This window comes from Lutjanus erythropterus, chromosome 14 (assembly GCF_056507025.1).
Source record: "Lutjanus erythropterus isolate fLutEry1 chromosome 14, fLutEry1.hap2, whole genome shotgun sequence".
NCBI classification, from domain to species: Eukaryota; Metazoa; Chordata; class Actinopteri; order Lutjaniformes; family Lutjanidae; genus Lutjanus; species Lutjanus erythropterus.
In genome coordinates this window covers 15,138,195-15,209,490 of record NC_139330.1, presented here as the reverse complement: position 1 = coordinate 15,209,490, position 71,296 = coordinate 15,138,195, and the positions used below count along the sequence as shown (strand labels likewise).

The 71,296-nt window shown below is 40.2% G+C and overlaps 4 protein-coding genes across 6 annotated transcripts in view; 3 read left to right on the top strand and 1 right to left on the bottom strand.

The window, feature by feature from the left end:
* Positions 1-8,747, bottom strand: part of slc25a28 (solute carrier family 25 member 28) — a 9,125-nt gene extending 378 nt beyond the window's left edge. The window contains exons 1-4 of the mRNA XM_084735934.1: positions 8,217-8,747; positions 4,623-4,851; positions 3,700-3,756; positions 1-1,680 (exon numbers count right to left, since the gene is read on the bottom strand). The exon at positions 1-1,680 is cut by the window's left edge and continues 378 nt beyond it. Coding sequence (XP_084592060.1) covers positions 1,115-1,680; positions 3,700-3,756; positions 4,623-4,851; positions 8,217-8,561 — 1,197 coding nt within the window. The 5' untranslated portion in view covers positions 8,562-8,747 and the 3' untranslated portion in view covers positions 1-1,114. The remainder of the gene's footprint in view (positions 1,681-3,699; positions 3,757-4,622; positions 4,852-8,216) is intronic.
* Positions 8,748-12,882: 4,135 nt separating this feature from the next.
* On the top strand, positions 12,883-20,615 carry pyroxd2 (pyridine nucleotide-disulphide oxidoreductase domain 2). 2 transcript variants are annotated; one of them, XM_084736332.1, is made up of 16 exons: positions 12,883-13,021; positions 13,424-13,443; positions 13,546-13,639; positions 14,579-14,652; positions 14,767-14,922; positions 15,154-15,307; positions 15,396-15,457; positions 15,539-15,636; positions 15,728-15,869; positions 15,976-16,110; positions 16,193-16,265; positions 17,393-17,546; positions 18,239-18,390; positions 19,121-19,227; positions 19,627-19,747; positions 20,027-20,615. In XM_084736332.1, exons 1-16 carry the CDS (start codon positions 12,904-12,906, stop codon positions 20,095-20,097), a joined length of 1,731 nt encoding a protein of 576 aa, XP_084592458.1. In that variant the 5' UTR covers positions 12,883-12,903; the 3' UTR covers positions 20,098-20,615. The 2 variants fall into 2 exon arrangements, with proteins under 2 accessions (XP_084592458.1, XP_084592459.1); XM_084736333.1 differs by lacking the exons at positions 12,883-13,021; positions 13,424-13,443 and having other exon boundaries at positions 13,580-13,692.
* Positions 20,616-22,823: 2,208 nt separating this feature from the next.
* Positions 22,824-34,553, top strand: LOC146315334 (uncharacterized). Of its 2 annotated transcripts, none has more exons than XM_084736418.1 (16): positions 22,824-23,017; positions 27,542-27,624; positions 27,717-27,797; positions 27,929-27,985; positions 28,082-28,273; positions 28,387-28,500; positions 29,918-29,963; positions 30,178-30,268; positions 30,373-30,514; positions 30,653-30,757; positions 30,959-31,052; positions 31,141-31,174; positions 31,384-31,461; positions 32,311-32,413; positions 32,500-32,621; positions 33,406-34,553. In XM_084736418.1, exons 1-16 carry the CDS (start codon positions 22,960-22,962, stop codon positions 33,539-33,541), a joined length of 1,536 nt encoding a protein of 511 aa, XP_084592544.1. In that variant the 5' UTR covers positions 22,824-22,959; the 3' UTR covers positions 33,542-34,553. The 2 variants fall into 2 exon arrangements, with proteins under 2 accessions (XP_084592544.1, XP_084592543.1); XM_084736417.1 differs by having other exon boundaries at positions 30,175-30,268.
* A 6,856-nt stretch (positions 34,554-41,409) lies between these two features.
* On the top strand, positions 41,410-69,577 carry loxl4 (lysyl oxidase-like 4). The gene is made up of 15 exons (XM_084736173.1): positions 41,410-41,478; positions 43,258-43,602; positions 45,205-45,482; positions 46,066-46,280; positions 54,766-54,804; positions 55,540-55,753; positions 55,843-56,020; positions 62,001-62,155; positions 62,246-62,413; positions 62,833-62,995; positions 63,396-63,639; positions 64,639-64,754; positions 65,087-65,223; positions 67,871-67,982; positions 68,366-69,577. The coding sequence occupies exons 2-15, from the start codon at positions 43,278-43,280 to the stop codon at positions 68,434-68,436; spliced, it is 2,415 nt and encodes an 804-aa protein (XP_084592299.1). The 5' UTR covers positions 41,410-41,478; positions 43,258-43,277; the 3' UTR covers positions 68,437-69,577.
* The last annotated feature ends 1,719 nt before the right edge of the window (positions 69,578-71,296 follow it).

Sequence of the window (71,296 nt, the reverse complement as noted above, 5' to 3'; positions counted from 1 at the left end):
TGGGTTATTCTAAACACATTTGGGGAAAAACAAAGGAAACGTTTAAATTAGCTGAAAATAAAAGTTATTAAAAATAAATTAAACACACTTCAAATACCTCAGAGCTACTGTAAATTGGTATTTTTCTGTCCAATTTACATGATTGAGAACAATGATGGGAACAATTTTAAACATCAGCATTTGAAAAAGGGGGAAAAGTACCAGATACATCATACTAACTGCCAATACCAAACAAAAAGGGAACCTCAAATCAGATCTATAGTCTGTGTTGTATTATCAATACTGTAGAACTACATTTCAAATTACACAGTTCAATTAATTATCATATGCTACATTGCCATGTTTGCAGGGTTCCATAATTTTTTTATAAAAGTATCTGAGTAATGATCCAAGCCAGGAAATGAATAATTAGCAACAACATGTTCTCAGCTATGGTCACTTTGTTTTTGATTAAAAATGGTGAAAAATACTTTTAAATAGGATCAAATCAATACAGTATTTTTGATTAAGGGCTGAATGCCTGTATGCACCCCAAACTAGACACCAAGAACTTGCCTTGTCTTGAAAAACTAGGAATAGTAATGAGATATTTAAAAAAAAAAGTGTATTCATAAATCTGGAAAGGGGTCTGAATCAGGAGTCAGTTTTAGGGTTTATTTGCAAACTCAAGGATTTGGATGGGTGAAAATACAAATCTGGTCCTAGGGCAGCAAAGCTTATGAAACTATGAGAGAGTTAACAGTAACACTACTGCCCTCTGCTGACTACCTCTCCAACTCAAAACTTGTGCGTTCTTCAGATTTATTCTCAGCTTAGACAAACATAGTGGTCACTAGAATGACTTAAAAAAAACCCTCCAGATGAGCTAGTTCTATAATACTGTGTAAACGGGAGAGAAAAAAAAATCAAACCAAACCTAGTCTTGAAATGGTGTAGCAGAAATAAAACTACTCAAACTGTCTGTGAAGATGTCTTTCTTATCTGCTATGTCTGAAAGGGTTGGGACAACTGAGGTGGATTTTAGTCATATTCTATGTGCGTATCGACTTCATCTTCTCCTCACAGGGAGGACAGAGCAATATTAGAGGAGATTAAACCAAGGAGACATCAACATCTAAGCCTCCATGTGCTGCGCTCTCCTCTTGTGCTGGTGCTTGGTGAGTCCATACTTGAAGAACTCGTAGACTGACCAGCTGATGGCTGTGGAGGGCATCTGGTAGATGACCCTCGCCTGGACTCCCTTGAAGAAGCCCTGCAGGCCACCCAGCCTGTAAACTGTCCGGAAGGCATGGGCCAGGCCCGAGATGTGTCTGTGGGCTCCTTGGCCTTGACCTTTGCCGGGGCCTTGGCCGTAGGTCAGGGAGCCGAGGGTTAGAGACTCCTGGGTGTTGAGCAGGGTCTTGCAGACGTCCAGAGGCGTGGTGGCCGCAGCCGCGATGGCTCCAGCCAACGCTCCAGACAACATGTGGGATGAGGGATTGTACTGTCTCTGGGGGTTAAGCAGCTCCTGAAGGTACTCGTAGGTCATGAAGTGGAGCGCCTGGAAGGGCACGTTCATGGTGAGCTGGGTGGTGTAGCTGCGGTAGAATGCAGCCGTGCCCTCTTTCTGCCACACGGCACGTACACAGTCCAACACGCCGCGGTAGGGCGAATTATACATCTGCATGCGCTGCTTCACAACTAGGGACATATGGGTGGATGAATTGATGGAGGAGAGGGCCAAATGTGTCCAGGGTTGGCAGTAAGAAAGAGACAAAAATGGAGAAAGAAAAGAAGAAAATAGTGAGTTATTACCTGCCGTCAACCTTTTCTTAAAGGAGAAATTAGTAGACATATTTGCCTCTGACAACAACACTACAGCTGTGGTGTCATTTGAAATATCTATTTCAGGCCAGAATAACTGTTTCAGTTTGCCTATTTCGTATTACTGCTGAATGTTCACCCAAGTGTCAGTTTATGAATTGGAAGAAATCATAAATAATCTTTTAGACGTGGTCGATGTTTGTAACGCTTAAATTAACCGATACGTTCACAGAGTCTGATCAACATACAGCGGAGGACTCGTCACTTGTTATTGTCGGTATATAATATTGCACTTCTCTTGTGCTTCTGCAGCCTGCCTGAGCTTCTTCATGTTTTCATGTCTGGGGAAGAGGGGGCTGCGACAAACAACTCACTTCAAACACTGATCGTAAATTAAATAGGGCTTCAACCTATTTAATATACCGTCTGTGGCTCCAATTATACTGCTGTACTCATTTTTGAACATGCAATTGCTACATATTGCTTCTTTTAATTTCAATAAATACAGAAAGATGTAGGGTGTCGTGTTAGTTTTTCACAATTGCTAAAACACTAAACCTCAGTCTCAAACCAAATGCTTAGTACCATAAACCCATTTATCGAATTGTTCACATACATTCCTCACTGTGATGCAGTCGTGTTGCAATATACTGAACACAGGTGGCAGAAGCTGAACCCAACTACAACACAACTCATTAACACAGTGACTAATGATGTGAATTGACCAATCAACTACTAGAATCTGGATATATGAGTGGTTCAACATCAATCAGTGACTCATAAACGTCTGCATGGCAGTGGAAGATCTATGACCAAAACCTGACAGTTTTCCCCATTGTCTGGAAAGAGAGAAAGTTGGCTGGGATGTAGACAAAGTTTTCTGGCCTGACCCAGAACAAAGATGTGATGCTGAAGCAGAATAATCTGCTGTCTGCATTACTTTCAGTATACAGTATTCAATATGATCCATACTTAGCTTTGATTATACATTTTTATATATTTTTTTGAAATGCAAAATGTGTTTATCACACAATAAAAATGTTTTTTCGTAGCTACATGCCTTTCAATTATTTTTTTTTTATAAAATCTGTAATGGCTCCTCAGTAGTTTTTAATGTGCTGACTGACTGTGTGTGTAATCTCACAAAAATGTTTGATTTTTTCCAGGTTTTGTGAATGTAGATTTGGTTTTGTGTTTACAGTTTTGAGAAAAGGTTGGAAGGTTTCAAGGAATGTGCCTTAGCAATTGTTAAAAACTGTAACAGTGTTTGCTCAGACAGCTGCACCCCATCTAACAGCTGCACAAGAGGACTCTGACCAGTGTCCTTCTACTGACATGTTTGGGCAGGTGGACTACTGAGGCAGCTGTGAAAGTCAATATGTGAGACTGTAGGGTTAAGGCCAACATGTGAAGATGGCTGGCCCACCTGTAAGATTCTTCACTGAAATTTCCGTACAGCAAACTTTTGTTTTTAAAGACAGGATGTCTTAAAGGAGCAATATGTAAAATCCTAGGGTTTAAAAGTGAATACTGCAGTCCAAACAGCGAGTTGGAGCCGTAGACTGTACATTAAATAGGTTGAATCCCAACCATCTATGGTTGAAGTGAGCCGTTTTCCCCTTCCCCCACCTCGCCAGAATCAAAGCTCATGCAGAGAACTACAACTCCTACACTGTAAGTGGATCACCTGATTCCAACTGTAATTTGCCTGTCAAGTGAAATATGCAGTCATTCACGACTGGAATGGAAATATAAAAGGAGAACATGCTAACTGTTGCTTGTTGTTGTTGGAGAAGCTAGTATTTCCACTTAAGCAAATACATTAAATATTTCACCTTAATAGATAATTCTGTGGTCAAAGACAAATAGCTTTCAATTGTAAAATGTTGCCTTTACCTTCAGCTGGGTTCATGACTGCATCATGAAGCAGTGTGGCCACACACCCAGCTGTTCCTGAAACAAACAAACCTCAAAAATTACTACACACTAACATAATCATGAAGAATACGCAAGGAGAATAGAAGATGCTGCAGCAAAGAGGAACAAAATGAGAATGAAAAGCCACATTCACTTGTAATAGTAAGAACCCTTTTGATCATGTCACAGCCTTGACTGCCTTATTCCTAAAAGCCGCAGATGTCATGCTCAGAACAATACATCACTGTGGCACAATTGGTGCATATTCAGCAAATTGCACAGGTGTAAACTAGAGATCACGTCTGACTGAATTTAGGAGGCCAAACCTGAGCAAAGAGAGACACCTTGTGGACAAGGCTGTTCACTGCTCCTTTCAAAGGGATTTTAGACCAAACCCGAAAACTTGAAAAGACAGGACCAACAGAGGAGAGAGCATATAAGATGGGAGAAAGAGGACTTACCCAGCCTCCCACTAAACTGGAAAACAAGGAGGAGAGAGTAGGGAGAAGAAGGAATAAGGAAATGGTTGACATTCAGAGCAAGGCTTTCAAATTGAATCTCTTTCTATTTTGTAGGCGAGGTGACTTTGATGAACTTGACCCCAATAAGACAAACTGTTTTGACCCTGGCAGTGTATGACTGTAGCTATGAAAAGCCAATTTGACAGCCTGCCAGGGGCTTTAAGGACTGGTCAGGGCATGTCTACACTACACCCGGATTAGGCTGAGTCAGCAGCTTCGTAGAGATCACTCTGATGTAGCCTGGCATTAGGGTTGGAGTTGGACAAGTCCTACAAATCAACCTATAACGCAGTGATCTCAAAAGTTAAGACAACCATAAACAATCTGTATATTTACGGCATGTGTCACTGTTAATGTGTGTATATGTATGTTTTTTGGTACCATTAGCCAAATGACTGTTAGCCCCTGGGTGAATGACATCACTTAGAGTCTTTTTGAGTTTCTCATAGCAGGCAAAATAGAGGGCATGGGCAGGTCCAGCCCCGAGCGCTGTTGCATTCAGCCCTCTCATCGGCCGCCAGACGCCCTCTGTGGCTACAATTCGGCGAAGGGCATCCATCACGTTCCTGTAACGGGCCGCGGGGTCGGGCTGCAGGCTCTGCATTCGTGTCTGGAAAAGAGGACAAAGTCAAATGTAGCAAAGTTCAAAGTCAACAGTATGCTTTCTTCCTGCCAACCAAGGGGCAGATGTTAAGTTCAGTAACATGTCCAAGGAATTTGATATAAAAATAGAATGGAATGCATCATTTACGTTTTACCATATGTCTGCCTAATAGAGCAAAGAGTCCTGAATAGACTGTGGTGTGAATAAGCGGTCAAATAAGGGAAATGAAGTGTTCAACATTGTGTGCGGGGCGTGTTGGTGTACATGCATAATTGAATTGAAGGAAGTATGGAGTTACAAGCTCCAAGGTCACAAGGGGACATAAGCTGACTTCCTGTAAGCCTCTTTCCACTGACCCTGAAGCACCCTTTCTCTCTTCCTCTTAACAAACACACACACACACACACACACACACACACACACACACACACACACACACACACACGCTCACTGAGATAAGTTATAGATTTTATATAAACATTAATTAAAAGACAAGTACAAGGGATCAGTGTTTTAGTCACCTGAAGACAGACTGGGCGAGGAACTAGCAGCGACATAATCCCTGAATACCAAACTGCCAGCTGAGCGCACAAACTTACAACCCACTGTGTATGTGCAAGGAGTGCCCTAGAAAAGCATAAACATGGCCTCATGTCACTCTATACTGCAGCTGTGGAATGCAGGGCCCAAAGAGAGTTCGTTAACAGTGGTTTGATCAGTGATGTCAGCAACCATGTTAACACCTTGTGAGTTTTAGGAGGGGGTGAAAAAGATTGTTGGAGCTTTGTTCTAAAACTCTCATCCACACTGCTGTAAATGTTTGCTTAAATGTCCTCAGTCAACATCGTCTTTTCTACACGACAACACATTTTTTGTATCCTATTCTTGTATTGTCACCGGCTAGTGTTAAATATATCACTCATTCTTGAACATACCATATATTGAGAGGTTTCTGATTTTTACTCTACTTGATCAAACCCCTGACTATTAAACCATATAACTGTCCAACCTCCTAGTCATTCTATTTCTTATTTATTGTAGACTCTGTCAGATGGAAAATCAGATGGAGTTGACAAAATGTTATATTTTTTAAATTAACTAATGATAATGTCCTTGAATCCCAGAAAATTACACCTAAAACAACACTTTACTCACTTATCTAACCATTACATTAGACTGTGAATGGAATAATGGAATTATACGTGACTTTTCTTTGTTTTCTTTTCTTTGCCATTGGCATTATATATTAACCATCAGCCACCTTGCTCTCTCAATATCGGCATCAGTCACTGAAAAACCCGTATCAGTATGTATCAAGTTACTTGATGCCTGGCATGCAAAGCTACTGCACAGCACCTGGCTAAATAGTGAAAAGACAATGTAGTCTCAATACTGGCTTCTTCATTCATTCATGTCCCACACAGACTCACGCATGGACATATTGCATGTGACAGCAATGCATGTTTATCTAAAGCATGTTTGCACATCTAAAAAGCAAAGACCTTTGTACTTGCAAACACTAGCTCGACCACTTTTTGGAGAGAACACTTAAGACTTTCAAGTTTCTCTCTGACAAATTCAATTCTATTGAAATACCATTCACGTGCACTGCGTAGTATACACTCTAACAGAACTACAAATGCAACACGCTTTTTTAAATCCACAACCAATTACTGGGATTTAGGATACACTGAGGGCGAATGACAGTCTATTCCACACTATAATTACAGAACAATCTCTTAAGTGAGGAGCTTATCGTGCAGGAGGAAAAGTCTTTAGGAGGAGAGGGGGAAATCTCTAACCATGGCAGTTAAATAAAAAGACTACGTTTAGATGCATTTTAGATATTTAACAGTTTCCAGCAAATATCCATTTCTCTGCAAAATATGTGGTTGCTTCTGTGCAGTAGACTTAATTCTGCTGAGTCACAATGCCTAAATCTCTTGTGGCTTGCTTGGCAAGATGCTGGGATCAAATAGCGGTGTGGCAGACACTCCCGCACATAAGCCTGCTCTGTAAACACTGGTCTTCTCCAGGTTCAAGGCTGGATAGGCTGTAACAGAGTTAGACTACAGGTGGAGAAGACATGGATGAAGCATGGGTGTATGGACAGCTTTTCAGTCTGACATGGACAGCTGACTACACTGAGCTCATTGTCACTTGCCCCATGTCTCTAACTAACCTTGTGCCTGTGTTATACAATGGTCACAACTGCATGGCCATAACTAGCTGACCTCTTGGGGCAATAGGTCAGACCTCTTTATGTTTAAATTTAGTCGATTGTAGTTAGTTGTTTTGAGTAATTTTTACTGTCCAAATTCTTTGCTTTTATCTTTTGAAATGTGATTATTTTCTGTTTTTTTTATTCCTCATTACAGCAAACTGAATATCTTTGGGTTGTTGAGTGGCTTTGGGAAACAATGGCATTTTTCACAATTTCATTAACTGAACAACTAATCGATTAATTGAGAACATTATCGACAGATTAGTCGAATGATCAGTTGGAGCCCTGCTTAAGTTAAACCCAAAATAAAACTAACTCATATGAAGATCACATGGCCCAGTGAAGCTGAATGAGTCACATGTGATCAGAAGACCTCTTCAAGCAATTATTAATGGTGTGTCAAGCAGGAGGCCTGCTGTCACACTCTAAGAAACTACAAAACTGTCTGCTGGGAAAGCAGCAACAGATGCTCCACTGTGGACTGGAGAGACCAAACTGTCTCAAAACTGCAGTGAACTTCATTTCTCTGTGTCCTTGTAATGATAGTGGCAAACAAGGCATAAGTTACTAGAAACAACATTCATAAAACCCCGTGTTTTTGTAAAGAGTATATCTTTGGTCTATCTGGAGCTGCTGTTATAGTTGGAATTCATCGCTAACTGGTTCCTCTTGTTAGCTAAAGCTGCTTGAACTGCATAACTTTCTTTTTGCTGCAGATGATTTACTTTTGTACGCATAAAAGTTAAGTATTAATGTCAGTTATACTAATATTATACCAGCTGAGGCTTTGACAGCAGGTTGATTTTAGTAATTTTGCGCAAAGTGACCAAATGGGCTCCTGTGTGTGACCCTACTAGCGGCTGTCATAACAATTAGCCAGGAGCTAACGTTAGTCGCGCTGAACTTATATTAGCATGCTAACACGTTAGCTAGTAGGGACGTGAAGCGCTAACTGAGCCGACTGACCTTGTCCTCACAGCCGTCAGCTCGGCAGCGTGTTTATGTTAGCCAGACAGCTAAGCTATGCTAACAAACATGTTGGCTACAATAACAAAATCCACAATACAGAACAGAGACCGGGCTCTGACAGCAGTGAACACCCATGAGCAGTGGTGGGTCAGCCTGCTGAGCCACTGAGCTATTCTACCTTGACACAGTCGATGGGGAACATGAGGCAGTGCTCCATGATCCCGGCCACGGCTCCAGCCAACATGTGGGTGCTAGTGGAGGCTCCCTGTGGCAAACCCTCATACTCTGGTTCAGAGTCCTCTGTTTGTGCGTCTTGTGCACTGCGGATAAATTCAACAGCCTGTAGCTCCGTTTCCCCTCCGATGCGGGGTGTCAGGCTCCCCACGATACTTTCCGAAACTCCCCAGAATCTGCCCCCCAGCCATCGAACTTCTGCCCCGGCAGATGCGCCAGCAACCCCGGGATCATTGCCTGTGGTCTCCGCTGTCATCCGACGCCTCCTCACAAATCCATCTGCTTCCATGAGAAACCAGGTGATGTGTTAAGTCTTTAGGAAAGCAGACAGGTCAGTCCTAAAGTTTTACATTCCCATGGGGCGGTATCACAGCTTCGAGCCTGCTACACCATTCCCTCCCCGCCTTTCCACTTCCCAGCCAGAGCCAAGCAGGGGAGGCCGAGGCGGACAAATACACAGCGAGCTCCACCGCAGGCCGCGATGAGGAAATGATCTCTCATTGGTTGCTACGGCCAAGTCCTACTCACGCTATTGGCTGATTGACACGCCACTCATGATTGTTGCCCACTTCAAACACGGTGCCATTTGACAAGTGCATCTGTAAAAGCGATCAAAAGCACCTAGGTCACTTCAGGTCACTGTGAAAGACATTTGTGAAATTAACTGCTGACATACAAAACGAACTGGGGCACGACCGATACTGGATTTTTGGGGGCAGTGCTGATACTGATATTAGGAGGTAAAAAAAAAATAAATCAGATATTGATATATCAGTCAATATTCCTTATAGAGAATATAGTATACAGAATATAGAATATATACATACAACATTATTACAATGACTCCTCAACAGTGGTTAACACAAAGATATGTAATTGAGGAAGGATATTTTACAGTTTAACAATAAACTTTTTTGTCCAAAATGATATCAGGGCACTGAAACAGTAAACTTTCACCTGCATTTTTTTTTTTAAATAATTATTAATAACTACATAAAACCACACACAGAAGAAAATATATATTACATCTGTGTTAAGAAAAAGGAGCAAACATACATAAAATACTGCCTATAAAGCTTACAAATAAAAACAATCTGCATGTTTTATTGAAAAAAAGTTTTCATAGAGGTGCATTTTGGACAGGATATATGCTAGTACTAATATAGGCCGATATATTTGTGATAGACCAGTATTGGGCCAATAATATCAGTTGACAGATAAAATTGTTCCATTGATTATCAGTTGGGCTCTAAAACAAACAGCACAGGATGTGTGTAAGTGTAACCCTACCATCCAAAGACTACAGACTGAAGAATAAACTACTGAAAGAAACAACCATTGTAACAAAATACTGACTTATTTCTTTGTTATATCAACACAAGAAACATAACTCAATCAATAAATAGTTCCATCTATTAAAATGATATAAGCAAAATTAGGAGTTTTTGAATTTCTTTGCACCTGAGTTGTCTTTTAGTGCTGCGTTTAATTTTGTGAACTATAACTCTTACCCATTGTTTCTTATTTCTAAAATTTACAGTTTTATAGTTTGCATAATGGAGCATAATAAATTAATTCATCACCTGATTAATATGTAGATGATCAACTGGAGCAAAGTCAAGATATAAGTAGAATAACAGCAGCTGTGCCTCTAATTTATGTATATTTCCACCTGTGATTCAGACCACTGATTTTCAGTAATTTAGTAATCAATCAATAGTAATCAGTGATATACAAAGTATTTAACTATTTAACTCATTTGATTATCTTGCTACAAAACTTCAAATGAGTAGTATTTTGTTCAGAATAAAGCATACCATGCCAGTTATTGAACATCTTCTGCAAAGTATTTTATTTACTGTACATTTTATTAAAAGATAACATTTCCTGAAACTGCAGTTCAATAAAGTGATGCTGAAATAGGCTGCTGCTCAAAAATGCTTAATTTACTGTTTAAACTAAGTTTCCAAATTATAACAAACCCAATTTGTGAGTAACTTGTGCCACATCAAGTGAAATAAACATTTGTGTCTAGATGTCTTAACCAACAGCAAATCATGTTTAAGAATTCTAATCTCACAATAAAATAATATAACCTGATTTGAATCAGTGTGGTCCTGCACACTAACTATTATTTTTTATATTGATTAATCTGTCTGTTGTGTTTTTCATTGAGTTTAGTGTGCCCTTACTGTTTGGCTGTCTGTTGTTATATTGTTTCCTGGGAAACTATACTTTTGCTTTGTCTGTCAAAGCATTTTGCAAACACTGTTTTTACAGGTGCTATATAAATAAAGTTATTACTATTATTAAACAATCTATTAAAATTCAAAATTGTTGGCTGTTAATTTTCTGTCCGACAAATTGGTTCAACACCAGATCATCATTCATTTATTCATTCATTCTCCAGGGTGTATTTCTGAAGTTCATATAGTTTTTTCCCCTGAGCTAAATGACACCTCCTCAGTATATTGTCATCATCATGAGTAGAAACGTAACATACAGTCGATGCCCTCAGTGTTGCAAGTTTCAACAAAGAAAGAGAAGACACAAATGCTTTTTTTCATTCACCATAACACCTTTTAAGATCTATTATGAGACAGTAGAGTATATTTCATAATTCTGGATGCTAGGAGCTGTCAGATGAACGTCTCCAGGCCTAACATCTTCACCAGTGAACCTCTCTGTCTGGAGGAAAAGTAGAACACTTTTTTTCCTCAGAAAATGAGGTAATTGTGTTTTGGTGCGGCACTGTTATAGCATAATTGAATTTTCTCCTTTATTGCCTGGGAGAGCCTTCAAGGGCTGTAGTGTAGAATTTCTGCCGACAAAGGGGAATGAAGTGTTAATTTCTGCTTACAAGAACAAAATCTCCTGCTTCTGATCTAGTTATGGTTGATTGGCTGTTGTCGGCAGACGTTCCTTAAAGGAAAACCAAGCAGACAGCAAATCAGGATCATTTCTCTTCCCTGAAACTAATGCTACTCTAATACACCAAGGGAGAGGCATGTTAGGTCTAGCGGGAAACTCTAGATCACCATAACACCTCATTTCATTCCCTCCACCAAGAGAGTGCACGATCCATATAAGCCTCAGGAATTATTTTACACTGTCTAAGCGAAACACGGTCAAAAATCTACATTATATAGACAAGATGAGGAGATAACTTGGTTATGTTCTGCTGTGTTTGGTTGTTTTTGGACCAATTAACACCCTTCCTTCCAAAGATCCTCACAGACGACCTCCTTCTCCGTCTGTGTCTGCTCCCTGGACTACAGATGATCTATGGCCTCTTATCTTATTAATGCACGGTAAGTGAACCACTAGGCCAAAGTGACATCTTCAACAGCAGCACTAAGAAACCAGTCTGTGTTAAGAGCTCATCTTAAAACTCTTAAGGTGGACCCTTACTGTGAGATGACCTGAACACAACCCCAAACCAGAGAGGATGTCCTGAGTGGCACTTTTTGATTATTTTTCATATGCTTTGTGTGAAAACATAAACAAAGCTTTACGAACAAGTCATCTGTGGAGCAAATGTTGTTGCACACATTCAAATACACATTCACAATGTATTCTGACATCTTGTCTATTTTTTGTATTTTTTGTATTTATTTATTTAATTTTTTCATTAATATTCCCCAAATCATGATCAAGATATTTGTTGTTTGGCCACCTTTTAAGCCTTTGCCAATATAACAATCAAATACACTAAACACACAACATGTGAATATAATGTGAAGTGGATAAATTAATTTTGATGGTCATGTATGAGCTGAACCATAGCGCAGGGCTTTGGAGCTGGATTAAATGGCACAACTCTGCCACCAAGTGGACAGTTGGAAAAGGATATTGACATATTGATGAGATGCAAGATATTTATTTGCCACATGCATATTTGTACAAGTCAAGTGAAATGAAATCTCAATAACTTTTCAAATATAAAACATGGAAGAGGAAATAAAGAAATATATGTATGTATTTAACGTTACGTGCAGAGTAAAGTAGTACAATGTCAATAAAATAAAAACAATATAGCTATATATACAGAGAAAAATGATGGACTCTCACAGTCTCACTTTTTTTTATCATAAAATAAATGAAAACAAGGTAAAACAAAAAAAAATAAAACGGTTAACAGAGAAATACAACGGTTAAGAAATGAGGTGCAAGTTAAATTAAAAAATGTGATGTCTGAAACAATAGCAGATATTCCACCATATTTACAGATCAAAACAAAACATCAAGGAGCCAGTTTAATTACCATAAAGAAAGCCTGCAACAAGATAATTACTGATCATTTTGAATCTCATTTCAGTCTTGAAATAAAGTTCTGTTCAGTTCTGTTTGAGCTACAGAGATGGATTAAAGGTGTCCCAAAACTTTTATTCTCTCGTGTATTTTTAGTTTAGATCTTGTTCTTAGTTTTGTCTGTCTGTCAGTCTATCCAGTATCAAATTTAACATTAATTTAGATTAAAGTCTCTCATGCCACCTCAAGAATATTTTTTCCAGATCCCCCCGCCTCCTTACTCAGACCATTGGTGGATCTTGTGAAACCCGGATCTACTTTACGCGGTTCGAGGCGAAAATGGGAGGGACTGATGCGGGATCTCACCACAAATTCCTGCCATGGCTGCAGCGACGTGGACCGACCGAGGACGGAAGGCTTTCACTATTTTGGGGACAAGATCCGCATCCAGTCACGCCGCTTTAAAATGTCAGTATGACGCACTGGTCATCGGAGGAGGTGAGATCTGTGCGCTGTTCAGAAAACACCGCGACAGCCGTGTAACAGTGTAACAGTATCAGTTAACAATATGACAGGCTGCGTCACACTGTGCAACTTATTGATACGATGGAAGTTTTCAAAAGTAATTATAAGTACTTTCTCACGCCTATAAAATACATTTGCCCTCCGGAGTGCAGTGATTTGTCTCTGTCTCTGGCTGTATATTTTAATTGCTTTGTCAGATTCAAGTTTCATGTGAATTATTCAACTTTGGACTCAATAAAGTTGACTGTAAACTCCACATGAGCGAAAGATGAACAACTCTCCCAATGACACTGAATATTAGAATTTCAGCTAAAATCTGTGGGGAATTTGACATTTTCAGGAAAACAATCTGACATGTTTTATATTTCATTGCAGGACACAATGGACTGGTGGCTGTAAGTTCTTGTATTTGTTTCCCAACTCTTTCAACATCCAATTAAACATTAAATGGCTTGGTAACAGTGTGTGTGTGTGTGTGTGTGTGTGTGTGCGCGCAGGCTGCTTATCTTCAGAAGGGAGGACTGAAGACAGCAGTGCTGGAGCGCAGACATGTGCTGGGAGGAGCAGCCGTGTCAGAGGAAATCTTCCCTGGTAGGGTAGCCTCTGGTGGGGACACAATCCTGGTTCAACCCAGGTCATAAAGGGTCAGTTCACCAAATTTAACACCACCAACAACAACAAAAACACATTTTGTCACTCACCTCTAGTATTATCTCAGCGTACAGATACTGGATACTGTAACTACTGTCTGACAGTGGTGTTCTGTGGATTAGAGCAGTGGTTCCCACACATGGTTCAAGGGACACTGGTGTGCCATAAGTCAGGTTCAGGTGTGCCTTGAGATTTTGTGGCAACCATGCATTATTATTGTAATATGCTGTATATTGTACTTTCTACTCACCCATTTCCCAACACATGCAAATTCTATACCTTAACAATAAAGTCCTTTAATAGCCTCCTGTCAAAACGAACCCCAGGCTTTGCCTTTTGCACAGCTGCTGGATGGTGGGAACAGTTAGTGTGACACTTGAAAGCCCTGACTGATTGACACCTTTCTGTTTTTTCCACCTGTCATCTGGACACTCTGCCTCTGTTTGGCTAAAAAGGGTTGCCTTTGTTGGTAACAGAGGCTCTTTTGCATGGATATGAATACAGATGTGCATTGAGATTTTTAGCTCGCCCTTTAGTGTTTGAGCACAAAAAATTTGAAAGCCCTAAAGAACCAAGATGCAGAGATACTGCAACAACAACAAAAAATATCTACATGACTTCATACCACTAGTGGCAAGTGAAGAAATCTGTTTTTCTGTGATTTGTGTAAACTGACCCTTTAGTGGTGTAGGAGGTGTAAGCAAATGCATTATAAGAGATTGAATGCATGCTGAACTAACTTTATCAGTGGGTGTTATACCTTGTTTTGGAATTTTAAACTCGTATAACTTCATACACTGTGTCAATATGTGTTGTATCAAGTCATACTTAAAAGAAATGTACCTCATGTTGTTAGAGTAACAATGCTTTTGTGTGCAGGTTTCCGCTTCTCTAGGTGTTCCTATTTACTCAGTTTATTAAGACCACACATATATAAAGACTTGGAGCTCAAGGTAAACAGCCAAATTGCAAAATATATTAATTCATATATTAAAACTCATTTTTAGTAGACTTAAAGTGATTGGTCTTGGATGCTTCTCTTATTTTTTTTGTGCATCTCTCTTCAGAAACATGGGCTGAAGGTGTACATGAGGGACCCTCATGCTTTCACCCCCATGTTGGAGGAGGGGGTTAGAGGTGCCCCACCAAGGTCTCTCACCCTGGGCTCAGATCTGGCCATGAACCAGATGGAGATTGGCAAGTTCTCACAGAGGGATGCCAAGGTGAAGGAAGCATTATAATAGTTGTAGTAAATTCTCGGCTGTACAGTACTGTGCATTTTACACTCCAGTGCAGATGTATTTAAGCTCTAGTCATAGATGTATGAAGTGAAAAAGTTCTTCACAGTCTCTTTAGACCTTTATTTCTCCACCAGTATAAAGTTATTCTGTCCTTTCTCTCATGCAACATCCCTGTGCTCATCCTTATCTTCATCTTCTTTAACATGTACCCAGGCTTTCCCAGATTTCAATGCACACCTTGAGAAGCTAGCAGTAGCCATCCACCCTCTTCTGGATGCTCCTCCTGTAGATGTTCCAGGTGTTACCACTGGATCACTGAGGAAGAGGCTGGCCGCATCCAAAACCCTGACGCCTATTATCAAATGTGGTGCGTTTGTGGATTCATAAGGAAATAAACTTATTCACCATGTACTTGTTTTCTGCAGTAACGATGAGTTATGTTTTTCCATTTGAAGGTCTAAAACTGGGCAAAAACATTCCAGACTTTTATGAGATTGTAACTGCACCAATAATGAAGGTTTGTTAGAACTTAACACAGATTTTGGCATCAATTGCTGTGTGTTTATATATATTGACCAAGTAACATTTTGTGTAACAGATCCTCAATCAGTGGTTTGAGTCGGAGCTACTGAAAGCAACACTGGCTACTGATGGTGTGATAGGAGCCATGACCAGTCCAAGTAATCCTGGTAGTGGGTGAGACATATTTTCGAGCAGCCTGTGGCACACCACCACATCGAATTAAGCACTGACTCAAAAACACTGATTTCATACTCTTGCCTTGAAGGTATGTGCTCTTGCATCATGTGATGGGAGAGTTGGAGAAGGAGAAGGGACAGTGGGGTTATGTGGAGGGAGGCATGGGTGGCGTGTCTCAGGCTATTGCTAACTCTGCCCGATCCCATGGTGCAGACATTTTCACTGACAAGGTAACGTGGTTTTGATTAATTATATTATTTTAATGGAGTTTATTTGGGAGTTTAAAGGAAGTTTTATTCTACCTCTTTATGTGTACTCAATGTGTATCTCTGGCAGGAAGTGGGACAAGTCCTGGTTGGTTCAGATGGTGTTGCCAAGGGAGTGGTGCTGAAGGATGGCACAGAGATCCACAGTAAAGTTGTCTTATCAAATGCCACTCCATATGTTACCTTCAAGAACCTCACGCCACAGGTAATAAAGAAAAAATAAACACCACATGTAACCATGGCACCAGGCATTATAATTTATATCTGACTTCCTGTTTTCATTGTAGGCTGCCCTTCCGCCAGAGTTCATCAAGGCTGTAGATCAGATTGACTACACGTCACCTGTTACCAAGATCAATGGTAAATTTGTTTTGTTTCAGTCATTCTAATTGCGAATCATGATCTTATGCAAAAGTTTCACTGGCAAGTACTTGCAAAACACAAGGGAAGACATCAATTGTATGCTGACTGCCAAAATAATCTAAAATGCTTCCACAGTGGTGACTTTTCTCTTTAAAGCTGCTGTGGAGCATGATTATGTTTAGTGTTGCAGTAAGCCTCAGGAGGCAGAACTGAAAAGCCACTTTGGCTCTGAGCTGCGGGGCTCATTGTCTTATCTCTGCGCAAGTGTTGTTTCTCCTGCCATAAGATTTAAGATATTTTAGTGAAACCCCGGAGTCTTTATTCATACTTTAGGCTGTTGGTGTGTTTTGTTTGTGTTGAAGCGCTACTTACACACTTTGAAAGCTGCAAAGAAGGTGTAAGGTGTAAGACAATGAGAACTTGACATTAAGGCACTATGTAGTGTATCAGGAGAGATCAGCTCTTACTCCTCCACTGTTGAGTGCCGTTTATTATTACAGTGTAAGATGAGGTCACGGCCTATGCTCTTGGTGCTCTGAACACAAATTTTAGAGTTTGGGGTATTATAACAGAACACAAAAATAAGCGTTCTTCAGCTTCCTGTGTGGTGCCACTTGTAGATCCTGCTTGTTAATTACAGGAGAGGCTGAGCTATAGAACTTTATTACTCAGAAAGTGTTTACTCCCAACTTATCCTTTATAGCTCACTGCTTCATAGACTCAGTAAGATTTACAGGGATTTATTGGCAGAATATGGCAGAAATGAAATTCAGTATTCATGAGTACATTTTTATTAGTGTGTTATCACCTGAAAATAAGAATTGTTGTATTATGATATCTTAAAATTAGATGTTTATATCTACAGAGGGTGCGGCTCCTCTTCCAGTGTGCCTTGTTGCACCATCATTTGCTACAGTAACCTAGAATAGACACACCAAACACTGGCTCTAGATACAGACTTTCGCATTGAGAGTTGCCCTAATTGTAATTAAAATATTTTAGAAACTAAAACTTAAGAACATACAGGGCCACATAAAAGACAGAAATTTAAATGTATATAATTTTAGAGCAAACGCTGTTATTCTATGTCATTTTCTTTGTTTCTTCGTGACCTGATTTCACAGTGGCAGTGGACAAGCTTCCAAACTTCCTAGCATCTCCCACGCCAGATAATAAACCGGGACCCCACCATCAGTGCTCCATTCATCTCAACTGTGAAAGCGTGGAGGTGCTGGAGACTGCATACAAAGAGGCCATGAATGGACGTCCCTCAGCAAGGTACATCTGTCTTCCTCATATTAGATTCAAGAGTTTACATTCAGCAACCGACCATGCAAGAGATTCTACTGAAGGTAAACATTTGTTCTGGACAAACAACTTTCAATTAATGTTCTTTCCCAGATTTCTAGCTAAGAACTAGTCATATAGTGCATCCCCCTTCAGTAGAGAATATAGGACAAAGTGTTAAGTGCTCCTCACTGTAGATTAAGATTAACCTTACACCTGCAAAAGTAGTACTTACTATATAGGGGGCCTTCATAGCCCATTTGGTAGTGTATAAATATTAATATTTGTCTACTATGTGCCTTATAGTAGGTATTTTCTCCACAAATTTCTATCAACATAACTCTCCAGCAGGCTGGGTTAGGATATCCACATATCCTTATCTCACAGATAAGACTTGGCCTTGAATAGGCTTCTGTCCCCTGAACCTGAGGTCTTCATCCTTTTCTTGAACTGTCTGCTCATCAGCTGATAACATTTGCTTGCTTGCTGATCATGTAAACTTTAACCAAAATAATTTTGAGAAATCTCTTGTGCAACCATAAATATTCACTGGTTCTTTTCATATTTCCCAGAATGTCTCTTTAAAAAAGGAAAGTACATCCAAAATTTTCATTATCACACCTCCCTGCACGCACACTTCACTCTCCAGCATCTTTTCTCATTTTGCCACTGTATTCCTGTAGACCCATGATAGAGATGACCATCCCCTCTGTGTTGGATCCTACTCTCGCTCCCCCTGGCTGTCATGTGGTGTCACTGTTCATCCAGTTCACCCCCTACCACATAGAAGGCAGGGAGTGGACTAACCAGGACAGAGAGGCCTTTGCAGATACTGGTAACACACAGTGATCCAGGACTTGTGGTGTGTCAAAAGTGTGGCTTGCTCACACGTTTACTACGTGGCCACACCAGCTCTAGAATGGCTCAGATAGAAAGGAACATGTTTCAAAATGAAATATCCATCTTTAAAAACAGAATGATTTGCAAATACTTTGATTCGAATTCGATTGAATACAGTACAAAGGTAAGATTTTCAAATTGGTGTGGCTTTGTAGTAAATTAGCTCAAGTACTAGACTGGACTTCCTACAATCCAAACCTGTCTCCTATTGAAAATGTGTGGCGTATTATGAAGCGAAAATTATGACAACCCGAACTGTTGAGCACCCGAAGTCGTAAATAAAGCAAGAATGGGAAAGAACTTCCCTTTGAACTTCAGCAATTAATGTCCTCAGTTCCCAAACGCTCACTGAGTGAGTTTCAGGCATCAAATTTAGAATAAGTGTATATTAACAAAAATAGTAAAGTTAATCAGATTGAACATTAAACATCTTTGTACTGTATTCAGCTGAATATAGGTCAAAAAGTTTTTGCAAATCATTGGACTTTTCATTGGGTTTTTATTTACATTTTTGCACAACATCCCAACAATGTTTTTGCAGTTGGGGTTGTACTTTGATAATCTGTCCTTTTTTTAAATCATGAAGTTTAGGAAGTCTTGTTTAAAGGAATGTATACTGATTAACCTGTTTCAGTGATAAAGCATGTGTTTGTCTGTCTCTTTAGCATTTGACTGGGTGGAACAGTACGCCCCTGGGTTCAAAAAGTCTGTGGTGGGCAGGGACATCCTGACTCCACCTGACCTGGAGAGGATCTTTGGGCTCACTGGAGGGGTACATACTGTACACTGTGGACATTGTTGACCTTAGCAGCGAATGTCGATTCACATCTGATTTGCTTGACACGATCAACTGTTCACTGGATGAGGAAGTAATTTGTGTTCCCTGTAGTGCTCTGTCATTCACTATCCACTCAGGGACAGACCTGTTGTATAAGCAGTTAATGGTTACAGACAGTTTGACCACAACCCATGAGCCAGAATCAAAGTTCACATCAACTGTGTGCCAAGAACTCGCTTATATGATAGTGATAGTGATATCCACTTCTGTTACCTGTGTAAGACTGTATGAGAAAGTCCTTAAAACAAATATCAGGCAACTTTTCTTATAATAATAACATAATTCTACTAAGAAACAGAAAGGAAAGTAAACATTTCGGTCTCGTTTTTACAGAATATTTTCCATGGATCGATGTCACTGGATCAGCTCTACCTAGCACGACCTTTGCCCTCTCTCTCAGACTACCGCTCACCAATTAAAGGGCTGTATTTGTGTGGCAGCGGCTCTCATCCAGGTTTGCTATTAATGCTGAACCCTTTGCTGAATACTGAGATGCAAATGTGGCTGTTTGTTGTGTACAGTGTAGTGTAGTATAAATATAATCATTTATTTTGCTTGGTGCTACAGCAAATGAACCTTTAGACCTTTTGGATTAAATCTTATCCTCACTGCTGATGATAAAGAAATAAGGTCACTTGGCGATGTCAGGTGACTGAATAAACTGGCTCTTATTTCCCTACATGGAACAAGACTGACTCCTTCTTGTCCATTTTTTGTTTGATGTGTTTTTTAGGTGGTGGTGTGATGGGTTCTCCCGGCTGGAACGCAGCACTCGCTGTCATGGCTGACCTCAAACGTAACTGAAACATTTGACGGCATCAGTCTGTGGTCCGCTCATCGATGTGCAGTCTCACTTTTCTCTGAACCCTGTGAATCTGATTGATTTTGAGCCATGAATTTCAAAACAACATGTTTGATCAGTCATCTCATCATATTATATCATACATATACAATATATTTTGTAAAGGTGTCTGAAAAGGAAAAAAGGGATAAATGTTTGACTTAATAATCCAACTGACGTGGGATGTAAGAGACGAGGAGAATAATAATGGAGACTTTCAGGCTTTTTATAGGCCGTCCATGTTCACCAGTGGAAAAACTGGATATCACTCCTAATATTACGCACTGGTGCAATACTGCCACTCAAAATCATGTTCATATCCTATAAAGTCACAAGACAACGTAAATGTTGAAGACAAATGCGTTTTTAAAATAACTGATATTTTCTCAATGAACTTGACTCAAATGTATGGTGTATTTCTGGCAGTGATGCACAATGCAGCTGTTTACAACTTTGTATGAATAAATTCAAATGAATTCAAGTGTGTTTCATCTTCTTCAAGCTTTGCATAATGATTGTATTTTATGTTGAGAGCAGGGTTAAGGTGACTTTTTAGGATACTGGGGATGAACTTAACAGGTCTTTTTCTCAGCCGATATTTTGATTTGTCATGGTAGCAAAACAGGTGTTACTAGGTACAGTAACAATGGCTTTGTATTTACGCTAGTGTTTTTCCACTGTGACATGGCAACATGTCCTGTGAAAAAGGCTTATTTATACACAGGTCACTATTGACGACGAAAAATTATGTTAGATGACTGTTTAATTGAATTTAGCCAAGAGCAGTACTTTAACAGAAAATAATTCTTTTAAAATGGATTTTCCTCATATGGTTAGTTCAGTGACAAATATGCTGTAATTGTACATGGGCCAACTGGTCGTCCATTGTACAAGACTTTCCTGAACATCCATTATTACCACCTATTCCATATACACCTGTCATTGTCTCTTTCAGTTAAAATTTATACTTTGCATATGTAGAGCTAAAGTCAGACTTGCAAACATTAAACCAGACATGCAGCCTCCATGTGATGGATGTAGACAGGAGGCCGCCTCGTTACTACATACTGTATGTTCTGGCTTTCTCTAAGACTCCTTGCTTACTGGAAATCTATTTTAACTTTTTGTCAATACTGTTGGACTCAGTAATCAGCCCATTCCCATTCATTGCACTTTTTGGCTTTTACCCAGAAAACACGAAACTCTTAAGGATTCAAACGGATGCCCTTGCATACTCTGCTCTAATAGCTGGGCGGCTGATTCTCTTAAATTGGAAACCCAACCATCCACTTGTGTTCTGTTGTTTGTGAGAGCAAATGGAAATTTCTTAAAATACCTAGGGAGGAGCTACAGAGAAAATTTTATATGGGAAGAGAGAAGAGGTGAAACTGATGGAAAAGAAGGACTCAGAAAGTTCAGCTCTGTTATCCATCTGCAGTCTAATTACTCCTCCTAAATAAACCTTTTCATACTCAAATTAACTGGGTACAAAACTTAATGAGCTGCATTCATCGCGAAAAGATAAAGTATTTGAGAGATGTAAAAAAGAGAATTTTCCGCTGGTTTGGAAATTGCTGGGATCCCATTCTGCCATCTGCCACTTAACTTTTTAACCCGATAATCAACATTCTCTTCTCCTTCTCCATTCTCTATGGTATGCATTATGATGCAAGTTCCTAAACATACATTGTGATTTTTTTTTTTTTTGTTGTTGTCATAAAATAGAGCAAATAAACCCAATCTGACAATTTTTTAGGGTAAACTTTAGGGTACATTACCTGGGAGCAACACTGTACCAGAGTGATAAGGAAAGAAAAAAGAGAGTTATTCTGTTAATCTGAGTAAAATCTATTAGCCTGACCAGTTTGAAATTTTGTGTTATCAGTTTCCTGCATCTTTCCTCGTATGATGCAACTATTCATCGTGTTGCTGCATCTTTGGCTCACTGCTTATGAGTTAAAATAAACTATCAATGCATTTTACACCCCATCTTATATTGGTTAAACAGTACATAAACCAAATACACAATACCAAAAATGTCATGGTGGGATCCATAAGGGTACAATGTTACTTCAAGGCAACAGTTATCATTATTTAATTATCAAATAAAGTACATCAAACAATTAAAAATTAAACTTTACTCATCTAATAATATGGATCAGTTTTACTTGATTGTAAAGTGACAGAAAAAGACATTTTCAGACCATGAAGACAAACCATGTGAGGAAGGCTGGAAAAAGAGATTTGACATGACCTCCAGAGAGTGACAAATCAAAACACTGTGGGTATGTTACCTACAGAGACAACAACGTGCCATAAGGGGGATTTCAACTGAATTAATCTCTGATTTTTCTTATCATCAATATTTTTCTTGCTGTATTTAATTCCCCTGTACTTATTTTATTATTATTATTAAACCTACCATAATTATTACTGTTTTGTTTGATTGTGGTAGATAAGTGAATAGTCTGATTTTGTCTCTTGTGCATGAAAGAAATAAACAATAATGGTATTACATTATTACTAATTTTCTTATCATTCTTAATCAGTAATAAGGAGAATATAGACGTTATTATTTGTTGGGACTCCCTCGCTGTGATAAGATCCGAACCGTTCGATAATCGATCACGGTGTCCTGTGCCTTTAAGACGCTGCTCAGGGTGGACCCAGCGTCGGCGTTTGACGCTCAGGAAGTGGACTAAACCACCAAAGATTCCCGCAGATTCGATATCATCGATTGTCCCAATGTTACAAACGTGTTCACACTGACCTAAACCTTTGTTTTAAGTGTTTTTTTGGGGGGATATTCGAGACGATAATGCTGGATGGTTGCGCTCATGAAATTCACCAGAGATATATGCAGGCTGCTGGGACTCGGGAGCGGTAAGAAACGTCCCAATTTTCAAAACTTTCTAAACTCAGCCACAAGTTCAACTGGTTCAGTAAATGATACTGAAACGCGTGTTGCAATGTAACTGCGGATAAAATCTAACCCGCGGGTTATTAAACGGTGTATTTGTGGTCGTCTTTCGCAGTTGTCTTTAGTCGTGAGTTTCAAACTGAGTTCTTGGTGAAACAATGAAGTTCCCCTCTTTGCCAGTTCCACCCTTGCTTGTTGCACCACTTCCAAGTTTGCGCATTCGGTGCCAAGAAGTTGTAATAACGTCTCTAAAACAGACTTTTGCCCCCATGAAGTCAGTAATAACAGAAATTACAAGTCTAAGCGTGCCTTATAGAGCAGGACATGTGTAGGAAAGGCTTAAACGACAACACATATTAAAAGTAAATTCCCGGGTGCTTGTTGGTATGATAACAATGCCTGAAATAGGTGGCAGCAGCTCTGTAGCGTGGTACATGTTCAGTGGTGTAGTTAGAGTTATGTATGTGTGTAAATATGTCATGTGCTCACACTTTGTTCCTCTTCTCGCTTCGCATGTTTGTTTAATTTCCTTACACAGCAGGTTAGTTCGCTAACTAACTGTTAGAACAACATCCAGGCGGATGAACATCCCAGAATATCTAATTTAAATACGAATATATTGATATTATATCAGTATCGTCATACGAGACTAGATACCTGCTTAGATTTTGGGTCTCGTTAAATGCTAATAGGGCGTAAAATGTTGTCTTTTCTTGGCTTTAAAGGCTGCATTACACTAAAATGCAATTTTCTGAACCGTTGTAGCTGATCAATTTATTTGCCTTTGCCCACTTAGTCATCATATCAACATCGCTGATGATTAGTTATCCAGAATCTCATTGTGTTAACATTTTGTGAAAGTAACACTGTCCACATTACTCATCCCTAACTACTTTATCAACTGTGAGGTAGTTTAATCAAAAATGAAGTTGTAAAAAGTAACAATACTTAAATACTTTTAAGTGATCCAATATCAAATAATTATAGTATTGAAGGTATCAAAACCTATTAAAAAATGAGCTAATTGTTCAGTCCAGACTTTATTTTCCTGCCTGAAATTTGCAGCAAAACCAGACAGTGTTCAGTGACCTTTACCACCAGTACTGTGTGCAGGTTGTGATTTCTTTTTTTTTTTCTTTTTTAAAAAAGGAGAAATTAACCTATTTTGCCTGCTCAGGACTTCTTTTTTTTTGTTTTTGCTGTGGTATCGTTTTTTATGCTAGTATTGTATCAAAATGTAAAATCATGGTATTGCGGCAACTCTTAAGTAATTCATCATATTCTACAAGGTCATCATATGTTTGCACTATGGCTACACAATTCCCGATTAGTAGTATAAGTATAATTTAATAATTTAAAGTATAATATAATGAAAAAAATAAAATCAAGATGATGTGATGTATGTTGGGGTCTTTACTAAATTAACATGTTTTCTTACATCTGATTTGTTAGTTAGGACACCTCTGCAGTACAGTAGTAGTTCATTTTAATGCTGTTTTGTCACACATTTCACCTTAAAACAATTGCAGCTCCTGCTTTTTGGATATTTCATTTGGCCGTATTGCAATTATTTTTTGATTAAATGGATGGAAGTAGTTTGCACTATTTGAGTATGTTACTTTAGAGAAAATGCGTATATCAAGATATCTATATTGTATTGCGGAAAAGCCTAAAATGTTGAGATTGTTTATAAGCCATTTCGCCCGGCCCTAATATGATCTCCTTCTTTAAATGTCAGACTGTAAGACACATTAATGGGGCTAGGTTGTTTCACATCAGAGAGCAGACTGGATATCTTCTGTTTTGTGTGTATTTTTCTGTGATGAGGAGCTGTCATGTCAAAAATTGTCCATGCCCTCTCAACATTGTAAACACTCAACTCCATCCACAACAGCTGTACCTGCCAGCCATGCACTTTGTGGGAAGAAAGACTGATGATTCACTGAGCATGTTGCTATTTTAATGTTGTGTAAACACCTGTCTTAAGTCAGTTTCCAAAATCATGGACTCTTGATTTAGGCTGGTTATTGTTTTAATGATACGGTTATGTCCCGTTTCTCTTTCGCTGTCTGTCTGTTATGCAGAGTTGAGGAACAAAGTAAAGAAAAAGAGCTGTGAAGCTCATTTCCTGGTTAAAGCTTTAGTCATGTATGATACACTGTTATTTTGCATTCCTGTGGAAAGAGCTCACCTTTCAACTCAACACTAATTTAAGCAGTCTCCTTGAAGGGGGAGACACAGAGACTCTTTTGTTGCTTTTGTCCAGGGATTTTGTATCATTTATTTGTTAGGAGGGCATGCCATTACAGTTAAAGATTCAACAAAAAGCCTGATTCAGCTAGTGAGATGGAGGTGTCCTTCAGCAGTGGCTGTTTCATGACATCTGAGCAGTGAGCCAGGCATGGACAGCTGAAATTCCTTCCACTTTCTATGCATGTTTGGAGGCACTAATTCCTTGCAATGGTAGAATGGACTTTACTTTACTGTAGCCAATGAGACTTGGTTTGATAGATGCAAAAAATGTGAGGGAATGTACATGGATGGATGGTTTAGGTAGCAGGTACAGATAGTGACCTTTTTTTTTGCTTTCTTGTCATATATTTAGTGCATTTATCACCACTGTCTGAAGTGTTGACCACAGCCCCAGTACACTGTAGAATATAAGCTGCATAGAGAGAGAATGAGGAAGTCCAGTTACTGTTTGTCCTCTTTTTTTCCCCCCACAAAACACGTAACGATAGCATACAATACATAGGGCCTGTACTAATAGAGCTAAACTGCATTGAGCAGCAGGAGAGTTGCAATAACTCACAATAATGCCTCACGAGTCATAACATGAGTCACAGACCAAGAATGAATTTGTCACTATTCTGGAGATCATTGCTGAACTGATGGAAATCTGACACCACTTAGATTCTTGCATGGTCCACCGGTGTTTTGCTTCCTTTTGTCTCACCATTTATTTGCTGCAGTTGGGCCTAAATCAGCGACAGGGTTCTGTTTTTATTGTATCTATGCCCCCAAACACACACACACATCCCACATTCAGGCCAGTGGTTGTTTTCTGAGTAGTTTTTCAACCTAGTTTCTGAGAAAAGATAATGTGTTCTCAAACAACAGATCCCAAGGCAGCTGTGTGTCGCATGTGGAAAAGTTAGAGTACATCTCAATCTGAAGACACAAAAGAAACAACTTGAATCATTCTAACAGTTTTCTGATCTGTGTGCTTTTTTGTCCCAGGTTGCACTTTCTTGGCTTCTTTTTTATAATATGAAAGCATTACATCATCTTTCCTGTCTCCACCCAATGTCACTTCGAATATTACTTGTTGTTATCAAGGGTCAGAGCGGTTGGACTCGAGTGTGCATGTGGAGGGAGGAACATGTTTATTTGCAATCAAGACAAGCAATGTCAGTGTAAGACATTTAAAAGGAATCATGGGCAGCACGTTTGCTGATGTGCAGATGTCAGTTACGTCTTATACAGGGCAACATAAAAGCAAAACATCCCTGGCAAGCAAACTTATAACTCTTTGTTCCCTTTTCTTAATATGGGATGATGGAACATAATCTGCAAAAAATTACTTGTTTTGTAGACTTTTTCTGTATGCTGTATCGTTTTAAGAACAAGAACCACATTAAAGGGATGGTTTGGATTATTGGAAGTGGAGCTGAATGAGGAGTTTATTGATAGTTAGTGCATTACCTACAGTAAATGCTGGTCGACATCTCCTCAGTTTGGAGATGCAGAGAGGAATACCAGCACTGAAGCCAAGCAATGTTCTCCAAGGACAGGGTCAGCAGCAAAATTTATTTTAGCCACTTACAAGATCAATATCAGCTATAATTTACATATTTTCACAGCTTTACTGTGCCATCAGACAGCCTTTTCTGATGAGAAACTGTTATATATAGAAATGTTCGTGTTAGCTTAGTTTGTATTCACCGAAGTCACAGTGTTACAAACAAACTAATAGATCGAGGCAGAGGTAGCCCAACAACTCCTATATTCTGCGAGGTAAAATGACTGTTTTTGGAAAAGGAATCTGGTTGAGCAAGACAGAGATTTATTTGGCTTATATTAACGGTGATTTCAAATCAGAAAAGACTGTCTGACAGCAAGGAAAAACAGTAAAAATATTGTACAGCCTAGCATGAACTTTAACTGATTCAGACTTTGTTAGGTAGACCTTTTTGTAAGTGGCTAAAATACATTTTTCTGCTGACCCTGTCCACAGCAGTACATTGTTTACATCTGTGCTGGCACTTCTCTCTGCTTCTCCAAACTGGGGGCGTGTCAACCACAATCTACTGCAGTTAATACACTGATTATGGATAGGTACCTCATACAACCCCACTTCAAATTATCCAAACTATCCCTTTAAGAGATTTTGTTGATCAGAGCAGTTTCAGCTGACCAAAACGAAGACAGCAGAAGGTGGTCTAATCAGGGTCTTTAGAGCTGATGTTTGGTGTATCTCTGAACAGGCCCCCCTGTCCAGCAGCAGGAGGAGCAGATGGACTGTCATGGCGCAACCTCTGACCCGTGTGATGATGCCACTTTGTCACAGGTAAACAAATGGTGTCAGACTGACAGGGCACTGTCAGGACTGTAAAGGTGAATGTGCAACGTTCATTACTGTGTGTGTGTGTGTTTGTTTAGGATGCATTAAATGGAGAGGATGATTTGAGTGAGGAGGAGAAGGTCAGACGGAGGGCGGAGCGACGCAAAGCCAAGAGGAAGGTGAGCATGCAAATTCCTACACCCCTTAAAGATCCTTCTTGAGATGCACTTTTAATAAATCAGTTATGCTATGAATAATGGGTAAAGTAGTCATGTGTTTTCTGATATGTCAAGTACTGCATTTGTTTCAGCGTCGCCGAAAACGTAAGAAGCAGGAGCAGGTTAAACAAAACGAGAGTGCTGGACGGGTAACAGTCACATTATTTCCTCCGGAAATGCACTCTACATTTGCCTTTGCTGTGAGTAACTGCATATGAATGTATGCATATGGTTCTGCACATTAGGATGATGAAGATGAGGATGGAGGTGCAGAGTCTGAACTGGACGAGAGTGAGTCGGAAGCGGAAGTTGGTGCTGAAGAGGAGAAACAAGAGGACAATGGAGCAGCTGCCTCACACAAGTACATCGCCACTCCAGCCATGGCTCCTTCAGAAATCAAAGGACATCAGAAGACCCAAGCCAGATCCACTGAGGAGGTGGGGCCACTATACCAGACCATTATACATGCATATATAAAACTAGGTGTTGTATCTGTTGTAATATAAAAGCCAGCATGACACATGATTGTCTGACATTCTGTGTCCCTCAGGAGCCAGAGTGGGATGTCAGCAGTGCCTTCTTTGCTAATGCTGCTAGCCATATCAAACCCAAAGGATCAAGTCGCAAGTCCAAAGAAAATAAGGAGAATGAGGCCAGGAGAGAGGTGAGCGAATGCTAACAGATATTGTCAGATGAGTTGGTATAGCAAGAGCTCCCAACATAACTCGCCACTGTGTTTTTACTGTGGCAGCAGTTCCAAAGTCCAATGTGTGGAAAAGTGGACTCTGGACCGTGAAAGGCTTTGCAGCAGTTGTCGAAATGTGTGCGTGTGTGTGTGTGCATGTCTGTGAGACCTGTGTGTCAGCTGGCGGATGACGCTTAGACCTTGCACATTTGTGTGTTGAATTAAGCTTGTTTGTAATAATTTGTTTTCCCAGCACTAAATGCAGGGTTTGTACAGGTGTCGAATAGAAAAGGAGAAGTGAATCTGCACACAAAAACCAGCAGTCTGAGAAAGAGCCTGGAGCTCGACACGTCATGCAAATAAATACTTAATAAAAACTTGGGCTTCTTGGTGTGTGGATCGCTCGTTCTCTATTCAGGAATGTGTGTGTTTTTCACTTTTTTGTACGGGTGCTGGGAATCCTTGAAAATATTTAAATTTTAATTTAATGTTTTCAACACTTAAAGTGCTTACATTTTGGAATTAGTGCTTGAAATTGTAATTGCATTAATTAATTATCAATCACTCTCTGACTGAATATTTCATTTTTTTAGATAAAGAAATAATATAAGTCAGAGAGTTTGCGAGATTTAGTGTGATCTGTCAGTCTTTGTTGATGTTTGCTTTCTGATGGAACAGTGAGTGGAAATCTAACACGCCAGGAGGTTCGGGTTTTTAATGAGTGTTGGCTTGAAAACAAAAGGGACGTAATTGAGATTGAAGTTATTTGTCTGGTAATTGTTTGAGTTATTGTCTCATATTGGCTCAGCAAGGTTGTATAGGATGTCTAGTCCACTCACACACAGGTGACGTGTTTTGAAACATGAAACTTTGTTGTATTTTCCTCTAATCGTCACCCTTCTGTAGAATTCCACCATGCAACATAATTATGGTTATTTATAGTGCAGTGGTGCAAGAAAACTCCCACACACCGCCTAACTTGTGCCTTGAAGATCAACATTTAGTGTGTTGCCAATAAATGTAATATTGGCAGTTAGGCAAGTTAAGCAACTTTTTGGTCCACTCCTACCTCTCCTGTGCACTTGGCTTATCAAACAGATGCACAGGGTTATTTTGTTCTCTTATAGCACAAGAACATCTGATTTAATGTGATGAAGAAACGAAATAGGGCATAATCATTTTGAGCATATATATGTATAGAAATATGTCATTTATCACAGCTGTAAGGTGCTGGAAAAGGTTTAAAATGTACCTTGAAAATGTCTGAAAAGTGCTTGAATTTGACTTTGAAAAAGGAAGCCTGTTAATGTGTTTGTTTATTTCATGCAAATCTGAGCATCTGATCAAGTGCATTTTCAGAGCTGTGAATAATGAACTGTTAATATTTTCCTTGCAGACAAATGGAACTGACACCATGACCAAGAAAAGTGCGTCACTGACAGGTGAGGAATGATTTCTGCAAAGCAGGGCACTTGATCTGCCTTTTAATAGGTAATTCATTGAGAAAGAAACAAAGCCTTCAAGGAAATGATTGATTACGTATTTTTGTTTGCTTTCTGCGCGAGCATGTCAGCGTGTAGCACTGCGGTCAGTTCAACTCTCGAGGCTACTGACTCACCCGAGAACTATTTACAAGCATTTTTTTCTTTCTAGCAGAAAAAGGGATAAAGCTGGTGCAAGAGGGGCAGTATGCACAAGCAGTCGCTATGTTTACAGAAGCCATCAAATGTGATCCAAAGGATAACAGGTACATTGCCTGTGCTCATGACTATGTGATTACAAAGGGAGTAAATATGTTTTAAACACATGTAACATATTCCCTTTGCATTTTTTTTTAATTATGTCCTGTAGGTTCTTTGGGAATCGTTCCTATTGCTATTACTGCTTGGAGCAGTACCCACAGGCCCTGGCAGATGCTGAACGCTCCATTCAGTTGGCCCCTGACTGGCCCAAAGGACACTTCCGCCAGGGCAGTGCTCTCATGGGCATGAGGGTGGGCACAGACTATTATGTGGTCATGCAGTATAGCATGTATTCAATGATATATCTGCTGAATAGCTTCACATTGAAGCCTCTGTGAAAAGATTTGCCTTTACTAACTAAATTTTGTGGGTCTGTGTGTGTGTTGTAGCGGTACAGTGAGGCAGAGAAGGCCATGGAGCAGGTGCTGAAACTGGACAAAGACTGTGAGGAGGCTGTCATTGACCTCTTTAACTGCAAAGTGCTGCAGTTGATGGTAAACGCACTCATCATATCAGGTGTTTCCTGTAACGCTTGGTAGCAGTGAATGAAAATAACCATAGCTCTTCCTCTCAACTTTCCATTTTTAGACGTAACATTTTGTTATTAAGCCAGTCACCTTGACTTAAAACATTTGATCGTATTTTCAAGACTTGTTATTCACTTCACATGTTACTTTACTCTGTTCTTTCCTCAGGAGCTTGGTTTTGAAGAAGGGCAAAGTGTTATGCTGCTGGAGAAATTTTCAACTGTACAGGCTGTTCTTGCATCTTGTTCTGATCTTGCCAGGGGTAAGATCACATGTACATTGCTTTTTCTCTTTGGAGACTGAACCTTTTCTCTATATAATCTGTTGATGGAGCTTGTTTTATCTTGCAGCTGGGAGCCAAGATCCATCAGTTGTTCAACCAGGGTGGGTGACCATTTGTTTGTCCAATCAAACAAGGGGTCAGGGGGTTTTGGAGCCTCTCTTGTGCCTAAAATGGATTTTGTTCATCTTAGTTTACTCATTTATCTTTGTAGGTTGTCACAACTGAAGTGATCTTTGGAGAAGATTAAATAAATTACAAATCTCAGCTGTGGTTTTATTGGTTTCAGTCACATGATTTCTCTTTCCTTCAGAAGCCCCTGTCCATCTCTGTGGGTGGGAAATGTCACGACTGAGCTAACCGAGAAACACCTATGGGACCTTTTTAAAATGTATGATCCAAGTCCAGTAAGATATTTGATACTAACCTAATTAATGACTTGAAGGGATAGTTTGGATTACTTGAAGTGAGGTTGTATTTGGTACTTACCAATAGTCAGTGTATTGTAAATGGCAGTGGATGGCAATTTGGAATTAATATCAGTTCAAGTGTACATTAAATTTAGAATAGTTTTACTAGTTTGCTGTCAGACTGTCGAGCTGGAAACCATTGTTATATGAGCCAAATATTGTTCTTTCTTACTAGACTCCTTTAGCAAAAACAAATTATTTTCCCTTGCAGAACATGGGAGTTGCTGCTCTGCCATTGCCTGGATCTGTTTGTTTGTTATTTTTTCTGACTTTGGTGAATCTCAAGTAAGCCTTATAACACTAAATACAAATAAACTTACTGATTCAGGAAGCTGTAGTTTAGCAAGGTAAAATTACTGTGTTTGCAGAAGGATAAAGTAGGTTTCCAGTTGGAAAAGGCTGTCTGACAACAAGGTGAAGTGGTAGACATACTCTACGTATAGCATACACTTGAATTGATTCTTCTTTCTGCTTAACTCCCTACACCAGCAATCCTGTAGCTTTCCCAAACTGGGAATGTGGTGACCACCATCTGTTGTAGGCAATACATTGACTATAGATAACTATCTCATAGAGCCCCACTTCAGATAATCCAAATCATCCCTTTAAACATAATCACATAATCACAATATTCCTACTCCTAATGCAATTACTGGAAAGGCATTTCAGCAAACACTTGTTTGTACCTCTTTGAACAAAAACATGGGAATCTAATATGTGACCAAGGTAGTCATTGACTTTTCTGTTCACTTGTTTGCTTTGCGTTGTAGGTACGGAGAGATAGAGAGTATCCGTGTGCTGCATGAGAGATTCTGTGCCTTTGTCAACTTCAAGAATGCAAACATGGCTGCTCGTGCAATGGACAAACTAAATGTGAGTGCTTGTTTGGGTTTCCCCTCTCAATCATGTGTCCATTGTTGTGGACTTGTTGTGGAGTTGTATGTGTGCTTCTTTCACAGGGTTATTGTATTGAGAACACGCGTTTAGTGGTGCGCTATCCAGATCGTCGTACTCAGAGGACCCTTCCTATTCCACTTAAGCCCTGTCTCACTGTCACACAGCAGGCAGGGGCAACTGCAGGGTAAGAAGCAGTTAAACCTTGCTTTAGAAACTCAAACAAAAATAAAAACAGAATGCAATGATTTGCAAATTTGACCTATATTTACAGTTGAGTATAGTGATGAACTTTGTTGTTTTGTAAATATATTACATATTCTGAATTTGATGCCTGCAACAGGGGCATCAGGGGCAACAAAAAACTGGGAAAGTTGTGGAATGATCACAGAACACCTGTGTGGAACATTCAACAGGAAAATGGGTGAACTGGTAACAGGTGACAGTGTTCATTCACAAGCAAGGATAGGGTGAGGTTTATCACTTTCTGAAAAAGTACGTGGAAAATAGTCCAACAACATAAGAACAACTTTTATCATGTAGAGTTATAAGGAATTTAGGGATTTCACTATCTATAATCCATAATATATTTAAAAGATTTAGAGTCTGGAGAATTCTCTGCTCATAAGAGGCACAGCCTAAAACCAACGTTGAATGCCTGTGACTTTCAATCCCTCAAATGGCATTGCATTAAAAACCAACTTGATTTTATTGGAGATATTACTACACGGGCTCATTAGAAAACCCTATTGGTCAACCCAGTTTGTTGCTGCATCTACAAATGCAAGTTGAGGCTCGACCATCATACAAACAAATCATTGCATTCTGGTTTTATTTAGCATCAGCATCACAACTTTTTTAGTACTGGGGTTGTGCAATATGACTGCAGTTTTAATTGCTTTAATACTTAATACACTTTCTCTGTCTTTTTTTTTTTTTTGTCTCCGTTTATGTCATCTTCTTCTGCCCAGACCGCGACGACGTGGCCCAGTGAACGGAGACGAGTGTTACTTCTGGAGAACCACCGGCTGCCATTTTGGGGACAAATGTCGCTACAAACACATTCCTGATCAGAAAGGCAAGGACAGGAAGCCCTGGCAGCCTTGAACTCAGCCTTCTCTGCCCCAGTGACGTGACAGAAAATTGGGATGCACAGACTGAGCCAAAGGAGCCGGCACTTACTGGACCAGCTTCTCTGGGCTAAAAATATTCACTGTAGCAGAATGGACCAGAATAGTCAAAAGAGTCAAAGGATCAGAGCCAGCTTTCAGGCTCAAAGGCAGAGATAGTCACACATGTGTCACAAAAGACTGCGAGTATGAAGGTTTTAATGTCAGCCCAAGACTAAACTGAAAGATATTGTGAGCAACAAACACCATTTACCTGGTGTCGTCTTTGTTTTGGATGAAAACCTTCGTAACTGCAGCACTTCATGGCACATGGTGACCTATCCCTGCTTTAAGGGATACCACCTAACCTCTGGCCTTCAACACAACAAGGAAGTGAAACTGTCTTGGTGCCACTTAGCAATGACTCTGTCGTGTACAGCAGCAGTAAAGAAAGAACTGTGTATGGATTTTTCAGGCCAAGACTCCTCGGGACAATCCAGGGGACCTTCCTTCTTTAGAAATTCCATCACAAAGCAGTGTTCCTCATCCATTTTTAAAGTTCGGTAACTAGATCAATACTTTAACTTGCAGTTTGTGAGGCTGATTTTTTAACAGTTCACTTTTATTCATGGCCCACAACTGCTCACACCAGTCTGCGGTTTATACTTGGGCTTCATTTCCCATTTGTTGTTCCTTTGCCAATATCTGCATATTGTCCTCCAGACCAAAGACTTAGCAACAGACGTACTTGATATTTCAGTACCTCCCCTATGCAGATGAGGGTTTTCTTTTAGCCAATAAGCTACAGAGACCCAAAGAGCTGTCATTATACTGTGCTATGTAGTCTTAGTTAAGTTGATCATATGTGGGTAAATAGACTTCAGAGATTGCAGAATTGTGTGTACTTGTGCATGGTTTAGGTGTTTGTTTCACTTTATTTACCTATTAACTGCCCTTTTGTTGAAAGATCGACAGCAGACTCCATGCCTGTTTAGTTGTCAAGTTATGGAGGACTCATTGTGCTTCATGACCATTCTCATTGGCTGTGGAAGAAGTAATAGAAACACCTGACTATCATGCAATTCAGTACACGCTACCTTTATGAAGGCTGCGAGACTGTCAGAAAGGTATTGTTTCATTTCTGTGGTAATGTTAAAGGGAAAATCTCCACCTTTAATGGGGATGTCCGTGATGTTCAGTGTTGATGGTAAAATGTGGTCAGTTAAAGCGATATATTCCTCGGTGTGTGCTGACCACGAAAGTTGAGTTCTAATGCTTGTGGAGCCCTGCCACATGTACCATTCATTGCATGTGTTTTTCTGGCTCATGCTGCAGTTTATCACTACCCTAGCCTATAGCTATTAATTAATTGGCCAAAACATAGTGTTCGGTGACAGAAGTACTTATCTAGCACACCCACTGGCTACCCAGAGGCAGAGATTAGAAATCCATGATGAATAGCTTGTAGTGTTTCACTAATGACATTGCTGTGACACCTAGAGCTGCAACGACTAGCCAATTAATCAGTTAGTTGTCAATAATTGAATTACTCACCAATTATTTTAATAATTGATTAATCAGTTATCAGGCATTTTTTAAGAAAATGTGTTCAAGTTCTCTGATTGCAGCTTATTTTCTCTCCTCTTTTTTTTTTTTATAATCTAAGTTGTGGACAAAACAAGACATCTGAAGATGCTGCCTTGGTCTGTGATAAATTGTAATCAATATTTCACAATTTTCTGACATTTTATAGGCTAAACAACTAATTAGTTAATGAAGAAAATGATCAACAGATTAATCCATCACTGGATGAGGAATGACAATAGATTCTGCAGCTTCAAATAACGACCATCAACACTGACATCAACACTGACATAAACATCTACATGAAAAGTACAGATTTTTCCCTTTAAAGCCATAGCTCTTGGCCTTGTTGTATTGGAATACATGAAATGTCAGGTGTTATGTTCTTCTGGTCTGACTGGTGATCTGGATTTCTACATTTTTGTGGATTTTAGGATAACTAGTTATGGCACAGATATTGGTACCCAATGCAAATAAATTAAGAGCTTCCATTAGTTTTTATCTAAGCGTTAGAATATAAAATGTGCTTTACAGGTACATTTGCATTGTAAACATCACAGTGCTTTATGTCTATGCAAAAGAAAAGTGTCAATTTGATTGTTCTGTGACAGACCTGCACACACCTACCACCTCAGGCACAAGTAGTCTGTTTTTGTAGGTTGTTAATGTCTATGACAGACATGGAATAGTTCAAAACTACAGGACAGTGCCTTTATAAGAATTCCGGCTCAGTCATGTGCGCACACACATTCATGGCCACGTGTGCAACAAGATCCACTTAAAGAACTTTAATAACATTGAAAAGCAGTGTTTTCGACCTTCGGGGACTCTCCACTTCAGTATTTCAGTGAACCAAAGAATACTTCATCTGATGTTTCTGCACTGAAAACAGCCTTGTTCTTTCATCAGTTTCAACACTAGACAGTGCATTAAGACCCATTGGCATGTGTCTGTATCATCCACTAGATAACAATTACAGCTGCAACATCTGCTTTAAGTCCACACTACGTTCACTAGCAAACTATGCACAGCATAGTGAGAGTATTTATTTTCCTATTTATGCCTGTTTTTTTTCTTTTTCTTTTTTACAACATACCTTGGGAGCTGAATAAAGCTTTTAATTCTTTGTCATTTAACTTAATGGTAGGTTAAAGAATTGTTTCTGGCTTTAAGAGACTAGCATTATTAGCAACTATTCGGTGTAAACACTGTCACATACTGCACTTCTATTTTTCTCATTAACTTTCTGTCTTATGGCTAAAACTTGTGATAAAGGAATTGGACACCAAACCGTAAGACTGCATTTGTCAATTTAGCTTCCTTGTTTCTTATTTGACTGGTGCTGTTAATTGTGGTTGCACAGTGCATTTAATTTTGCAGACTAATAAATTGTGTTGGATGTTACCATGGCATATTTTGATTTCATCTGGTGGATATTCCAAAATTGGACAGATCCAAGATTTCTCTGCATTTAATTGTATCTATTTGATATTTTTTAGTCTTTTTACCTTGTTTCAAACTGTTTCAGGAAACGGATTTTTAATTATGATGTACACATTGATAACCAGAGCACTGCAATCCTGTTAATCCTCCAAATATTTTGTATTATTGTTACTGCACTGCAAAAGAGTCTTTTATATTTAATAAATGTATTTGAACCACCTGTATCAAGTATTTTTGCATTTCTAATGGCACAGACTGGGGAAATGTTGTCTGAGGTATGCAGTTATTCTTGTAATGCGTCATAAATGTGAATTTTGTGGTAGTGGAGTGTGGTTTTTTTCTGCCTGCCACAAGGCGGCAGTGTTGTACATGAAAGGTTTGCACTGAAATATGTCACCCAAGTTAACCAGCCTATGCAACGAGTATACATTCATCTCTTTTGATCTCCAGGAATCAAGGCGTTGCTTTAAGTCATTCCTGATGCTAAAAACCATGAAGAAGTAAATCAAAGCAGACCAGACTAGTGTGGGGGGGAATATGGTAACCCTGTCATCACTAGTAGGAGACACTCGTGTGGCCAGCATGAAAGATGCATTAGGGAATGTGTAACCACCCAGACCAGTGGGAGATGGAGACATGACTAATGGTACTGAGAACGTGTGGGAAAAGCAACCGTTATACCACAAATGACATTCAGAATAGAGAGGAACTGAAGACTGATGCCACCTGTGAATGCAAGATGCTGCAAAATTAAAGGGCTGCCCCACAGATTTTACACATGAAGTTAAGGTCAGTCATCAAAATGAGAACTGCACAGCCTGGGAAAACATTTGTAATATGGCCTCCAAAGATTAGAAAATTACCCAGTCACAGAAAACCTGCATTATGAGCAACAGGTGTGGGGTTTAAAAGAAAGGGGGGCATTTACAAAGCAGGCAGGGGTGGTCTAATAGGAGTGACTTCCAGTAGGCGGAGAAAATGGATGTGTGTGACTTGATCTCGCGATACATAGCTAAAAACACCAACCTGTAATTCATAAAACAATTAACAGTCTCAATTAATTTGTAGTGTAATGAATGAGGCAAAATCTGTACCAAGAATAAAGGATGTAATTCACCCGTGACCGAAAAGGACGACAAGGAACTCCTCTAACCACAACAATGCTCTTGAGATAGAAAGCAATTTGCAAACAGATGCACGACCTCAAAGCTGAAATGAAAACCGCCTTAAATATACTCAAACAACATGTCACGAAAGGCGTGACGGAGATCTAACAGCAGCTCTCTGCTGACACTAAAAGTACACAAACACAAAATCCAAATTATCAAAGCAGAAGAATGATCGGGGAAAACAGAGAGGGAATTTGGAATTTAAGGACGCACATTGCAGATCTTTGAAACAACAAGACAAGCTGACAGATATCGAAGGAAGGAGGAGGAGTGATCTAATAAAATGCTTTAGGGAGCTTGTCTCATGCTTGGGACTAAAATCAGGATAGCTTGGCTATCTGCTGCTTTGCTTTGTCATTATGTAAAAGTACATCATTGAATTGATGGAGAACCCCTTTCAAATTGCATGTATGTATTTTAAGTTATAGTTAGAGCAACTTCCTACCATGTAACATGAGTGCAGCATGAGACTCAACAATCAATCCAACTCATTCCCCAATTGTCAAATACCTATGTTTTGGGTTGGAAGCTGGCTCTGATTGGTTGTTTTCAGGTGCAGTGGATTCTTGCAAATGCCATTAGAAGCACCAGGAGTCTGATTTTTTCTCATGTGCAACCTCAGTTCCAAAGAAGTAGGGATGTTGTATAATGTAGAGCTGAATGCAATAATTTGCAAAAACTTTTAGACCTTTATTCAATTGAATATAAGATATTTAATGTTAAAACGGATTAACTTGATTGTTTTTGTAAAGACACTAAAAGTAGTTTTGAAAGTGAAATTCTTTCCCATCCTTCCTTGATATATAACTTCAGATGCTCAACAGCCCGTGGTCTCTGTTGTTGTGTTTTGCACTTCGTAATGTACTGCACATTTTCAGTGGGAGACAGGTCTGGACTGCAGGCACATCAGGCAAGTGCCTAAACTCTTTTACTACGAAGCCACACTGTTGTAAAATATGCAGAATGTGTTTTGGCATTGCCCTGCTGAAATAAGCATTCTCTGTAAAAAAGGTGTCATCTAGATGGCAGTATATGTTCCTCCAAACTCTGGTAGTAAGTTTAATTAATATAATTTTTACAGAAGTTGCCAACTGTAGCTGTAAGGCAAAGATGGCCTGTGATGTTATATCTAATGATGTCCACCTCTGCGAGCAGCTCCCTGCACTCTCGGCCCTATAACCTGCACAGCACAGCCTCTATACAGTGTGTGCCTACATGAAAGTAAAAGCATTATGAAAGCCTGGAGAGACGGCAGTGGGGGTGAGTATGAGGAGGTGCTGTCGTTTGAAAAGGCACTTGTTTATTGTTGGAGAGCATGTATTTATTTCATGCCTCCACAGATTGTGGGTTAAGGGCAGAGCCGGCTCGGTCGGCGTAATTAGAGAGGTGGAGAGAGAGAGAGGGCTGCTTCACTCAGATACTCTTAGCCCTGTGAGACCTTGTAACGCACTCTCACTAGCACACACACCCACTGAGCTGTTAAATATTGGCACATAACAGGGACACCTGTCTGGTCTAGTCTAGTTTAATTTGTCTGATATTCAACAGTGCATCAGGAGTTAAAATGGGAGGATCTAGCACAAAGCAATGATAGTTATATTTTTAAACATCCTTTTTTTTTTCTTTTTTTTTAACACGTCTTTCACTCCTCTCTGTGTTGGCCTTGGAGATCCCTCTGATTTGGCCCCGCTAATAGGGGGTCTGCTCTTCCTGTTCGGGTTTACCAGTCAGGGAGGGACCACCTTCCTGCCACCCAGTCACACCATCGCTGGCACACACAAACATTGCAATTACAGCTTCAAAGTTTACATGTGTGCACACACAATACACACAAATGTAACATATGATTTTTTTTTCTTCACCCCGTTGGAACTCGGCATACATAAGTGTTTTTACGGTCGCGGTTGATGTTTCAGTTCCTACCTCCCCTGTCATGATTGCAATTTTTCATGCCTATGAATAAACCTCGCTGCCTCAAAAAGGTGCCCGCTGAGGTTTACTCGAAAACTGAAATACAGTTTTATCAACACAACATCCCAAGGCCAAAAATTTCCATGTCACTAAATTTGTCCCAAATCCTCCACAAATGACTCAAAAAATAAATAAACAAGTTCGAACATGTAGAAAGGCCTGAGCAGACATCTGGAGGGAAGTTGGATCAGGACTGAGCACTTAAATGACCCCATCTAGAAAGCCATGGAGGACTTTTTCCTCATTTTTTTTTATCCCGATCTACACTGATTAATGCAATCTTTATACTTTCTTTACCATGATGACAGGTTAGGCAATACTCCTGGGCAGGGGTGGTATGGCATACTCTCATCAGTCACGTTCACCATGGCTACGGTGAGGCTGGGCCTATTTTAGAGTTAGTGGTTTGTGGCCATCTCAACAAGGAAATATCTACCCTGTGGTATAGGGAGCTTCTTTAAGACACTTGGAACTTGATGTTTGAAACTATTCTGGAACCAGAGTCCTTCCTGTTGGTTTTTACACACGGTCGGTCACCCTACAGTTGTGTAAAGCATCTTCAGCCTATCAGAGGAGAGAGGTGTAAAGTGGACCAATCAGAGAAAAACACTTGATTTAATCGTGAAAATGGGTTTCATAATGTATGACGTCCATTTCTGTCATTGATGAGTCTTGTTGATGCTAGAGACTTAAGACGGGGTTGGACCCACAACGATTAATTAACTCTAAGATTAGCTCCAATCACAGCTTAGCAAAACTAGGTTTAAAATGAGCTAATCCAGACCTAAAATTAAGCAGAGCTCTGTTGCACTGTTAAACACTAGTCAAAAAAAAAAAAAAAAAAACCTCACGTGGAGAAGCTTGCTTGTCGAGATTGCTGTCGGGACCTAGCTAGTATGTATAAAAGAGGAAGGAAACCATTAAATCTGGCTGCTCAGTATCCCTTCACAAAACATTATTTGCTAGCTAGCTAGAAAGTACAAAGAAAATGGTTATATTGTTTGTTAGCTAGCTAAAAAGTGGGTTAGCCTGGTTAGCATACTCATGATGGCTCAGCAGAGAATTATTTTGCTTAGTCCATCTAAGAAAAGGCAGCTATTTTAATACTTTAACCACCTTGAGTGTAAACATGGGATCTCAGTTTAAATTGCAGTTTAAAGTTTTGGTGACTGGTGCGAATTATATTTAATCAAGTTAAAACTAAACTGAGGTTTGAATCATTCTTGATTTTTTAAAATCATCACACATCAGCCAATCATGTTTAAAAGTTTGGTGCAACATAAATTAAAGTTAAAACCACAATTTAATCGGGTTCAAAAACGAATCCTGGTTGAGCCAACCCAAACTAATTTCTCGGTCATTCACTGCCTGATTAATTTATCTGTGAGGACGGATTGCCTCATGTTTCTAACACAGAATATGTTACAATGACAAATCCTCCATCTGTGGAGGGAACACTACTTTGATATTCTTAGATTTTATAGTACAGTGTTAAGAAACAACAATTAAGACAATTTGGTTGCAATCTAATAAACCAGCTTTACATCTGGTAAAGCTAAATGAATTAAGTCAACACTCATATGAGAGGGAAAGATGCCTTGAGGGAAAGAGAGCACAGGAGGGAGGAGGGAGGGAGGGAGGCAGGGATATAGGGAGAAGGAGGGAAGAAGGGAGGATTGACTAAGGAGAGCATTTAGTAGACACACTCCTTCACTCAGTCACTCTCCCCTAGCCAGTGACGTCCACCACTGCAAACACTGCCTGCCAGGTGAGTGAACTTTCACCTTCTCCTTTTAGATTACGTCTCCTTTTATGTTATTTTATTTTTACTTGATTTCTTAGTTGAATTCATTTTTTATCTTTCATATGCATCTGAGTGAATGTGTAACAGGTGTTTTAAGGACTGAGATGAATTTCTACATTCGGGTTCTTTATTTTAACTAGATTTAACTGGAAAAAAAATACTGGTCGCAATAATTGAGCGATAGTTCCTGAGGTGGCCACAGTTTTTAGAAGAAATATTTGTTGTTTTAAATTTTGTTCTTCCAATAAATTAAAAGCAGATGTACAGAAGAGTAAAGGCGTTATACGTTACAGGCTACATTTTTCTCACTATGATTTACTGAGGCGCGTCTCTATTTACTTGTTGCTGGTTTGTTCCTTTGTAATTTTATCATCACAGAGGACAAACACATTCTGTGTATTTTGTCATGTGGCCTGAAGTGATTTAATGTTTCAGCGTCTGTCTCCACAATACTGCGTTCCTGTTGGCCTGTGTTGTCACTTGTTAACCTCCAGTTAAAACCTGCCTCATGTTTCTGTCTGGTTAGTTAGCCTTGGGGAATGTTAATTCACGTGTATTGCAATACAAAAGTGCGCTTGCCTATCTGTAATTATACGCCCATGTTTGACATGAGTGAAAAACATTCATTTTATGCGTTTTTGGGCTTCCAGTGCATCACTGCGAGACTGATGCTGCAGCAGTGATTAAAATCAGATGTGGGACTATAAAACAGGTTTTATCTCTCTGACTGTTAACAGATAAACTACCACTGCAACTGTCTCAGCTCATCATTCATTTCTTGATAACAGCACAGAGCATAGTCGTGGCTGTACTCTGCCATAACTACCTGAACTACTTTCACCAGAGGATGTCACCGTTGGTCCGTTTAATAATATCCTGGCCTTTCAGGCTTCCTACTTGCCGGCTGTTTGACTTGTGTTTAAGGGAATTAGGGGAGAACATAACTTTTTTTATTTCCCTCTTTACACACAGATTTAGAGATATCATTTTGAGTAACCATATTTTATTGTGAACAATATATACGTGTCTTTTACCATTAAAATAACTGGATAAATGAGTCGGACCTGATCAGGCTGGAAATTGAGGTTGACATTTTTACTTACTTACTTTTACTTTTACTAGAACTTATCTCTAATCTTAAATATTTTTTCCATGTTAAATGTCACAGCTTGTTCAAAGCATCAAATTCACCTTAGGGCATAATCACCACATGGACTATCTCTCATATAAAACATAAAATACACACCTGGACTGGTGAGACCTCTGTGGGTCTTCTTCACCGTAAGCCTCAGCATTTGTTGCAAATAAAATGAGCAGAGAAATATATTCTTAAAAATACCAGGACAAAAGTAACACCACATTACGTTTGGCACCAAACATAGGCTATCATGATAAAGTAAACTTTGAGACTAACAGAGTATCTGCAACAAATAAATGTTTCCTCATGTTCCTGACTTCTGTGTTACAAGAAAAAATGTCTATGTTGCAACCATCCCACAATCCTTTTGTCCCTGCTCTCCCCTACAGAGTCTTAATGCACAGTAGTTTGTCTCAGGATCCATCTAAAAGTTATGATAGATGTTTCACATTAAAAGGAAATTAGCCTGTACTCTACACTGGCTGCTTAATTGACAAGCCAGTTAAATGACTCCAATTGGTCAATTTAACTTAAATGAATAAAATAATGTGTAATGGTCTAATTTTATAGTGATAATCACGCATTGTTTCGACCTTCACCCGCAGACCCCCTCCTCTCAGTCACGATGACCCGCGCCCTCTGCTTGAGCTCCCTCCTCCTCCTCTTCCTCTGTCTGCTGCTGTCCCTCTCCTGTCCCGCTCGCGCTGAGCCTCGACGGACCACGTCATCTCAGCGCAGGGCGCCTCGCGCACCTGCCGCCAAGGTGCGTTTGGCAGGAAACTATCCGCGAGACCCGCATGAAGGGCGCGTGGAGGTGCTGCACAACAACACCTGGGGGACCGTCTGCGACGATGAGGTGGACATCAAACTGGCCAACGTGGTGTGCCGAGAGCTGGGCTACCAGGGCGGTATAACGTGGGCACACAGCGCCAAGTATGGAGAAGGACAGGGTGAGGGCACTACCTGTACCACCGTACAATTAAGCCTTTTCACAGCCTGAATTTAACTGAAGAAAGGTCACTATTTCTTGTAGGCTTAAAGGAACAGTTCACCCCCCCCAAACCAAAAATACTCATTTTTCCTCTTGCCAGTAGTAGGCCCACTAACCATGTAGGCAATTTTGGTGTGAGTTGCCAAACTTTGGAGAAATGGGCCACAGAGATGTCTGTTTTCTCTCAAATATAATAAAACTAGACGGCACTCAGCTTGTGGTGCTCAAAGCACAAAAAAGTACCAGGATTTGATCCATTTCATCCAGTAACATTTCCAAAGTCCAGAAGAGCTGCACAGTTAAATCATGTTATTCCCTTAAAGCTGGCAGCGTGCTTAACCTGAAGTTATAGCTGCTCAGTTGGCACAGGCATGCTTGCTCTATTGGGCTTGACAATGTGGAATGACTTTGGTAAAAGCAAAATTAATTTCAACATGAAACTGGTCACAACAAGGTCTGTATATAATCTTGAGTAACCAGGTGATGATTTCTGGAAAGAGACTGACTGTTGAGTTCTTCCATTGTATTTTTTGGTACTTTGAGCACCACAAGTTGAGTTCCATTTAGTTTCATTATATTTGAGAGAAAGCAGATGTCTCTATGGCTCATGTCTGCAAAACCCTACAACTCACATCAAAACTATCTATCTAAATGGATAAATATGGATGGATAAATAGCGCAACAGGTGAGAGGAAAAATGTGCATTTCTGGTTTATGTGTGAACTGTCCCTTTAAGCCAAACTGACTGGTGAGCGATAAGACAAGTTATGATATACCTTGACAGAAAAACCACATGTGTAATTAATAGTATTAATAAGGGCTGCAGTCCATTTTGCTTTACTAGTTTCAGAGCCCTGCCACTGTGCATGCTGGCTCACTGACAAGGTTTACTGAGAAAATTAATTGGAACAGAGCCATTGTTAATTACAATAATCACATCTGTGGTTTTGGTGCTCTGAGGCCCATTAGATTAACATAGTAATTTATAAGATTTAAGATGTCTCAGTGGCAGGCAGCCATATTGGACCCGTTTGTACCTGTCTCCTCCAGAAACTCCTATGCTTAGTAAATGTATGGTTTCACGAAAACTCCACCAATTAAGACATCCAAAATAACTAACATCAAAAGTGACAAAGATAACTTGTTGCGGGATTGGAGTCTACATCTTGTTAAGGTCTCCTGGCAGGCTGGTGGAGCAAATGTATGGACAAAAAAAGGCCATTTGCTTCAGAATAATGACAGCATTGGGTTGCCAGAGTTGTGCAACACTTGCTGTGGTTTATGTTCATTCTTTACTGCTGCTTTTAAATCCAAATTAAAGAGATGGTTGAGTGGATTCAAGGAGCAGGATCTACAGCACGCTGCCTTGTAAAATACAGTGTATCTACTGCTAAACATGCCGCTAAGGTGCAACCCTAAATCAGTGCACCAGTAAAAGTCAAGTGTTAGGTGTTTAGGAACTTATTCGTGCCCTTGTGTAGATGCTTTGCTTGGTTTATCTATTGAACAATCAATGAAAATCACAGTGAATGAAGTAATGAATTGTTTATCCTTTCACAAGGCCCTATATGGATGGATAATGTACGCTGTGATGGCTCAGAGAAGTCCTTGAAGGACTGCAAACACAACGGTTGGGGAGTCAATGACTGTAAACACTCTGAGGACTTGGGGGTGGTGTGCACCTCTGAGCGCAGGCTGGATCAGACAGCCAGCAGAGGCTACACCACCTTACCTCAGTGGCAGGGCCATGTGACCGCCCGTGGGCATCCCGGAAATGGCTATTACGGAAATGGACACCCACATGAGATCCCCAGGCTCCACAGACACCACCACTATCAGGTACAGCACTTCACTTCTGATATCTTTCTAGGCCATACTTTATTTCACAATACAGTAACAAGACATAACAAGATGTACTTTGTATCAAATTAGACAAAAACTAGAAATAATATGTTTTTTATTAGAAAACAGTTACACCCTAAAGAGGCACCACAAACCTAATGGGGCACTAATAAGACACAATAAGCTGCACTTTGTATCAAATTAGACAAAAACTAGAAATAGTTCTTTATTAGACTGCACTAGGCTTTATTAGAGGGTAATTACCAGAGGTGGGTGTAAGTCACACATGCAAGTCACAAGCAAGTCTGAAATCGCTGTGGTGAGAAAAGTCCCTGCTACAAGTCAAGCAAGTCAGGTCATCGCTTAGGTCAAGCAGGTCACAAGTTAGGCTTTATGAAAGTCTAATAAGGGTTTAATACTGTCTAATAAATAACATATTATTTCTAATTTTTGTCTAATATGTTTTGGTTTGAAATCATGTCTTGTTATGTCTTATTAGTGTACTGTAAAATAAAGTGTGATTTCTATGTTTTCCTGAGAACGCCATGTAACAGTACATGTCATGTGTATTTTCCCCAAGGGTCAGAGAAAGGTGCAAATCGAAGAAGTCCGTCTCCGTCCCATCCTCATGGCTACCAAGAAGAAGAGCCTGATCACAGAGGGTGTGGTGGAAGTGAAGCACGCTGGGAGATGGAGGCAGGTTTGTGACCTGGGTTGGAGTCTCAACAGCAGCCGGGTTGTGTGTGGGATGCTCGGCTTTCCAGAGGCTACGAAGCACAATGTCAAAACATACAAGTGAGTATGATTTTTTCCTGCTAGCTGCACTGAGAGCAACACAGTTCACCTTCACCCAAAACACTGGGCTGTCAGTCCGAAAGGGCAACATGCTGTGCCATTCATCCTGTTGTTAACTGAATAAAAACACATCCTGAAGACTGAAAAAACAACAGTTGCATCCCTTTTAGAGCCATTTTGAGTAAAGGCCTTTTTTAGGCTTATCTTCCTCCCCCAGCCACTTCTTCCCCATGTCCCCCTTTACTCCCCCACTCCCTTCCTCAGCCACAGGATGATGATAAAGGGATCCCTGTCCCCTTCCTACTGCCCTTTCTCTACACCCCTCTCTAGGCAAATCACCTCTGCTCACCCCATTACCTCTACCTCACTCCCTCTCTGATGCTATCTTCAGCCTGCAGCTCTCAGACAAACAGCCCCACTTTAACTTTTAGATTTCCACGTCGAGGTGTAATATCACCGCTGATTGTGCTTTAACTCTCCCATCGATAGCATGTGTGAGACAGGGGTAGCTATTGCAGAGCGGGATGAGGGCCTTTGTGAAACAACTTGTCTTATTGGCAGGGCAGGCTCTGCGGGTTTGAGTCAGACATGCATCTCTCTTTCACCTTTACATCCTACTCTAACAGCGGGAGTGACATGCTACCAGTGTGTGTATGTGTGTGTGAATGCATATGTAGTACTATGATTTGATTCTTTTTAAAATTAGTTAAAATTAGAGGCTGATTTATGGGAAAATATCATAGGAGAACAGTAGGTGAGAAGGGTAAACTACAGGAGAATCCCAGGGAAAACAGAAAGGTTGACAGGTATGAAATAAGCCAAATTTCCATTTAGATTTGTCTCAAGATGAAGTAATTGAAACAAAACTTTTCTTTAAAAAGTATGTGGTAAAATAGGATAAATAAACTAGAATGAGCAAGCATTCAGGTCCTGGTTTTGGTGCTTTTGGTATATTTCTGTAGACAGTACTACAAACACATTTTGGTCTCCACTTAAAAGACTAGTTGTATATTGTGGGAAACAGGTAAATGTAGAGACCGAGCCAGCAGTGGTTAGCTTAACTTAGCATAAACAGCTTGCCTGGCTCTGTCCAAATGTGACAAAATCCACCAAACATAACATGTAAAGCTCACAAATTAAAAAAACAGAAAACGGTACCACCAGAATAAAAATGACAGTTTTCCAGGGGGTTTTGGTTGACAGATTGGTTAACTTTGGACACAGGCAGGCCAGCTGTTTCTCTGTCTTTATGCTAAGCTACAGACATGAGAGTGGTATCATTTAACTCTCGACAAGAAAGCAAAGAAGTGTGTGACTCAAACTTAACCCAGCCCCAGCATGTACACGTGCATACCCTCATGCACTGTTCCAGTGAGACTTGTGCTTAAACGCATTATATTGTCTCCTTTTGCCCCTTTGACACAGATATACTGCCTCTCCTCCCTCTGAATAAAAAAAAAACACTGACAGTGGTTTTTGGGACTGTTCTGCTCTTAAACCACAAGAGGACCACACATTAACAGAGAACTGCTCTATTGCTATTATAAGAATGAATAGTGTCTGACCATTCGCTGTCCTCAGAGGACGGGGGACCCAGTTGGATCTGGCTCCCGGAGAGCTGCTGGCTCTAGGTGATTCACGGTTTAGCTATGCCTTCCCTCTCTTGGCCGAGGCTATTCTGACTCAACTGGTGACAGACCGCAACATCTGCTCTGTACTGTAGGTGCTAGATTCCTCTTGCTACTGGAAGCCTGCAACTGTTGAGAGGGTTACATATTTGTTTTATAGACTTTTTCTAACTTTTTATTGACTTTACAAACTACCCCTATTGCTGTACACTCACTCACTCAAAGTATTTCTGCATTGCCCTTGAATTAAGCTATCTCCACTGAACTCTGTTATGAGAACACAGTGACGCTATAACTGTTGGAGGAGGGCATCATCAGGCATCATATCATCGGTAATAAAAGGTCCTCAGAGTGATCTGTCGTAGAGCAGCCCGGCCTGACTCCGTACAGGATCATTTATTAGAGCACGGCTTCCCCGCATTGCAGGTGTGATGCTCTTCATGCCTCTCTTCGATTTTCTATTGCAGCACACATTTGCCACTTGATGTAAAGAACGGGGGATGAGATGTACTGTAATAGTTGAGTGAGGGATTAGATTTGTATGACTGCAACATAAGAGATTTGGCTGCTCACCAAGAAGAGAGAGATGACTGAGGGGGACAGGGCTGCTGTAGCTTGAAGGGCTTGGAGCAAAGCCTGCAGGGAATCTGCTCGCTAACTGTCTGTCTCAGGATGTTGTTTTTAAATTTCTGTCTAAGGTCAAGGGAGAGAAACTTGAACAATAGCACATATATATATAGTATGTTTATCCAACATCTCTGCTTTCAAATGTACAGTGAAGAGTTTGGACAAACATAGAGTATGCCATTATGTTGATTTTACTGCTGTTTGTGTAAATTGTAAGGCTCTGGTATGGAAGTGGTCGTGACTTGATAGATCTTGGTCTGCCTGTCCTGGGTATGACCCGGTGTTTTGCTGTAGCCTCAGGAGCTAAACTGGTCTGAACCACGATGATGTGTTTGTTTCCAAATCTGTACCTGTTTTCTGTCTCCACAGATGCATATTTGTTCTCTTTCAACATGTGTTTTTGACTTCAAAGTGGCTCTAGGTGTACACATCATAGCCGCTGCCAGTGATAAACTCAAGTTATTTTACAGTATTTGGATTCTAAAAGCAGGATGAAACTCTAGCCTTGTTATTGTATTGGGATGTTTATATATAACTGGAAGTTATAAACAGAAGAATACTTGAAATTCAGGTAATGCTATTTCAGCCTTGACTTAGGTGTAATTGTAAGGGTTGCACTGAAATTTCCACTGTAATTACGATTACAAAATGTGAGCAGATTTCACTGAGGAACAACTGGGTTTGAGAGTTCAGTTTTTATGTCTCCAAGCTGGTGACAGCTGTGACCAGAAGCATAATGTTTTCAGGTTATTGAGCTCACAACAAGGTGGGAGGATTATCCAGAGTAACTGCATCATGAAATTTTTGGTGTAAGTGTCCACTTCGATTCAAGAATGAACCGAGTAGATTTTGGGGGATCAAAGGTCAAGGTCTCTGTGATCTAAAGTCTGTCTATCCCGTTCTCATGAATATCTGGGCATAATTTCTTTGGCACAAACGACCACTTGGACTCAAGGATGAAGTCACTCTGACCTCACAAGACACTTTTTTTTTCCACAACTCATAATTCAGATGCTAATTATGGCCAAATTTCACACAAATGTCTAATAGGATAAAATGGTGAAATTATGACATTTTATATTCAAAAGGTCAACTTCACAGTGACTTCATAATGTTCTGCGAAAACATTGCAAATCTCTATCAGTTCTCTGCACTCTGTAAAAATAGTTCACTTGAAATTATTCACTAGACTGTCCCCTTTTGTTACCTTTATTGCCTTCACTACATACTGGACATTATATGAGTCTGGAAAATCATGCATGTAAACTGAAACTTGTCTGGTTGGTGGAGGCATACAACTGCGAGGCAGTAATTCTAGTCATGTAACATATTCCACTCTAACAGTTGCCAGAAAAGCTTAGGATTGTATTGCATGGTTTGACCAAATTTAGCCAGTGACACGCCTCCTGTATCTCCACCTTGCTTCAAGTCTCTCGGTCCATTCTTAGAAATCCCGGGCCATGCCATGTCTCTTGCCTCCCTGTGTCTCTTGGATGAGACTCTGAAGATGCTGTAATTACAGGTTGGTCAGGACCAAGGCTCTCCGGGGTTTCTGCTGAGAGTGAAAAAACACCCCCAATTATAGCTGTGTGTGTGAAAGAGAGTAAGACGGAGTTGGCGAAGGAGGAGGAAGAGAGTATCAGGAGGGAGAGGAGATGGAGAGAACGCACAAGAGCAGCAGTCAGACGAGCCAGATTTTCGCTTGCTCGTGTGAAATATGTCCAATTACAGCTGCAGTTTTGCAGCGCGGCCCGCTGTGTCAGCAGCTGTCTGTCTTCCTCTGTCACCGTAGTGATTTGGACTTAACCAGTATTTTATGTTTAATTATGTTTCAGACTAAAATTTTTTTACGATGAGGGTATCATTTCCAGGCTTTTGGGTGACATTTTGTGTGACCGAGTCTGGTTTTCCTGTCTGATGTCTATGTGATCTTCTTGACTGACCTTCTCTCTAATTTATTTTTCCATCTTTTAATTTCTGTATGCATGCCAGCAGCTGTTGTTTTTGGCCCAGAACAGACTGTGGAAGCCGACTTTAGAAACTGAGTTGAGAGATAGTGATTTTTATCTGCTCACTCTCGTCAGCATGGAAATATTAAGCTGCTACTTGACTTGCAAGATCATTTTTGTTGATCCTCAAAGTATGGCAAAATGACATCTTGTAGAATTTTTAATGTTGGCCTCACTATGTGTGACAAATAATATCTTGGCTAAGATCTTGGGCTTCTTTTTCATTTTTCTTTAGCTGAACAATAGGTCCACTGTAAGGATATGGTTTTAAAGCCCCTTAATGCCTCCTAATGAGTAAAAAAAACAACGTCTCTAATATTAAACCAAGGTTTAATGGTATTTTCGCACACTTAGCGCCTCTAGTAGAGGCAAATTCCGCAAATTTAAGATTTATATTTGCAGTATATCTTTCATAAAGCATTTAAAATATCTAAATTATTTTACCGATAAGATGAAAAAAAATGAGAGCCTTTGAATTCTGCCTAAATGCACTTATTTTGTCTGATTTATGAACTAGGCTAAACAAAACACTGCTCTAGTATACTGTATGAAAGGGTTAACATTGCCAGTTTTCAGAGGCAGATTAAAATAAAAATTATACTAAAACTTAGGTTTGCTTCAAGAAGATACTGCACGCTATTCAAACAACGTCTCCTTGTGGCAAAACAGCTCAGAATATGCCACTGGTGGCACAGCAATGCCAATTTTTAAAATATGACTTCCACCCAGTGAGCAAATGAAGCCAGTGAGCAGCCAGTGTGAGGGTGATGAAACCCAAACAGTGGTGTAATGCTTGTCTTTTAACAGGCGGGTGGGACTCCCTATCATTAGCCTCTGTTCTCTTGGCTCCACAAGTGCTAGATACACTGTTAGTCTAAGCAAGGGTGATGAATGCTATGGAGGTGGCAAACAAACCAGTACTGAGGCTGTCTGTTGCATTAGCACTCAGATTTTAGGGAAATCTCATACTGTATATGTATATATTAGTTATACCTTCATAACTAAAAGAAAGAATTGTTAATTATTTAATTTTATATATTATAAAAGTGACATTTCCTTGAATGAAGTTTGGCATTAGCAAACAGTGCTGTAATTCACTCAAATGAAAGACCTAAAGGGATCATTTATAGCCTGTGTAGTAGTCCTGCTGGCTTCTGAAGAGGGAAAATGGTTAGCTGATTGGTCTGTGGTGAGGTCACAGTTACAGACATGTTTGCCTCATGGGAAAATGCGTGTGTATGTGTGTGTATGTGTATGTGTATGCTCCTCACTGTCTATCCCTGATGGCATGTTACTGAAGAGCCACATGGTAGACGCATTTAAGATATTTTACAAGTGTAATTCAAGACACTGTAAAGAACAAGTGTTAAATTCTATACAGTGTGTCGCAATTTACAGCAGCTCTCATGACCTCGTCACATACGGCTTTATTTAGAGCCATGCACGTGATTTAAAATTATGGGATTTTTCTGCCTCATCGAGTCAAATGTTGGATATACATGAAGGTCTGAAAGGTAGCATGCACGAATGTTTAAGCTATTGAGATTTTATTTACAGACATTCATAATTTAAGCACTTTATTTAGCTCCTCAGAGCTGCATTTGGCTTTCAAATGGGCCTGATAAACAACCTAAAGTGCATTTGAAAAGTGTTATTTAAAAATAGCATCTGCAATTTGCTCAACGCCTCTATTTGCTACATGATTGCTGAAATGAAACTTGTTTTCCTGACCAAATACTAATATTTTTGATGAGATGTCTCTTCTGGCTCATTGACTGCTTACAGCATCAGGAAACAAGTTGTTATGTGATTTTGGAAAGTGTTCAGTCAGCAGTCCATGACTTTACACGGCCTTCTCCATAACATCATGCCAATGACAATGCCTCTCTTCATTCCAACATCCTCAGTTTGTTTTGAAAAGGTTTTTTTTTCTACTTTACCTTTACGGGAATGTCTAGAGTTCATGTCAGAAATTCAAATATTGACTTGCCTGTGCTTTCTTTTATGCAAATATCCTTAGACATGTTTGTTTATTTAAAGGGGAATTCCACTGAAATCAGCACTAGTGTATTTTTAATGTAGTTTTTTTTCTAATGTGTCAGTAGCCACAAAAAATGAAAAGCATTTCAGCCTCCCACGCTTGTGATACCATGCTGATGTGGGCTACAGCTGCACAGAGATTTTGATCAATAAACAGCCTAGGCTACATATTGAGTGGATGGACATGTTGAAGTGCAAGACAGTGAACCCTGAAGTGCTCCTTATAGTCAGGACACGTTGCACTGTGGAGGCCATCAAGATATAATGCAGGGCAAAATTTTGAAGAATGTTGGATAAATGTGCTACATAAATGCCACCATTTATAATGTATATAACATAGCACTGGGTGGTATGGCGTACAAATCATATCTTGATGTTTTTAGGCTATGGTATGAGGTACAATGTATTTGTATCATATGCAAAGTTTGTCTAAAATAACACTGTAAATTCTCAAATAGTGATGATCACACAGAATATGATGCTATTGCTGACTGAACTACCTGAAAGTGTATAACACTGGGCTGGACGATGTGGACGAAATCAAATATCACAATGTTTTTGACCAAATACCTCTGTCCATACTGAGACATATTGTAGGTGCTTTCACAAAATCAGTCATTACTAATGTGGATATTATGATTAAGTGGGTAAAGGCAAATAACAGAACAACTAGAAGAACCTGGCAAGTTCAGAAAATTACTGTAATGCAGCCTTCAAAACCAGGAAAAGACAACACTTCACAACACTTGACTTCATATAGTCTCATATCATAATATTGATATAATATCAATGTATTGTCAGCCCTAATATAACAGTGTTAATCCAAATGTATTATTAATTGCACATTTTTTGCCCATCGACCACCATATATAGCACCAGCAGAATTTCTGTGATTTCCCAATGTTGGCAGATAATGAGCTCTTTAAAATACGAGTAGCAGGTATTTCTGGCACAACTTCAGTTGCTTCTAAGGTGCATGGAGATTGGAAAAAATCTGAAGAGGTCAAAACCTCTGGAACATCTGTCAGGCTGTAGCGTGTGTAAAGTGTTTTGGTGTAATTGATGTGAATGCCGGTGATGGTGCATGCACTTTGCAGTGGTTTGAGGATGTCCTGGCATGGTCTCTGTGTGGCATGTCTGCTTTGCGTGTCTGCCAAGAGAACAGAAGGCTTTCCTCTCCACTGCTCTCCCGAGTAAGCCAGCCTACTTGCTGTGTAAATCTTTATTTGGTTCTGGCATTTCTCGGACGTGCAGCCCAGCGTAATGCCAGAGCTTTTGTTTGTACATCGTGCTTGGTCAAACCCTGTTTTCCCAGAAATGTTGTACATCATTGATGTTGAATGTCATGATTTTTTTTGGATGGCATGTGGCTTTGGAGGTTAACAGCATAGTTCAAAATATATTGTGCTTTTTTAAAATCCTTTTATAGTTCTTACATCCTGTAGCTATGTACAAACATTGCAACAAGCAATGTTCAAGTCTCATATTCAATGTTTGTCAAAGGCAAGTACATTTTATTTAATGTAAAGGTGGGTAAAATTTACCCGGCAGCACCCTTACACCTCCTTCCATATACTTATCCTTATGTTGGCAACAGAAACTGCTGCTGAACATATAACATACACTGACCACTCTAAACATAAACACAGTAAATAGCAAGCAGCCCACATTCCCGATGGAAATACGCTACTGAAAACAAGAAAGGGAGACGGAAAGTGAAGCGTCTGAAAGAGAACAAGACCGGTGCATTCTTCCTTCAACTATACCAGTCATCACCGTCAATATACCTATCTTTACGCGAACCGCAAAGCCGCATGTGCAAGTCATTCTGCTTTTATATACAGAAGTTCTATTTGGAGCTTGTATGATTCATTTTTTCGATAAAGTCAGCGTCTGCTGAGCTGTAACTATTTTAAGTCATCACAAAGTACCCCTGTCAGAGGACTTTTCTTCATGTGTTTGTGCCGCTACTTGCTGTGGCAGAAGTCCCTCCTGTGTGGCCAGGTTACATATAAAACAAACAGCAGATGCTTCAGTATATCCAACAGTCACTGCCTCTTTGCATGAGAAACTGGTCACCCACGTCACCTCACAGGACGAAATGTGTCCTGTTGGTAACCTCAACAAATATACAGATCTGATAGAACTAACATCCATTTCTGCTCTTTGGTTCTTTTACAGGAAAATATGGGATACCAAGGTTGCGGATCCTTCAACAAGGTAATAAGAAGACAACTGTTCCTGTTTATCCATGTTCACTGAGAGGCTGCTGAGCCTGGTCCTGTTGCTGTAAACATAAATTCTCCACCGGCAGGTCCAGTCAGACTCACGTCATAATAAGGCCTCTATCTAGACAGATAACTGAGATAACAGCAGCAAGTGGGCTAGCAACAGCCAAAGAGTTATAATAGAGAGTATAATGACCAGCATTTAGTGGTTACTCTGCCCCCTATGTGTTTGGAGGTACCTTTGACAGATAACCATATTTTACGTTGCTCCTCTAAAACTTGTTTTCTCAATCATTCATACTATGAGTGATGGTGTCTGACATGAACACGACATGGTCTGTTTTCACATGAGAAATTTGAGTTTAAGTAAGAGATTATATAAGAGTTTTTGCCCTTTATTTTCTTGCTGATTTGGAGTGGGTGGAGCTGTTGGAAAACAACAATGTTCCATATTTCCATGCACCAATCAGAGTTGGGCAACACTTAAGTCAAACTGGGATGAAAGTTGTGGGCTTGTTTGCTTATGTTGCCAGCACAGGCAATTAAATCTGATCAAGCCAAACCCACACAGTACTGATGAAGCAGATTAGAGTTTAAACTCTTAATAAACAAAACTAAGGATGTTTTTGTTAACTTTGATTGTCGCTATTATTGTTAAAAATAGAAAAAGAAAAAGTTTTCAGGAGTCTTTCAGAGTATATTACCAAAAACTTTCTCTTGTTTCTAGATTAAGCCTCATGGCAAAGAAGAAGGGATTCTGGGTAGAGAAAGTTCACTGTCGGGGCACTGAGAACACCCTGTCAGAGTGCCTTGCTCAGCTGTCGATCCCCCGTAGTCCCACCCCTTGTAAAAACGGAAGACATGCAGTGGTCAAGTGTGTACCAGGACCTCAGTTTGCCCGCATCTCCTCAGGAAGACCACAGGCACCTTATCCAGTTGTGGTAAGATTAACAGTCAGGCATACACAAACACAATCATGTAGTGTGTTTATGAACGGCATGTAAACTGAAGTACATTATCTTTGCTACAGCCTGTGCGTCTGAAGGCCGGTCCCAGGCTGGGCGAAGGCCGCGTGGAGGTGCTCCGAGATGGAAAATGGGGGACCATCGTGGATCACATGTGGGAAAGAACTGCAGCCAGTGTGGTGTGCAGAGAACTGGGCTTCGGTACTGCCAAGGATGCCCTGCATGGAGCCTTTATGGGTCAAGGTGAGAGACAAGAGATAATCTACTTGTTTTGAGTCTGCAATTTGGATGTTTGAATGTGTTTATCATGCGTCATGGTATTCCAAAGAAGACAGGGAGACAATTCCAGAGTTTTGCTTATCTTTCGCTTATCTTAGACGCCGCACCCGTCTGCCCTGACTGATCAGATAGTGTATGGGCTTGTGTGTTTGTCTGCCTGTCTGTGTATGTTACCTTATGAAGCTGGAAAGGTGTTGATTGCAGTATCTCCAGCTGTGATTACATGAGTCCTGTGCCAGGGCCACAGCTGCTCAAATACCACACACACACACACACACACACACACACACACACACACACACACAAAATGTGGCATTTGGTAACTAAATCCACAGACATAATCTTGCTAACTTCAAGCAACCTTTTCATTCACTGATGGCTGTGGTCTTTCTCCTTCGATTTTAAATTTCCAGCTTTGGTGATGCACAGATTCTGTCAGCATCCAGCTGCGGCAGTGGTGTCCCCACCCTTACGAAATGTGAGAACGGTTCCCCCATCCCTCAGGCTAGGGTGTAGTCTCTAATCATGCTGATCGAGATGAAATGTGGGATGACAGCCTGCTGGTTTAGTTGATCAAAGGATATTTCTGTATGTGTTGGATTAGTCCCTGTTTCTCTTTAACCTCCTAAATTGGGTTTTCTGTAGATGAGGTCATTTATGCTACCTTTCTTTTTGATGAGTCTAACAGAACTAAAATATGGTTGTCATCTGGTTTCTATCAGCACCTTTCGTCTTTGGGTCAATGTTCAGGTTCATCATGGTTCCAGCAGTCTGAGGAAGAGGTGTTTAATTGTCAGGAGGGGCCAGAAAGTTTCAATTTTCTACCTAAAATAGGGCTTTCTTGATCTAACCACAAAATTGCATTTGTGTATGTGCAAGGAACCAGTTGCTACCATGTATATATTGTATGGTTGTGTGTGTGTGTGTAATAAAATCAGTCTCAGAATTGTAACATTTACAGTAAGATGTGGCTTTGGTTTGACATTATGGCGGGTTTACCCTCTACTTTTACCTTCCATAAGTGCTGTCTAACTCTTAGAAATGCAGGTTTTCTATACCATGTTTCCTGAGTTGGTGATTCATTCACTCACATACTTTGGGCGCTATTCTCGTGGCGACCCAATGACCCGTGCAGACAGTGGTATTTTCCTAACCTTGAAATTGGCTTTGCCCATCTGTGTGGCATTTTGGTGCCCAGCGCAGTGGACACAGTGAACAGGTGGGAGGAGAAGCTCAAACAGATGGGGAGGTTCATTGAAATGCAGCAGCACAAAGTGAGTTGTTGGTATTTTGGTGAACATGTGTCTTAGATGTTGTACTGAGAATATAAATCTAAGAACAACATTTGTTTCTGGCTCTCTGTCTGTCTCTGCTGCCACAATTGTAATTCTGGTGACAAAAGCAAACTCAATACATGGAGCAAATGCACAGAAATAAGGCAATGATGCTTAAAATGCAAATAATGGTTTGATCATGGCCACCCCACATCTGCCTCAAACCCCCCCACACAGTAAATCTCAGCATAACCCCTAGAAATGAGCCATGAATTTGGCAAATGCAGTGGCATCAAACACAGGTTTGGCTGGAGGTAACATCACTGCAGCTAGTGTCAGTTAAGAGCACGTAGAGACAAAGTTCAATTCATTTGCCAAACATGCTCTTTATGTTTTTGAAAAACTGCAAAAAAGACACCACTGTCCAAACTCATGAAATGCTTTATATCGCTCTTCTTAGAGCCCCATGAGCACGACTTCAACATATAATGAAACACAAAGCTTGACAGGCCCGCAGCATCCTAGTTACAGATGATGTTCTCAGGAGGAGCTTAGCAAAGGGTCATTTGATCCATTTAAATTGGTTTCAGAAGTGCCACACCAGAGTACAGTGCCATTACGCATGGCGTCCATTGTGTTTACTTCAATTAAATTACATGCAAATGTCATCAGGCTACACCAGAATAACCACACACACTCCTACACACATCAGACTGGTTGACTATAACTCGATATTTTATCGATTTATGCAAGCGATATCAGATTGCTGGAGCTCACTAATTCTGTGTCTCATCTCCTCCTTTCCAGCTTCTCAAAAAATACAGCTGTTCATGTTTTATTTTTAAAATGTATTATGAAGCAAATGCTGCTGTGTCACGTTTCTTTTTAAGTTATTATGGAGTCATTTAAAATATAAAATACACTACAATTATGACTGTATAAATGGTTTTGTATTTATGTTATCATATAAACAACTTCACCAAACTATTTTTATTATTTGCCTCTATCATCATTGTACTAACTAGCTGTTTAAGAAAAAAAAAAACTCACCATCTGTTTCTGGCTGCAGATTTGTGGTCTGTGTGTTCACATCGTGTCGCTCTGCACCATCCAGACAACAATATGATTTCATGGAGAAGCATGTTTTCTTTTGTTGAGCTATTGTTGTAGTGCGTGACTGTGAGCGGCACAGCTGAGCAGCAAAGACACCAATGATGTGTCTGGCTGCAAAAAACCCACAGTCTATGCCCAAGAAGTTCCGCTTTGTGTTTCTCATTGCATTTGCATGATCAAAATAGGGCTCATAAGCACACTCATAAACAATCACATATGTACACACTCTCTTTTCTCTTTTCACACACACCTGTGCAAGCACTCACACAGTACGGTATTCTCCCATCTGGTCTGTCTGCGTTTTACACTTTTACACATGAACACTGCCATTGCTGGATGATTGGACTTCAAAGTCCTCTCACAGCTTCCTTTCTATAACATGCAGCCAGTTAGACATTCTACTGTGACATATAATTTTCCATGTGCTTGCAGGCCACATAAACACAGGCCTATATGTCGTTGGAAAGGCCAAAATTAGACTCTTTGATAGAACAAACCCTCAAAGGCGTCCTGAGAGGGTAAATTATTTAAAATACAGTTTTGGACAAATGTCTAAGTTGTGCATACAGTTAATACCTCTTTAAAGTCATATATCTCAAAGGGCATCGACATTTTGAGATAGATGGTAACACACTCTTCACACTACAGTGCCTTACATTCAGGTACACTTGCATTGTGTCAGCACATGAGAAAAAAATCCTGATTCCTATCAAATCTTTCTGCGAGCAGTCTATAGCAATAGGACCCCACAGGAGAGCGAATTATTTATGATGATCAAATGTGATAATGGGATAAGGGATTGTGGTTGACTGCCTGGTGGGCTGTTGAGGGTGGAAGACAGGTCTCACTCATGAGATTTGTTAAAACATTTGCACATATGGACTTACTTGCAGTTTGGGCGTGCAGACACACACTCACATGCAAAAGCGCAGAGTATCAATCACTGGGATAAAATGAGGTGTGAATTCATGACTTGTTAGCCAGCTTTGAAATCCTGTTGACAAAGGACAGATGACTTTGATGCTGGTTGGCTTCTACCATCTAAAAGTCCACAGGCAGACAGATCTATTTACAAACTAACATGATTTTAGCACTTGGCTAAGAAACGGATCTGTCTGATGACAGAAAGTGTTTGTTTGAGGCCTAGAAAAAGAGGTTCCATGGAAAGAAAAACACTACACACACTATATTAATGTGCCTAAAACGGAGTGTAATTTCAGAGAGGAAAGGAGCAGGGTTTCCCTTGTAACCACTAACCAACTATTTGTGCTATTCTCAACAAGAATGTGACCGATGTTGCCTTATTTTCATGCCCTGAAGTCAATTTTTCTAATCTGTCCAAATGATCAGTGACGTCTGCCAATTCTAATTATGGTAATCAAGCTCAACCTTTTTCTTGTAAATTCTGAATTAAAGCCACCACATTTATATTACTAGCTCAGTGCCTCTTCAGAATGGGCCGATTGCTCGGCTTCCAGTATTGCTGCTTGCAGCGTTCTTGAGCCACTCATTGAAACAACTTAGCACTCTGCACTCTGCTTCTGTGGAGCCAAAGGACTCGTAAAGCACCGCTCTGCCACTTCTTTTTTTTTTCCAAGTGAGGAAATAGAATATTCGCAGTCACTTAAGTCATCATCACTAAAGTGTGTGGCCCTGATCATACAGAGCACACAAAGTCTTTTTTAGCTGTTTTCTATATTGATGAGAAATGTTTGATGCATGATCAACCCATCAGAATTTTTATGTTTCACTGATGAAATGGTGTGCCTGGGGTTGTAACTGTGGTCTGTGCATCACTGTGCACGTGTATGCATGCACGTATCAGTGTGCTCCAGTACTTTAACAAACAGGGCTACACCTCTGCTGGAGTCCCTCTAAAAGTTACATCGCTGATGCTAGAAATTTGAGTTTATTGAAACAAAGTGGCTGAATGCTGATGCCTAGGGCACAATTGGGGATGTGAGATAATCAATTTGCTGTAATTTGATTTGAAAGTTTCGTGGCTGATGCTTGAAATATTGGAATTTAGCTGAACAAAATGGAAAACTTCCATGACTCTGCTACAATCTAAGATCTCTCTTGTCACTCTTTCTTCATCTCTTCTTGAATGTACAAGTGAAAGAGTGTGAACTGTACCCGGCATGCCGCTCTGTGGTTAATAGGGGTCCCCTCTCAACACTACACATGTGTACTTCTGATGGTAGTAACACACTACTGATATGTGTGTCCTGCAGATCTCAAGAGCTTGTGCTCAACTGCACTTCCTTGAGTCCTCAGCAATGGAAATTGAGTTCAGGGAAATGAAACTGAAAAAAAAATATTCTTAGCACTGTGCAGGCTCCATCTGCCAACCCTCTAACTGCCTTCGTCATTACATTATCATCACCATCAGTGATTTAAATTACAGGGAGACAATGCTTCTCTTTCCTTTTTTGACCAACATTGTTATTTTACAGTGTAATTTTGGCTGTGAAGTACATACGTATACATATAGTGTACTGCATGTACATAAGGGAGTAATACACCCTGATTGCCCGTATGTGCGCATGTTAAGTGTGTGTGGCCAGTTTTTTGGAATTTATTTTGGGTTTTCGTGGATTACCCCAACTAAGGTTTAACTACAGCATGTTCATTTTGAGGATCCCTCAAGTTGGCCCCGTGTTTCTCTCGATAACTTAAACAGTGGGAGTTTGGATCTAGTTTGTGGCCTGTACTATGCAGATAGAGGCGGAAGTGGTTTAAATGTGTCTTTTTCATATGTGTGAACCCACACTTGGTGACCAGTATGGAGGCAGGCCTACAATCTACCAAAACCAACACAGAGACAGATGGGGTTGGCTGCAATCTGGTCCCTACCATTTTGGTCATCTTCCTTTTTGCCCTTCTTTCTTGGTTTTTCTCTCTTTCCCCCAGTTTATGTGGCTTTGGTTGTGTTTATTTCAATGCAACCTCATTTCCAAGTTTGCAGTTTGTGTCATTTGTTTTAAGAAAACACAGAAGCCATAGATTTTCGTGTGTTTTCATATGCTGCCATTGCTTTGGCTGCAGCTGTTTACTGTGACAAAATGTTGAGCTTTCCACCATCTTCCATGTTGTTTAGAGATTATCTGGTTTTAAACTACAAACGAGTACTAGTGAAAGTCTTTTACTTTGTTGGCACAGATTTGGCCTTGTTTTCTCACCCAGGGTGGTGGACTACACACAATGCTTATGTCGTGCCGAAAGCAACATAATGGTGGTAATGAGGTGTGACAGATCCCCAAAGTAGATGTTGGTGGTTCTGCTGCTTGGCTTGCAGGACCATTTTGTTTATGACAGATAGGAACTTTTATTGTTGCTTTGATGATAAAGTAGAGAAAGAACATTTGAAAAGAAATACAGGTCATTGTGTGTGCTCTTTTGCGTGATAAAGTCTGCTGATCTCATTGTGTTGATGGTGGGTGGCCTCAAACACTGCAACAGAAGTATTGTCCAGTATGCTCTTTTGGTTTCTGTATTTCCCTGCCTTATTTTTGTCAGTGTAGTGTTTAAATCTACATTTCCTCCTCCGTCTTCAGGTACAGGACCTATCCACATGAACAGCGTCCAGTGTATGGGGTCTGAGCGCTCCATCCTAGACTGCTACTTCCAGGAAGTCCAACCGTGGACGTTCAAACACAGCCAGGATGCTTCAGTACGCTGTAACGTCCCTAAGACTGGCATAGAAAACACGGTATGAAAACTAAAACTAACACAAGACACTTGTTCACTTTTACTGATAGCGAATCACCCGTTTAACCCCTTTAATCAAATGGATTTCCAGGTGCGGCTTGCTGGTGGTAGAGTACCATCAGAAGGCCGTGTGGAGGTGCTGATGGAGGTTGGGGGTCGTAAGCGTTGGGGAACTGTCTGCAGTGAGAACTGGGGCATCAATGAGGCCATGGTGGTATGCAGACAGCTCGGCCTAGGCTTCGCCGCCAGCGCTCATCAGGTAACAATCCCCCTGACCAACACAACGATCCATAACTGACAAGGTGGCAGCAGGGACGTCATTTTGATCTCTGATTGTTGCACCAAAAAAAGATACATCATACACCCAGCAACTTTTCAGATCATCAGTGTCAAAATTAAGGGCATAATGTCCTGAATGAACAAACAATGTAGCACTCCCATCTGTAAACCAATTAATGTATTTGTTTATAGAATACTCAGAGGCATCATTCCTCCAAGATATGTCAAAATCCCATCAGCAGTGTCTTGAGTTATTGATGAAAGAACAAACAAAAGATGTTTGAACAAATGAACACGTACAGGCCAATCCATAGTCACAGCCCTTGTATTCACTGTGGTGGACAATGAGCTATGATACTGATGTCCTGTGACCCCACCCCCTTGTCCTCCCCTTGACAGGAGACCTGGTACTGGTCCGGTGACCCAAATGCAGCTGAGGTGATTCTCAGTGGAACTCACTGTGTGGGCACAGAGCTCTCAATTCAGCAGTGTCGCCGCAACAACCATGTGCATTGTCCTCGAGGAGGTGGAAATAGGGCCGCGGGTGTCAGCTGTTCAGACAGTAAGTCGAGCCCTCTTCCTGGAGCTCTTCCTTTTCTTCTCTGCTTCTAAATCTGTTGGAATCAAATAATTGGGCAGCAACTAATGTATATGTTCATCATCGACTAATTTGTTGATAATTTTCCCAATTAACTGATTAGTTGTTTCATCCAGAAAAAGGCAAAAATGCAAAAATTCTGGCCCAGAATAAAAATTTCAAAGGGGGACACCGCAATTGCAGTGTTGTTATTGAAGCAAGTATTTCAACTTAACATGTTTCCTTGATCTCTGATGACATATCATGGTCATTTATGATTTATTACAGTAAATATATTTCAGATTTCTCCTTTAATATTTATCAATTAATCAACTGCTGGTTGTAGCCCTAAATCCTGTTTTAACCTCTCACGTCTGACCTTTAGCGGCACCTGACCTTGTACTGGATGCCCAGCTGGTCCAGGAGACAGCCTACCTGGAAGACCGACCTCTCCACCTGCTGACCTGTGCCAACGAGGAGAACTGTCTGTCCTCATCTGCTGCCCGGATGAACTGGCCTTATGGCCACCGGCGCCTGCTGCGCTTCTCGTCCCGCATCATGAACCTGGGTCGGTCCGATTTCAGACCCAAAGCAACAAGAGAGAGCTGGACATGGCATCAGTGTCACAGGTAGAGTTCATGGAGGTGTTACATTGCTTAGGTGTGTAGGCTTGTTGCAATGGAAAGAACTGTTTAAATACTTACTATATGTGGGATGTGGTTGCCCTTGTGGTCATTTTAAGTGTTTCTTGGGAAAACTGTGGTTCATGCTGTCAAAAATATTCCGAAAAAACACCTGTTCCTCATACAAAATTGCTTGTACGTGCATTAATGACATCGCTTCCCCCACATTGAGCAATTTGAGTTATATTTAATTTAATTGCGTTCAATTGCTACCAGGAAAGAAAACATGCTAAAGTGTGATCTCTGTGCCAGCGCACATATAGCTTGATGAGGGCTGTGAGGGCAGCATGCAACTTAGGAATTAAACATAAGAGCCTTTGTTTGTCAGTGAACCTCAGCAGTATTTTGTCCATTTGCTGTAAATAGATGAAATATTGTCCTCGGGTCTACTCTTAACACATTCCACTCTACCTCGCAGTTTGCTCCACTCTGTAAGTTAAATTCTTGTCAGATGACGAGAGTACTTTCAGGTCTGTCGTCATGAGGGAAGAAGGAGCAGTTTGAAGGCCACAGTGTTGGTTGTGTGAGATGTGTCCCTGTGAGTTATGGGTGGCCTGAAACAGTGTTGTCATCTCTCCAGATTCATTAGCCGCCCTGCAGCACGTGTCGGTGGAAATGACGGTTGAAATTATCCAGTTAGCACAGGTCGGGTGTAATTCAAAGGACAGGGTAGCCCAGGCACGGTCAGGTCTGCCTCAGTTTGTTACAACAACACATCAGAGTTATGGGTGTGTGTTTCAAAGCCCTCCATTCACTCAGAGTGAGTAAACAGCCCTAAAACAAGCTTCTGTGAGAGGTGTTACGGTGACACCCATGCTCATATTCAAGCAGTGAGGTCATTAGGCTGCAGGCCATAGGGAGCCAGTGTTCGGTTAGTGTAAATGCACACACTCATAGACATACACACACACTCTCTCACCTGGACTTTCCCCTCTGTCATCTCAGGCACTATCACAGCATCGAGGTGTTCACGCATTACGACCTGCTGACTCTGAATGGCACGAGGATTGCAGAGGGACACAAGGCCAGTTTCTGTCTGGAGGATACGTACTGCCCTGATGGTAATGTTCACCGCTGTTCATGAGCCCCAGTGAAATACTCTCTCCCATTAATGACAGGAAAATAATAACAGTATTCCAGCTACAGCTATTTAGACTGTTACTTTGTGGTTAATGTATTAGATCACTGCTGTTGTTTTGTTTGTTCACTCTCCATTTATTTGTTATATCATGGATGAAATAGCTCATGAAGAGGCAGTGTTCATATGTAGTCTAACGCAATTCATGAAGCTAAAGGCTCTTAAAATAACAGGGAGTGCTAAGCATTAAATGAGCTTTGATGCTGTGATTGATAACGTTGTTGGTGTGTGTGTGTTTGTGTGTATGTGTGTTAGGACTCCAGAAGCGGTTCTCCTGTTATAACATGGGTGATCAGGGTATCTCTGTGGGCTGTTGGGATACATATCGCCACGATATTGACTGTCAGTGGATTGACGTGACAGATATACGGCCAGGAGACTACATCTTCCAGGTCAGAAAACATTTCTTACATCTCCTGTTTTGCTGTTTGGGCACATGTAAATGAGAAGATCTATGCCACTCCTTATGGTAAAAATTAAGCTACTGCCAGCAGCCAGTTAGCTTAGCAAAAATACAAACAAGTTCTAAGCTCGGTACAGTAACAACACAGTTAAAATGCCAAACTAAACTAAACTTATTAATATATTGTTCAGTTTCAAGTTCAAATTTGTCCTGCCTGCATTGAAAAAGCCATTCTTTAAGGTCGTCAGGCACCATTCAGGCATCTGTACCATTTTAATAGTATTGTTAAAGCACCGGCTTCAGAAAAAACCTGAACGATACCCAACCTCATTGGTTAGCTGTTCACTTCCCGGTAATGACAAGACTCCAGCTTCACCCAGCTAAGAAAAAGTCCAGCACTTAATTTACAATCAGATTTTTCTGTCTTTGTGCCAAGCTAAGCTTCCTGGCTACTAGTTATAGCTTTATATTCAATGTACAGGTATGAAAGTGGTATCAATCTTCCCATCTAACTTCCAGCACAGAATCCCATAATGTTGAACTATTCCTTTAATGTCAGAGATCTAGTTAATGAGAAAAAGGTTCGCATTCTCTTAAGGTGGACTTTGTCATGATTCATTGGGGTTTCTGTCTATTTCAGTAAAACCTCTCGACCTACCTCATCACCTCAACCATTCTTCTGTCTGTCATTACTTTAAACCAGGGTCAATCAGTCGAGTCATTGTGGCTAGTACACTAAAACACATCAAGGATTCCATCTCCCATTATCCTCCATTTCCAGTTCAGACTACTGATCCCAGTATGGTATGCAGCAGTCCTGGGATCTCATGCTGCCAATTACCTCCCAACTGTGGAAGAAGTTTGATAATTACTGCTGTTACACAGTTTGCCTGAGAGGTCACACTCAATCTTTGTAATTACACTTCTCTACACTCTATTGAAGATGAATTTACTCATAATAGAGGTGACATAAACATATATGTGCAGACTGGGTGTATTTTAAGCATGTTGAGCGGGGTGTAATTATAAAGTAGTACATTGCTACAGAACAATGTGGAGGCAGAAAGGAGGAACGAATGACAGACTCGGACAAAAAAGGAGAATTGAAAGAAGGTGAAAATGTCAGGGTCATTTGAGGAGACCTGCACCGAGGGGGCATAGCCAAATTTAACTGAAAGGAAGAAGAGAGAAAAAAGGACAAAACACAAAGTAAGCAAAGCAAGGAGCTAGTTATTCACCAAGGCTGCAGAATTGGAAAAATACAAACATCTTTTACAGCAGCTCTCCTTCTCTTTGCTGTGTTGTTTCATTTATCTAGTAAAGTGCAGATGATGCCCGACTTTTCTGATCCTGGGCTTTACAGAAAGGTTCAGCAGGCCTTCCCTTGAACCACCCACTGCTAATGAAACACACCAATTACCCAAATTAACTATTGCCTCCCTTTAGTCAAACAGCAGCTAGTGCCCCCTTCCATTAGGAACGGCTAATTTGCCACCAAGGAATTCCTCCTGCCCTGTTTTTATTTTTATTGCCACTTTCTCACTGAGCAACACATTCTGCCACTGAACCAGCCCTCTGCAAAAGCCTCATACAATCTGGTCCAACACTGTAATTTACCTTGAAAAATTAAGAGAGGAGTTTTTGTGCATTCACTAAGTTTTTTAAAGTTTATTTTAGTGTAGTTTGCCTTCTTTCCCCCTGTAGCTGTTTGTAACATGTACTTAAAGTGGGTGTAGCAGTTTACAGAGCAGCTATTAGAGTAAATGGCTTCTAAGCATTATCACCAGGCCAGATTAAGAGAATGGTTGTATCAGCAGTTATAGAGCTGCTCTGCAAATGACAGACTATTAGTACAGCATATGGCAGCGCTGAAAATAAGACTGATTTCATATAAACATGCCTATGCAAAATAACTGTTGCAACATACTTTCAGGCTATTATTGCATACCTTTGTTGGTATGAGAAGCAGAGCAGATTTCTCCTCTGCAGGAGCTGGGGGCTACAATGCGGTATAACCACATTCCATCAACTTCAGCTGTAAAGTGGCATAACCTCTTATGCAGCTAGTTACCATGTTTTGTGTGGGCAGGAGTGTCTTTGTTACATGTTTTCATGCAGGTTATAAAGCATTTTACGATGGGCTTTCCTTAAAGATCCACCAGTATAATTTCGTGCACGTTAAAAGCAAGCCGTGACTGAACGTTATTCAGTGCATATGCTCGACTGCAGACTGCCAAGTGAGCATCAGTCCAGTATTAAGTCCATGAGAACATAGCGTATAGTGTATTTATCTTTCTAAATAGGAATACTGTATGGAAAAGCAATCCAGCTTTTTATAGATGAGAAAGAGATTGACTATAAAAAACAATACCAGCCACGAGTGCTGTTTAATAACAAGCCCTCTCACAATTTTACATCCAACTGCTCTTTATTGAAATGGCTTTCTCAGTGTGTAGAGAGAGGAGTCTTACTCCTTGTTTGACTGTGCACTTGGCCAGTCAGTGTTTCTGTTTCCTAAAAAATGTTAGTCACAATGATGAAGTATGCAAGCCATCAGGTCAGAGACTTCTTCTGTTGTGATGTTGAATCTGTGCTTATTGTCAGCAGAGAGTGAGTATGATTGTGTCTTTTTGCAGGTGGAAGTCAACCCCTCAATGGACATGGCAGAGTCAGACTTTATGAACAATGTCATGAGATGTCGGTGCAAATACGACGGCCACAGAGTTTACATGTATGGATGTCATGCAGGTGAGGACAGAAAACCCTCTTTTCCTTCTCACTTCATCTGTTTCCATATCATGAAAATGGGACATAACATTTGGTGGAATTTGATTTGAACATTAAAAATTGGATGTGTCATAGCCCAACCAACATATATTGCTGTTGCTAGCTAGCCGACTAATGAACACTTAGCCCTGTGCCGAAGATTAATTGGTTGGTGGACATCATGATATTTTTGAAATTGGTTGGTTCAAGCCTACATAAGCACAGTCATATTTTGTTTTACGAAATAGCCAAATAGCTGCCATGTGACTGTTCTCACCTGGGTGCAAATAGACGCTCCATTTTTCATTTCACCTCAACTTCAATTTCTCTCCTTCTCCATCAACTTTCTCTTTTGTTCCTGGTAGGTGATGCATACAGTGCCGAGATTGAAGACCTGTTTGAGCACCAGAGGCAAATCACCAACAACTTTGTGTAGCCCATCCAAGGGCCCAGTGCGCAGGCCTTCCAGTGGGGCCCAGAGACTACTCAGGGTGGGCTGAGGTCGATGGCCCCAGGCCCTTGGGACCTTAGGACCCACAACAACAGAGAACACACAGAGTGGCGCCTGTTCATCTACTTGGCAGATGTGGATAAAATATTCATAAGCACGTCATATCACAGCAGCGACTGCTGCTGAGACTCCATCGACAACAAGAGTGGAACAGGGGCCAGACAGCTCAACTCATTTTTTTACTCTAGTTAAGTAAGAAGATATTGATTCAAACTATACTGATTTTTGTGAATGTGGCTGACTAGTAACTTAAGTTAGTTATTCAAAACGTATACGCATGCAAGACCTTAATGTCGCTATAACTAATCTGTCACAAAGACAAACAAGAAGCCGGTGCTGCTGGGAAATCTTATTCCCAAGATAGATGATGCAAAAATCTGAGAAAAAAAATATATATATGAGTTTGTGTAATTTATGTTGCAAAAAGGCTGATTTAATGCAAATGTAGCAAAACATACCCTAATTGGCTCTGTTGGCAATCAGTTCTTTACTTATTGAATCATTTGCAACTGTTGCGCTTTTACATTACTTCAATATTGGTGCTCTTTAACAAGACTGTATGTTGTTATAATAACCTCACTACGATTCAGGTGAACAGTGTTGTACAGTGCATTTTGGGTAGTTTCCATTTGCAGTTTATTAGGTGTTTTATTATTGCTTTGGTTTTTAACAAAATCATTGTTATATCAAAGTGTAGTCATGCTACGAAGTTTTGCTTCCCATCTAGAGTAGATAAAGAGAATTCAAATGGTTTTTATGAAACAAAGCACTTTATCTTTTAAACATCAGTATTCTAGTTTTGCCCCTATATTATTCTTCAAAATTAGCTTCCAAATTGCCTTTTTAGGGTGTTTATCTAAAAATACTCTATTGTGTTTTACATTTCAGAACGTGAAATATAAGGTTTGTGTTTAATTTTCATATACTATGTACTATTTATGCTGTAACTTTATTTATTCATGGACTTCACACATACACAGCTTGCTCAGTAAAGAGTTTGTTAGCTAGCATTTGATTAATAATATTTTTTCTGAATTCTGAATATTTGTTTTGTTTTGTTTTTTTGACATAACTGGGGAGAAAAAGTTATTTCATACAGTAGTTACAGGACATAGTATAAGAACGACCCCATGAAGCAAATGAATAATTGCTGATTTATTTTATTTGAGTTATTAAAACAACTGTAACTGTACAGTTTTTCTCTTCCAGCCTCTCTGATGGGAGGGAGAACCGGCCTGACAAAACCACAGTATTGTGGTAGGCAGGCAGGCTGGGTTTTGAGAGCATATAAAAAGCCTTTTAATTACGTCTGTTTGGGTTAGACTTAAGGTTACGGTTAAGGTTAGGGCTATAGCATGTGCTTTATAAAGAAACACTATGGAATTGTTACTTACGGAATCAGGGAAGGGGTGAGAATATGGATTTCCCTCTTTACACAAGAAAGATTCTGAGTTTATGAGAGATTTAGCGAAGGAGACTGCTTGAAAGAAAGAACAAGAAAGTAAGACAGAAAGACAGAGGGGGGATTAAGTTTGGAGAAAGACTTATGCAGACATACAGCTTTTACTACCAGATCTGCCTTTTTGTAGGCAGCCATACAGAGACCACAAGCTGGCATTTTCAGCTCCCCAACGAGAACAACATGTTTGTCTGGGAGAGAAAATAAACTCCTCAATTCATGCTTTAACACAGTAAACAGTGGCCTTATTTGTACCTCAGCTGGGCCCACCAAAATATACTGTATCTTTGCTAACTTTAAGCTTCTCACTAAAAAAAATGATGCAGGATTTTCTTTACAACATGGGACTTGAGTTAATCATGTTGTTCTACCCCATTAATGTGTTTGATGTGTTTAGCTTATTGTCTGAGTGGTTAAACGTGTTTAACTGATGGTTTTCTAATGGACAGTTTCCAGGACACGTCGTGGAAAGGACACGTCGCTCATTAAGACAGCTGTAGACTTCATTAACTTCTTTAGCATTTTGTCGTCCTCCTCACCAGGCCTCCATGATTTTAAATCCACAAAGAAGGCTCACAAACAATTTGACAGAGTCAGCCCTATCAGAGTCCTGCACGGGTCCACCTGAGATCCAGAAACAAACCCTTACCCGCCGTTCTCTCTAAGTCATATCTGCACCCGCTCCTAAACGTGAATATAAGCTCCACGACCTGAGCTGCACCTGTAATTAAGCATACATAGACAGTTACTCACTTGTCACTCACTTGTGTTCTCAGCTGGCACAGTGCATGGTTTCCTGCACGCAGCTATCACAGAAGATAATACTTTTCGAAGCTTTTTACAAGCAGCAAAGTTAAAAAAAAATCCCCCCAAAATTCCAACTTGGCCTCAGACAATGTATTATTAACAATTTGGTATACCTCCAGTGGCTAGTTTTGCCCCTGTGTCATACATTTTAGCCAGCAGAAAGCCTGAATTGATGTCAGATAGTGGCATCCCTTTATTTGGCAAGATGTGGGGTCAAAGGTTGTATCACAGGCTTTCACCATAAAATCCTGCAGGCTGATTAGGTTCATTCAATTATTTCATTTCTGATTTCTTCAGGGGAAAAAACATATTATTGTATTGTATGTATTGTTACTATTGTTCACATCTGCTGCCCACCCACAATTATTTCATTTATGCCCATGTCCACACCAGTAAATTTATATAAATATATTTTTACCCACGGGTACCCGACCCGGTGCAGGACTCTAAACCCTTTTACTAAAAACAGTTGGAGCCACAAATGTTAAAAGATAGACGTGAACGTGTTTGCTGATATGC

Excerpts from the sequence above, each read along its gene's own strand:
- pyroxd2 (XM_084736332.1), top strand. The coding sequence starts at position 12,904 with ATGGCTGCAGCGACGTGGACCGACCGAGGACGGAAGGCTTTCACTATT. Across the intron at positions 13,444-13,545 it reads GACACAATGGACTGGTGGCT|GCTGCTTATCTTCAGAAGGG; the intron begins GTAAGTTCTTGT and ends GTGTGCGCGCAG. Across the intron at positions 13,640-14,578 it reads GTCAGAGGAAATCTTCCCTG|GTTTCCGCTTCTCTAGGTGT; the intron begins GTAGGGTAGCCT and ends TTTTGTGTGCAG.
- LOC146315334 (XM_084736417.1), top strand. The coding sequence starts at position 22,960 with ATGGTTGCGCTCATGAAATTCACCAGAGATATATGCAGGCTGCTGGGA. Across the intron at positions 28,501-29,917 it reads AGAATGAGGCCAGGAGAGAG|ACAAATGGAACTGACACCAT; the intron begins GTGAGCGAATGC and ends TTTTCCTTGCAG. Across the intron at positions 30,515-30,652 it reads GTGCTCTCATGGGCATGAGG|CGGTACAGTGAGGCAGAGAA; the intron begins GTGGGCACAGAC and ends TGTGTGTTGTAG.
- loxl4 (XM_084736173.1), top strand. The coding sequence starts at position 43,278 with ATGACCCGCGCCCTCTGCTTGAGCTCCCTCCTCCTCCTCTTCCTCTGT. Across the intron at positions 62,156-62,245 it reads AGACTGGCATAGAAAACACG|GTGCGGCTTGCTGGTGGTAG; the intron begins GTATGAAAACTA and ends ATGGATTTCCAG. Across the intron at positions 64,755-65,086 it reads GGATACGTACTGCCCTGATG|GACTCCAGAAGCGGTTCTCC; the intron begins GTAATGTTCACC and ends TATGTGTGTTAG.